At 50.7% G+C, this 70324-nt stretch overlaps 4 protein-coding genes across 4 annotated transcripts; 2 read left to right on the top strand and 2 right to left on the bottom strand.

Moving 5' to 3' along the window:
* Nucleotides 1-1277: 1277 nt before the first annotated feature.
* LOC136113500 (olfactory receptor 14A16-like) lies at nucleotides 1278-2297 on the top strand. Its single transcript, XM_065858673.2, has one exon. It carries the CDS (start codon nucleotides 1278-1280, stop codon nucleotides 2295-2297), a length of 1020 nt encoding a protein of 339 aa, XP_065714745.2.
* Nucleotides 2298-20817: 18520 nt separating this feature from the next.
* On the bottom strand, nucleotides 20818-48337 carry LOC136113498 (olfactory receptor 14J1-like). Its single transcript, XM_071814145.1, has 2 exons — nucleotides 48298-48337; nucleotides 20818-21428 (listed from the first exon to the last, which is right to left on the bottom strand). The coding sequence occupies exons 1-2, from the start codon at nucleotides 48335-48337 to the stop codon at nucleotides 20818-20820; spliced, it is 651 nt and encodes a 216-aa protein (XP_071670246.1).
* Nucleotides 48338-57066: 8729 nt separating this feature from the next.
* On the top strand, nucleotides 57067-66333 carry LOC136113496 (olfactory receptor 14A16-like). Its single transcript, XM_065858668.2, has 2 exons — nucleotides 57067-57972; nucleotides 66244-66333. Exons 1-2 carry the CDS (start codon nucleotides 57067-57069, stop codon nucleotides 66331-66333), a joined length of 996 nt encoding a protein of 331 aa, XP_065714740.2.
* LOC136113495 (olfactory receptor 14A16-like) lies at nucleotides 63873-64850 on the bottom strand. Its single transcript, XM_065858667.2, has one exon. It carries the CDS (start codon nucleotides 64848-64850, stop codon nucleotides 63873-63875), a length of 978 nt encoding a protein of 325 aa, XP_065714739.2.
* Nucleotides 66334-70324: the final 3991 nt, after the last annotated feature.

The raw sequence follows: 70324 nt of genomic DNA, 5'->3' as shown, positions 1-70324 counted from the left end.
GTGGGGTCTAAACGTAAATGTGCAGGCAGGGGTGCCCAGGGTTGTCCTGCAGGGCAGGGTCCCTGCAGCCCAGGGCTGTGCCGGGGCAGGGACTCTGCCGCCTGCCAGGGTCAGCGCTCAGCCTGCCCGGGGAGATCCCAACAACATTGAGAGGAAACACTGTGCGGGGAAGGAATGACCCCCAGTAGGGCAGGGCACAGTCCTTCTGCTGCTGGGTTCTCTGTGGGTGAGGGCTCCTCACAACTCCAGCTCACTATAGAGTGCTTCCAATTGGAGGTTTCAAAGAGAAGATCTGTACAGGTATTACTGTAAGGATAATGCTGCTGTAGAGAGAATTCAGAAAACTCTGTATGATCCCCTGCAGTGCAGATTTATCCCCTGAGCAGCCTCCTTGGCTCCGCTCCCACCCAGCATAGCCTCTGCCCTCAGGGCCGGGGGCTCCAAGGCATGAAGCAGCTCCTGTGCAGCCAGAGGTCCAGTTCCTCTGCAGAGCACAGGGGCTGAGAGCAGCTGCCCGGCAATGTTGGTGTCTGGGAGGTGGCTGCACAGCTGGGGAAGGGTGATGCTGTCTGAGTGCCCGGCTGCCTCTACCCTGGCCTCTCTCACACCCACCCTCACCGCATTTTCCTTCTTGCTCCCCTGCTCTGGGTCACTGCTGTTGGGATCTTGTTCTTCCTGTCAGGCTCTCTGGGGATGGCAGTTTCAGCTGCAGAGTCACAGTCTGACCTTGTGGGTCCTTTCCTGCAGGTGTGTCCATGAGTACACGTGTCCCAGCTTTGCTCTGACCTGTGGGGTGTGGGCAATGCAGTCTGGGGCAGGGTAATGAGCTGAGTCTCCCTGAATCAAATCACATTATTAGGACATTTTGCTATGTCTTTGAGGTTTCCTTCTAAGCTGAAAGCTCCACATCAGGATGCAAACATGTGCTATAGCACCTTAGTGTTATCTGAGAAACACATAGAGGTTACATCATTGAAAATGCTGTTTGGTTTGAGAAATGAGCCATGTCTGTCTTGGGCTAAATGTGGGGTGCTGAGATCTTAGGAAAGGGTGAGATGTCATGGCTCCATATGGCAATGCTGAACCCCAGGACTGTCCCCTGCCCCCCGTTACCATGCCCCTGCTGCAGAGCAGGGCTGACTCCTCGGCAGCCAGCGGGCACAGGCCCTGCTCCTCACGGCACCTCCAGCCAGCACCACCCAGGGCTCAGACACGGACCCGAAGGAAGGTCTGGGAAAGGATAAGGGGGTGTGGAGCAAAGGGGGGGTGTGTGAGAAATGAATTCTACTCTGCTCAGAGAAGCCTCCCCTAACCTCTCACTGCCTTTTCCTTCTATTATAGTGCCCTATGCTTCGATGCAGCAAATGTCCAACAGCAGCTCCATCACCCAGTTCCTCCTCCTGCCATTCACAGACACACGGGAGCTGCAACTCTTGCACTTCTGGCTCTTCCTGGGCATCTACCTGGCTGCCCTCCTGGGCAACGGCCTCATCATCACCACCATAGCCTGGGACCAGCACCTCCACACCCCCATGTACTTCTTCCTGCTCAACCTCGCCCTCCTCGACCTGGGCTCCATCTCCACCATTGGCCCCAAGTCCATGGCCAACTCTCTGTGGGACACCAGGACCATCTCATACACAGGATGTGGTGCCCAGCTCTTTTTTTTCACGTTCTGTGCTACAGCAGAGTATTCTCTTCTCACCATCATGTCCTACGACCGCTACGTTGCCATCTGCAAACCCCTGCACTACGGGACCCTCCTGGGCAGCAGAGCTTGTGTCCACATGGCAGCAGCTGCCTGGGCCACTGGGTTTCTCAATGCTCTGCTGCACACGGCCAATACATTTTCACTGCCCCTGTGCAAGGGCAATGCCCTGGGCCAGTTCTTCTGTGAAATCCCCCAGATCCTCAAGCTCTCCTGCTCACACTCCTACCTCAGGGAACTTGGGCTTATTGTAGTCAGTTGCTGTTTAGCTTTCATGTGTTTCATTTTCATTGTGATGTCCTATGTGCAGATCTTCAGGGCCGTGCTGAGGATCCCCTCTGAGCAGGGACGGCACAAAGCCTTTTCCACCTGCCTCCCTCACCTGGCCATGGTCTCCCTGTTTGTCAGCACTGGCATATTTGCTCACCTGAAGCCCCCCTCTGTCTCCTCCTCATCCACGGACCTGGTGGTGTCTGTTCTGTACTCAGTGTTACCTCCAGCAGTGAACCCCCTCATCTACAGCATGAGGAACCAGGAGCTCAAGGATGCCCTGTGCAAACTCGTATATAAGTGTTTTCTGGAGCAATAAACTGCCTCTCTGCTTCTGCATAGGAGTTTTAAAGTGACTTATTACAGGCTCAGCCTGTCATCTGGATTTTCTGTTTTGGTGTGTTGGTTTTTTATTGTTAGAATGTTTTCAGCCCCTTTCCAATTCTCTGTCTGCATTTCTTTTATAACCACTGGCTGTATAAATGAGGAGCCGTGCTCTCCTTTTGTTTAAACAAAATAAAGGTTCGTATAGTGACTTGTTTTTCACTGTGTCCCTCCTGCAAGGCTATTTTGGAGCTGCAGGGACAGTTCCTGTGTGCATGGGTAGAAGGGAAAAGAGTTCAGCATGGCAGCCCTGCCAGGGAGCACCAGTGCTTGTTCTTCCAGAGCTGTTCTGGTTCCACTCCACACTCTCCTTCTCATCCCTTGTGTCGGTGCAAGGCCTGAGTGCTCTGGCAGCTTGGTCCCCGTCCTGCTGTGTGTCAGTGCTGTGAGCGCAGGCAGGGACAGGCAATGGGCACTGCTGTGACAGAGCTGGCCTCACAACAGCCTTTCCAGACAGAAAGGTGATCTCCCATGGGAAGGGCCTGTAGGTTTAGGTCTTGTTATAAACCTTCTCTCAAGAACATGCCCACAAAAGTGGCCACAGATGCAAACCCCATTGTACATCTGAACAGTGTGTGTGTGCAGGGCTGGCACACAGCAGTGTCCTCTCACAGCCAGGCCTCCTGCCAGAGACCTGCAGGACCAGCAGAGCAGGGGCTGGGCTGTGCCCCTGTGCACTGGACTCCCAGGGCAATCGTCATGGGCTGGCCCCTCACAACCACCATTTCCAGCACTGGCCTCTCACCCCAGCTCAGAGCTCTTTGTCCCTCCATGGAATTACGCTGAATGAATAGGTCAGAGGTCCATGTTTGCATTGTTCAGATGAGATGTGAGCATGCACATCATGTACGTGAGGTGATATGAACCCAAGTCAGTACAAACACCATCAGCTATTCTTTGTGCTTCTATGAAGACCTGTGAGACAGAGTTTATTGACGTCACATCATGTTGGGACTAATATCCTATAGGAAACAACTGGAATGCAGCGCTGGGATGTGCTTCGTTGAACCAATGTGCATTCCTGATGATGAGGGACATCAAAGATAAATGTAGAACATGGTGACACACCATAGGGCTGAGGTGCCTCCCATACCTTAGGTATAGGAACAGGAGCGCAGAAGGACACTGTGACTCCTGCCTCTGTGTCTAAAAGGGAAAGTGTCTGTCCCTGAATATCTCAATGTGTTTTAAGAATCCATGAGGCCAGCTCAGATGTGGACACCTGACAGAACCCTGATATTTCTGTGTGTGACTCCAGGGACAAACCCCAGTGGCACAGTGAGATTCATCTCAGCTGCCTTGGACAGGCTCATTGCAAGTGTCCCTGTTTGCTGTATCACCTTTGCCATCTTCATCCCATGCTGTTCTACACAGTCCTACGCCTGCTCCTCTTTCTCTCTGGGAAATTCTGGATTGTGGTCTCAAAAGTGCCAGAGTGATCAGAGAGGATCAGAGGTTCCCTCAGAAGGGCAGGCATCAAACCCATCTTCAGGAATGGCAGGAAAAAGAACTGGGAGAATGACAGGCTGGTCAGCCTACGGCTGTCCCTGGGAGGGTGACGAGTCACGTTCTCCTGCAGCCATCTCCAGGCAGTTGTAGGACAAGGAAGGGATTTGTTGAACCCAAATGGGCAGGGGAAAGAAAGGCATGGCACTGGGGCCAACACTGTTGAATGTCTTTATTCTGCCCCTTCATCGTGTCATGGAGCACAGTTTCAGCTCCTTTGTGGATGCTGGAAAGCTGAGCAGAGGCCTAGAACAACCTCACCTGGTGGACCCTGCCTTGAGCAGGAGAGTGAGACAAGATGATGTTCAGGGCTCTCTTCAAACCTGAGTTATTCTAGGATTCAATGAATCTTTACCTTGGAGAGGTGCTTGAAGACAGAAGATGTAGTCCTTACCAGTGAAAAGAATGAATCCTGCCTGCAGTTGCTAACCTAAAATATGTAATACTAAAATACACATCCTCAGGATGGGAGACTGGGGTCAGCCGGGGACCCTTCCTGAACAAGCATGTGTAGTGATAAAATGATTATGTAACGCATATGCCAATGTGTAAACTCCTGGCTCTTTAGGGCTGCCGGGAGGGTCTGAATGTAGGGATAAGATTTTGGATATAATAGATGTTGCTTCTCTAACTGTTGTGCTGGTTTTATTCCAGCATCCAGACTTGCACAACTCTGGAATACACAGTATCTCATCTCCGGGTGTGAGATTGGCTTTTCATTTCAGTTAGTGAACATGCAATTAGCAACCAGGAAGAAGGAAAAAAATAAAAAAAATAAATGAGGCAGTAGAGGATGTAGAAAAGATGTCAACATTTCACATTCCCTTACAGAACGCTTCTCCACTCAGGTTTTTAGTAGGAAATAAATTTGATCAATTTGATAAAACAAGTCTAGCTTTATCTAGTCAGGTCCTGGCCCATAAGGAGGGTGACGGATGGGTATGGGATTATGAGGTCACTTGTGTCTCACAGACTCAAATTGATTTCAAAGACTATGGCTGTGAAGGGGACTGTGACGTGATTTCTGTCTCTGGAGGTGACAGCCCAGCAGCAGGACTAGAGCTGGGAAGGTATCTCTGCCTCAGCACCCACAGGCCCTACCTAGGAAGAGGCCTTGGAGACGGGTTGTCACGTCCTTTCCACTTGAGAACACAAAGGGACAGCAGCAGGGACATGGTCGTGTCTGTCAGAGAAGCTGAAACGCCAACAGCAGCCATGGGGTTCAGAAGATCATGATGAGGTTACATCTCACCTGTCAGGTAAAAGATAACAAGAAATGCTGGGCTGAGAGCAGGTGGGGAAGCGAGATGGGTGTCTGCAGCCTGCAGGGAAAGAGGGGCAGGGGTAGGACCGTGTAGAACAGCCTGTGGTGGAGATGGCAAAGGGCGCTGGCAAGGTTGGAAGGGAACCAGAGAAAACTGGTCTCTGTCCCCTTGGCCATGGCAGTTGTCTCTGCCACTGAGGCCCAGGAGAAGACGTTGTCCTCATGGCACTGGGGCCTCACTGCCTCCTTGCAGCCCCTTGGGGAAGCTGGAAGTGGTTGGACCAGTGTTGTCCTTCCCTGGGCCTTGCACACCCACATCCCACGGTCCCAGGAAGAGCCCTGTCTGTGGGGCTGGGGAGTGAGCTGAGTGTCCCCCAGTCAAATGCCATCATTAGGACCCTTGTCTGTCTCGTTGAGGTTTTCTTCCCAGCTGCGAGCTTCCCTCCAGGATGGAAACCTGTCCTATAGCCTCTGTGTGTTATCTGAAAGCCCCTCGGAGAAGTGCAGAGGTGCTGCAACTGAGAAAATGCTTTTTAGGAAAGGATGAGACTTGTTTTGGTTCCATCTGACAAAGCTGAATCCCAGGACTGTCCCCTGTCCCCCGTTACCATGCCCCCTGGTGCAGAGCAGGGCTGACTCCTCGGCAGCCAGCGGGCACAGACCCTGCTCCTCACGGCACCTCCAGCCAGCACCACCCAGGGCTCAGACACGGAGCTGGAGGAAGGTCTGGGAAAGGACAAGGGGGTGTGGAACAGGGGAGGGTGTATGAGAAATGGCTTTGACTTTGCTCAGAGAAATCTCCCGTAACTTGTCACTGCCTTTTCTTCTTTGGTCAGCGTCCTATGTCGAGAGGCAGCAAATGTCCAACAGCAGCTCCATCACCCAGTTCCTCCTCCTGGCGTTCACAGACACACGGGAGCTGCAGCTCTTGCACTTCTGGCTCTTCCTGGGCATCTACCTGGCTGCCCTCCTGGGCAACGGCCTCATCATCACCACCATAGCCTGGGACCAGCACCTCCACACCCCCATGTACTTCTTCCTGCTCAACCTCGCCCTCCTCGACCTGGGCTGCATCTCCACCATTGGCCCCAAGTCCATGGCAAACTCTCTGTGGGACACCAGTGTTGGAACGATAAAGGACTCAGCACTCCGATTCAATGTGAATCATGCCAAAGCCATTTATTACAGACACAAGTCTCCTTATATACGCAACTATTCTCTAATCACGAATCCACGCTCCAAGCATGGATTCGCTAAATGAGTATCATGGGCAGTCCACACGCTGGAGCCCCACCGATGATAGGTCCGACGACTCACGCCATGCTGAGGCCCTGTTAATGAAGAAACGCCCCTCTTTCTCACAGCAGATTCTGTTCTCAGCTTCTTGAAGTGGCCTTGAGATTCCTTTGGGCCTGACTAATTCAACAACATATCTCTTTCTAACGAAACCCCTTCACAATTCCCCCTTTTTGTTCTTGAACTAGTCAGGCCCCTTAAACAGCATGCTGAATCGTCTTTGAAATACACTGCAACATAGGACACGTGATTAACAACATAATTACAATTACATATAATGTAGCTAAACCTTACTTATTAAGATTAAACAACTATCTGCTTATACTCAAACCTTCATATCATATATAAAACCTTAATTCTACTTATGACAACCTTACCAACGCACTATTTTAGAATAGTGAGACAACTTAATACAATATATTCTCTTAAATTCTTAAAAGATCTATAACTGCACAGTTTATAGAGTAACGTACTTAATACCATCAGCATATGCTAATTATTGACTTAATATCTCAAAACTTATATTAACCTATTCATATGCTAATTATTGAATTAATATCTTAAAACTTATATTAACCTATTTAAAAGATCTATAGCTTAATCTTGATATCTCTTTTAAAACCTTACCAGTTGCTAAATTAGGTTACCATGGTAGAAATATCTTATACTTTTACCTTATCTATGCATAGATTATCTAATTGTAACATCACCCTTTTGGAACTCTTACCATCTGTTCAAATTAGCATTCTCTATGGAAGGTACCTTATCTGTTTACTAATAAGCTTTTAGACCACTGGGTCTAAGAGCATCTATAACACTGAATAAGAATTCATGGTTTACATTTGAGACAATTCTCACAACTTATCTCCCTCCTGTCCTTCTGCATCTGTCGAATCTTTGTTGTCTTTATTCAGCCATGGCTTGATCCATTTTGCAGGAATCCATTTTGATCCTTGGTCTGTAATGACACAAGCATAACCCTTTCCCCAAGTTATTAATTGGAAAGGACCCTCCCATTCACCAGTAACTCCATTGCGTATTTTGACCTGACACTGATTTTCTCTAAGGTCTGTCAAGTGTCCTTTTAAGCTTGTTCCATGACGAATCATAGGTGGAATGTCGAACCCTTGCGGAAGGCGTAAAAAGTTCAAGACATATAATGCTTTGCTTAGTCTGTCATGTGGAGTAGTACAGTCAGTTCCCCCTTTTTGTTTGTCAAGCTGATGCTTGAGAGTTCGATTCATCCTTTCTACCAAGGGCTGACCAGTGGGAGAATTTGGTATTCCTGTAATGTGCTTAACACCCCACAATTGAAAAAAGGTGGCAGTAGCTTTGGCGATATAACCAGGTGCGTTGTCTGTCTTGACCTGTGCAGGAACTCCCAAAGCTGCAAAAGCAGAACGTAAATGTCGTTGCACATGTGAACTAGTTTCACCAGTCTGAGCAGTGGCCCATATGGCGAAAGAATATGTATCAATAGACATATGCACATACTTCAGCCTGCCAAATTCAGGGACATGTGTGACGTCCATTTGCCACAATTCCAAGGCTCCTAATCCTCTTGGATTGACTCCTGCACCCAGCCCTACTGAGATGCGCTGACAATCTGCACAACTTTTAACAATACCTCGGGCTTCACTTTCGGACAATGAAAATTGCCGCTGTAAGACCTGAGCAGACTGATGGAGGAAACAAGAGAGTGTACTGCTTGCCCAAACCTATCTATTGGAGGTGGAACCGAGGCAGGAGATACAAGAAAATCAGCTCGGCGGTTTCCTTCAGCTAAATCGCCTTGAATTGTCAGATGACTACGGATATGTGTTATGAAGTATCGGTGTTGTCTCTCTTCGACCAACAACCATAGTTACCTGAACAAAGACATCGTGCCATTTTCCATCTGTTTTCCATGTAATTGCTGCTTTCTGCATTTTACCCCCTGCGTCAGTGAACACTGTGGGTCCTTTAACAGGAAATTCTGAGAGAAGAGGGGGACCCTCCTCCATTGATCCCATATTCAAAACTGACATTAACTTGTGTGGAGGGGAAAATGTCTTAATTAAAGCTTGAGAATCTAATAACGCAATCTGAAAAGGTAAGGAGTTCTGCAAAGCCCACTGTAAATATTCTGAAACGAGGGGAACAATGATATATGCAGGCTCAGCCCCTGAAATTTCGACTATTCTCTGCCTACCTTTCATTATAAGCTGAGCAAAGACCTCAACCCTGGTTGTAATGGTTCGTTTGAGTCGAAAATGCAAAAACACCCACTCTAAGATCTTTAACGGCTCCTTACCAGTTGTCCATTGCATTATGAGAGCAAAAGGATAGTTAGTATTGTTTACAATTAGTAGTCCGATTACATAATCTGGGTTCCACCTATGGCTGAAAGCTTTTACAAGTTTGGACATAATCTTTTTCAGAGCAGCATCCGCCTCAGCAGTAAGCGTTCTAGGAGAGCTAATGTCACTATCCCCTTTTAGCAGTTTTACAATCGGAGCTAAATCCTCATTAGTGATCCCACAAATGCTCCGGACCCAATTCAGATCACCCACTAGTTTCTGCACATCATTTAAGGATTGAATGACAGGCCGACATACTATTTTCTGAGGTTTCACTGTGGACTGAGAAATTTCCCAACCAAGATATTTCCATGCTGGTTGAATTTGTACCTTTTCTGGAGCAATTTGCAATCCTCTATGCTGCAATGTATCAGATACTTCATTTATCAACAAATCAGTCGAAAAAGTTTCCCCAGCTATTCATATGTCATCCATGTAGTGGTAAATCACTAACTCAGGATGAGATTTTCTGATTGATTGCAAGGCCCAAGCTACATAAATTTGACACATAGCTGGGGAATTTTTCATTCCCTGTGGCAAAACTACCCATTGATACCTTTTCGCAGGTTCAGCCTTATTTACAGAATTTATGGAAAATGCAAAACGTTTACAGTCATCAGGATGCAAAGCAATGGTGAAAAAACAATCTTTCAAGTCAATTATTAAGATCTGCCAATTTTCTGGAATCATGACAGGGGATGGTAATCCCGGCTGTAATGCTCCCATGTCTTCCATGGTATCATTAATTTTTTGAAGATCATGTAACAACCTCCATTTCTTTGATATTTTCTGAATAGTAAACACAGGAGTATTCCAGGGACTTGTAGACGGCTCTAAATGCCCTTTTTCAAGCTGTTCCTGTACTAGCTCTTCGACGTGGGCGAGTTTTTCTTTACTGAGCGGCCATTGATTTACCCATACTGGATCATCATTTTTCCACTGTAATTTAAGTACTGGTCGCCCATCATCAATGGCCGCTTCTAGAAATGCTGTTGTTTTGTCACCAGAGTTGCTCCTAGTTGTCCTAACACATCCCGTCCTAATAGAGAAACAGGGATAAACATCACATTCATGCAGTAAAGAACTAAATTACTCATGTTCTTCTGTATTATCACAAAATGCACATTTTGAGTCAACGGAATTTCATGATTTAACAGACTGTGAACTTATTGTACCATATAACAAAGACCTATCAAAATTGCCACATGGTTAAACAGATACCCACAGAGAAAACAGGTTAATAAGGAAAGCATCTTGCAGACTTTAACAAGTTTTCTGACCTGTGTGTTATCAGTTAAGTCTCTCTCAGCTTGTTGAAGTTCAAATCGCCCCGCCTGTAAAACTGTCTGAAAAGATTTAATAATTTCTTGTCCGAGTGCTTTCCTATGTTTTAAAACACCTCCCAATACCGATTTTTTAGGAACACAACTGAAAACAATCATTCCTGACCCCATCTTGCAAGTAAAAACCTTGTGGGGGTGGGGGGGGGGGGCGGGGGGGAAGCACAGGGCTGCTTGCAGCCTGAGTGGGAAGAGCAGGCAGAAGGTTTTATGGCGCACTTAAAAACAACTAGTAAAACAATTAACTCACATTCCTGACAAGCTGCTTGATTTTCAGAGAGACGGTACACAGGAACACATAATATGTACTGTAAAACTCGCAAATAACATGCTGATAGCAAACATTAGCATTTTCTACTGCTAATTTCAACACCAGTGCTTCCTTAACTTCTAAGTTTTCAATCTCCTTATTGATGGTCTCTTGAAGGTGGTCAATAAATTGCATGTAATTCTCATTGGGACCCTGATTGACAGTTGCAAATGATTTGGCTGCTTTGTTGGTTTCAGGCACCTCTCTCATAGCTTGATATTGCTGACCGTTGGATTCACTCGCTAATAGCTGATCTGATATTTCACACAGTTCTTTTGCCCAGTTCTTATCCGGCGGCTCCTTCTGTTCTCTTGTAGGAGTTAGAAGGATAGAAAGCGGTGAAGGCGGACACAAATCAGTAAAAGAATTGATATTACACTTATTTACGACTTTAGCATTCTCAACTTTCACCAGTCCTTTTGACAAATTATCTGACTCCAGTTCTTTGGACTTCTTGGTCTCTCCAGGGTCGTGTGATGGTACAGGAGGCCATCCACTCGGTAATTTTCCTCCCTCCACCCCAGACTGTTGTGTCATCGGGGGTGCCGAAGGCACAACAGGGGATGGAGTAAGGAGGGTATCGAAAACACGAACTGGGTAAGCTTCACAGTTATTTTTAGAGTTCTTATCAGGCTGTAACACTGCAAAAATTCCAGTAACCGCAGACCGCTCAGCCTTAAATTCTTTTAAGGTGGAAATTATAAGCTTCCATGTAGTCGCTAATGATTTAGCTTCTTTATCTCCGTCGCTAACCTTATCCCATAATTTCTGCCCTATATCGTCCCAAAGTTCAATTTTAAAAGCTTTCTCAGCTTCTGTCGGGTAGCCGTTAGTTCTACAACAAACCAACAGTCTACGTATGTTACTTTCTTCATATTTAAGTCCTCTCATAGAGAGAATATGCAGGAGGATTTTAACTATAGCTTCTTCCTCAGAGAATATATTCTGCCCCATAACTTCACTCTTCCCTCCTCCTGCTCCCAGCCGCTCACCTTTCCCGGGGCCTTCTTCAACAAAATTTATCCGCGGAACGTCCGTACGTCTCCGCCCGGCTCTCAGTCCAGCTGAGCCGCCTCCGGCTGGGCTGCTCCAGGCTTTTCCCCGACCTTAGTGAGACGCCGTTCGGAGTATCACGTCGGGGTCACCATTTGTTGGAACGATAAAGGACTCAGCACTCCGATTCAATGTGAATCACGCCAAAGCCATTTATTACAGACACAAGTCTCCTTATATACGCAACTATTCTCTAATCACGAATCCACGCTCCAAGCATGGATTCGCTAAATGAATATCATGGGCAGTCCACACGCTGGAGCCCCACCGATGATAGGTCCGACGACTCACGCCATGCTGAGGCCCTGTTAATGAAGAAACGCCCCTCTTTCTCACAGCAGATTCTGTTCTCAGCTTCTTGAAGTGGCCTTGAGATTCCTTTGGGCCTGACTAATTGAACAACATATCTCTTTCTAACGAAACCCCTTCACACACCAGGGCCATCTCTTACACAGGATGTGGTGCCCAGCTCTTTTTTTTCATGTTCTGTGCTACAGCAGAGTATTCTCTTCTCACCATCATGTCCTACGACCGCTACGTTGCCATCTGCAAACCCCTGCACTACGGGACCCTCCTGGGCAGCAGAGCTTGTGTCCACATGGCAGCAGCTGCCTGGGCCATTGGGTTTCTCAATGCTCTGCTGCACACGGCCAATACATTTTCACTGCCCCTGTGCAAGGGCAATGCCCTGGGCCAGTTCTTCTGTGAAATCCCCCAGATCCTCAAGCTCTCCTGCTCACACTCCTACCTCAGGGAACTTGGGCTTATTGTGGTCAGTGTCTGTTTAGCTTTCATGTGTTTCATTTTCATTGTGATGTCCTATGTGCAGATCTTCAGGGCCGTGCTGAGGATCCCCTCTGAGCAGGGACGGCACAAAGCGTTTTCCACCTGCCTCCCTCACCTGGCCGTGGTCTCCCTGTTTGACAGCACTGGCATATTTGCCTACCTGAAGCCCCCCTCCATCTCCTCCCCATCCCTGGATCTGGTGGTGTCTGTTCTGTACTCAGTGTTACCTCCAGCAGTGAACCCCCTCATCTACAGCATGAGGAACCAGGAGCTCAAGGATGCCCTGTGCAAACTCGTATATAAGTGTTTTCTGGAGCAATAAACTGCCTCTCTGCTTCTGCATAGGAGTTTTAAAGTGACTTATTACAGGCTCAGCCTGTCATCTGGATTTTCTGTTTTGGTGTGTTGGTTTTTTATTGTTAGAATGTTTTCAGCCCCTTTCCAATTCTCTGTCTGCTTTTCTTTTATAACCACTGGCTGTATAAATGAGGAGCCGTGCTCTCCTTTTGTTTAAACAAAATAAAGGTTCGTATAGTGACTTGTTTTTCACTGTGTCCCTCCTGCAAGGCTATTTTGGAGCTGCAGGGACAGTTCCTGTATGCATGGGTAGAAGGGAAAAGAGTTCAGCATGGCAGCACTGCCAGGGAGCACCAGTGCTTGGTCTTCCAGAGCTGTTCTGGTTCCACTCCCACACCCTCCTTCTCATCCCTCGTGTTGGTGCAAGGCCTGAGTGCTCTGGCAGCTTGGTCCCCGTCCTGCTGTGTGTCAGTGCTGTGAGCGCAGGCAGGGACAGGCAATGGGCACTGCTGTGACAGAGCTGGGCTCACAACAGCCTTTCCGGATAGAAAGGTGATCTCCTATGGGCAGGGCCTGAAGGTTTAGGTCTTCTTACAAAGTTTTTCTCAATAACACTTTCAAGAAAGTGACCCACAGATGAAACACGAGTGTAGAGCTGAACAGTGTGTGTGTGCAGGCTGGCACACAGCAGCGTCCTCTCACAGCCAGGCCTCCTGCCAGAGACCTGCAGGACCAGCAGAGCAGGGGCTGGGCTGTGCCCCTGTGCACTGGACACCCTGCAAAAGCTGCACCAGGACATCGTCATGGACTGGCCCTCACAACCACCATTTCCAGCAACGGGCTGTCACACCAGATTGGAGAATTTGTTCCTGAATGAGCAGGTCAGACATCCATGTTTGCATTGTACAGATGAGATGTGAGCATGCACATCCTGTATGTGAGGTGAGGCGAATCAAGTGAGCAGAAACGACATCAGCTTCCTCTTCTTCAATCCCCTCTTCCTGGGGATTCCATGAAGGCTCAGACATTGTCTCGAGGTCACCTCACATTGGGAGCAATAGCCCGTGGAAAGGACAAGGAAAAGATTGCTGAACTGAAATGAGTGGAAAACTCAATAAGCCCCAATTAATGTTCTGAACCCATTCCAGAGCTTTAGACCCCCAGGAAAGAGCTCAGTGACAGTGCAGCCCATCCAGCTGCATCTGTGTCCCTCACGGAGCAGCACAACCAGCGTGCAGCCACCCCATGGTTCTGCAGCCAACCTGCTCTGCAGAGCATCAGTGCCAGGTGGGGCCCTGTGGGGAGCACAGGGAAGAGGTCAGGAGCACCAGAGCAGATCAGAGGAGGGATGGGGGCAGATCAGACAGGAGCTGACCTGGGCTGGAAATTGCCCTGGAGAGAAAAATGCTGGTGTTCAGCTGCCCCAAGATTATACCCAGAGTTCAGGGTACAGGGCCAGAAGTCCTTGCTGTCCTGGTGCTTCAGCAGGCCTGGGAAGTAGCTGGAGAAGGCTCGATGTCCCCCACTTGCCATCTCTTAGTGCATCATTCCTCGTGAAGGGTGGCATGGAAAGCAAGTCTGGGACTCTATGTCAGGACTTGCACTGCAGAAAGTATTCACCCAGGAGCCACATCCTTTTGCTCTGGTACTTCAGTCCTGGTGCTCATCACATGTCCTTAAGACAAACTTATGCATCCCTCTTGTCAACCTTACCCCAAAAGTCACCCCTAGACAAGGCTCCTGAGCTGTGGCTGAGCAGGAGAACTGGGGTCCAGTTGTGACCAGAGGAAGGACAAGGCCTGTCCTGGATCCTCTAAAGGGCTGGCAGCCTCTGTGATTTCCACAAGAGAAGAATGCATGCAGGAAACTGTAGACCATCCCCATGCCCATTGGAGGCCCTTAGGAAGAGTTCTTCTCTCCAAATATCCAGCCCAGCTTGTTGCTGCATGAACAACCTGGAGAAACTGCCCCAGGACCCTCATTCCAGACCCCATCTCCTCCACCCCATACAGGCAGTGCTCTCCCCTTTGGCACTGAGGTGGTTCCAGGGACCCAAGAGACACCTGTGGGGAGGAGATGTTGGGTAGGGATATGGTGTCCTTTAGCGTTCCTCATGGTACCTCCTGCTGCGCTTTGTGCCACTGCTCACAACCCTCTGAGCCTGGATGTTCAGCCGGTTCTCAGTGGTGCTAAACAGGAATATGCCCATGAGCACTGGGAGGAGCGTGGCCACCCAGACAAGGGCACTTATTGTCCATCTTGACTCAGTACTGGTGTGGTCACATCTGGAGTGGTGTGTCCCAGTGTGACGGGGACAGGAGGGGACACAGACAAGGCAGTATCTGGATTGACATGCAGGCTGATCAATGAAATATTCCCTATGATTAGCGCCATGCTCAGTCTAAAGCTGGAGCCAGATTTTAGGGCTTTTTACGTCCATTACTTTGGGTTTTCCAGCTGATTTGATTGTTCCATTCAGAAGTTTCATTCTGTCAGGAGTTCGATATCAGTTCGGCCTTTTGCCGTTCTGCCATTCTGCAGTTGGCCTTTGGGCCTTTCTGCCTGTTGCCCTTTTGCTCTCTCTTGCTGGGATGGGCTGCTCAGGACCAAGGTGCTCCTTTCTGCAGGACTGGCTGTTCCGTGTGGCTGGAGTTACACGGGGGATAGCACTGAGTATATTTTCTTAATTTAATTTATCTATTTCTATTTTATTTACCTGGACTATTGTCAGTGAAACCAAGGACTTCTCTGGAGTCCAGCTGCAGGTGCAAATTGGCAGGAGGGGGCACAGACAGGACAGCACCTTGACTGACATACAGCTATTCTTTACCATTGGTGTCATGCTCACTATAAAGCTGGGGATGCCTTTTCCAACCAGTTAGTTTTGGTTTGCCGGCTACTTTGGTTGGCTCTGTTTGGAAGTTCCATTCTATTGGGAGTTCAGTGTTAGTTCAGTTTTATGATGTTTTTCTGTTTTTCAGTTGGCCGTTGGGCCTCTCTGCCTTTTGCACTTGTACTTTCTCTTGCTGGGATCATCTGTTCAGGACCAGGGTGCTCTCTTCTTTTGGGCTGTCTGTTCAGCACAACTGGAGTTACATGGGCGATTGCACTGAGAATCATATATTTTACTTTATGTATATTTTAGTATATTATTAGTAGTAGTGTTTTCACTGTTTTCTTTCTTTTTTTTTTTTTCTAAACTCACAAGTTTCTCCCTTCCCTTTCAGTTCTCTTCCTTATCCCACTTGGGGACTGGGAGCAGGATGTGAGCAGCTCTCATGGTCTTGGTTGGTGGCTGTGGTAAAATCATGACAAGAAAGGGTAGTAGTAGCTTCAGAAATCTTGAAAATCTCTTTACAAGATGGTAGAGGAAAACAGCATGAGAAAGGAAAACCATCAGAAACTGCAGCTCTGGAGGCCCAGAGTGGAGCTCAGAATAAAGAAATGTCATTCTGAGCACAGTGCTGTGGTCATTCAGAAGGACTCTGGATCAGCCACGGCTTTGTGTTTCCAGGAACAGCTGGTGAGGATGGAGAGACAGCAGCACAGGTGGGGACACAGTGGGGTGAGAACTAGGTGGGGAAGCACATGGGGTGTCTGCAGCCTGTGGGGAAACAGCCACAGGCCTGGGACAGTGTAGGATGGACTGTGGTGGACATTTTCAAGGGCATTGGCAAGGCTGGATGTCCCTACAAGAGCCAAGGTCTTTGTCCTCTTAGCTGTGACTGATGTCCCTGCCAGTGAGGCCTAAGAGAAGACACATGGTTGTCGTGGCCATGGCACCCATTGCCTCCTTGCACCCCCAGGGAGTGTCACACCATTGTCCTGCACTGGGCATCGCACTCCCCACACCCCAAGAAGAGCCCTGAGCCACACGTGAGGGACAGGATCTCCCTTCCTAGGGGAAGGGGCTCAAGGCTTGGCCATTGTCCTTCACCAAACAAACCAAGGGTTTTCCCAGCATCAAAGCTGCTGCACTTTGCCTTTGCCTGATGCAATCACAGTCTTCAATTATCTGCTCTAACGAGTCCCCAGGGAGGCTTTGTCAGTAACAGCCCTCAGTGGGGCCCATTAATGCTTCAAGGTACTTTGGAATTTTCTCTGACTTGGACTTCTTGAGCAGATTATTCAGTCTGTGCTTGGTATCTGAGGTTCATGGACTCAGCACCAAATACGCCATGGGGCTCATTAAAATTCAGAAAGCCTTAACGAGCTGTGTTTCTTTCAGTAATCTCATTCCAATCTTCAAGACCTGTAGAACTAACTGGAGAGGTTTCAATGGGACACTCAATGATGAAGATTTCAAAGATTTCATAAAGGAGGGTTATTTCTTTCAAGGGTGTTTTCTGTCATTTTTCAGTGTCTAGAAGACGTGACAGCAGCATTCTACACTGGACATTGATCCAGAGGGTCTCCCAAAGACATCTGGACAGGCAGGAGAACAGTCCCTTGAGGCTGGACACTGTATGGACAACCTCGCTCCTCACCCCCACCCCCAGTCTGCTGGTTCCCTCATTGGCCACCAGAGACTGCACCACTTCTCCTCACATCAGACTTCTCCACTGAGCTCTGCAGGAGATGCTGCAGCTCCTGTGCACCAGCTCCTCCTGCTCTGCTGTGCAAACACTGCACAGTTTAATAAACAGTAAAACACTTTCCTCAGCTGTGTGTGTAAGCTGGATCTGATGAGGTCCACCATCCACAAGGGACATCCACACAAGAACTGGTTTAGACAGGGAGATAGGAAAGGATAGAAATAAACACAATGAACATGTTGACTGCCATGTTAATTAGAGCTCTGAAGCATGGGGCAAGTTTGTAACTCCCTGAAGCTCAAAGCAGAAACCAGACAGTTTGGAGGAACTGAATGACCAAAGAGCAAGTGGAGGAGAAACCTGGGAGCACTGGGAAGGGCAAACGTCCAGACAGTGCTGGAAAGTTGTCCTTTGACAGGGACATTTGATCAGGAGAGGTGGGAACTCCTGAATTACAAGGGAGATAAAATAATAGAGAGTTGGTAATAGAAGTACAGGGGAAGACCTATATTTCTTCTCCTATCCTTAGTACACTTCCAGACAAACATCAGTCATCAGCTGTCTCACCATAAACAACCAGTGACATTTTAGGGGTCCCAGTGCACCTGAGGTGCTGGCCTGGGACTGACATCTATCACACAGGACCTGGGGAGGCCAGAACACCTTGTAATGCAGGTGGAGCCTGGGCAGGGGTTCCCAGGGCATCTACACTGGTACAAGGTGTTTGTCTTGCTGGAGCTGCAGACATTTGTGTCCTAAATCCATGCCCAGTTCTGGAAAACTCTTTCCTACTCAAAGAAAAGAAACCTCCAAAAGAAAAAAAAAAAAAAAGAAAAATCGAAGAAAAACATGTTCATACCTTCCTCTGCTTTGGATATTTGTCTTCAGTTCTTCTTATTTTAATTTTCATTGACATTAGCTGACATACGATGGCCCTACAAGCATGAAGCCAAGATCATTTTGTGTCTTGCATAGCGCCCCATGCCCTCTAAACCTTCCCTGCCCAGGACTCCTCACACGTTGCCCAGAGCGAGTCACACTGAGGTGTTGGCTGGTTCCCTGGCTGAGATGCTGGTTTAGATGGTCACCTGCAGCACAGGTGGATCCTGCCCCAGAATCGTCTGCTCTGCTCCAGTTAGAAACAGAGCCCAACATCACCATGGGATCATAAGAGAACTGAGGTTGAAGGGACCTCAGGATTCTGCAGTCCAACCTGTCACCAACTGGGTCACACCAAGGTGTTCAAGCCTTGATTCAATCAGAGATTGAAAACCTGCAAGGACAGAGGCTGCAGAGCCTCTCTGAGTGACCTGAGACAGGACTTGGCTGAGCTCGTAGGGCAGGGGTGTCATATTCATTTTCACTGGAGGCCACATCAGCCTCATGGTTGCCTTCAAAGGGCCAAATGTAATTTAAGGAGTGTATAAATCTAGGAGTAGTTACTTTTATACGGTCCTAAAATTACATTTGGTCCTTTGAAGGTAACCATGAGGCTGATGTGACCCCCGGTGAAAATGAATTTGCCACCCTTCTTCTAGGGAAAAAGCTTTTCCTGATGTCCTGGCTGAACCTCTCCTCTTTCACCTTCCACACATTCTCTTTTGTCCTTCTGCCACACACCACAGTGAAGAGCCTGGCTGTGTGTTCTCCATGACCTCCTCATTGGTGCTGACAGGCTGTGACGAGGTCCCTGTCATCCTTCCCTTCTCTGGGCTGGACAAGCCCGGCTCCCTCAGCTTCTCCCCACAGGACAAGTGCTCCAGTCCCTGGCTGTCCTGAGGCCCTTCGCTCAACCTACTCCAGCTTGCCAATATCCTTCCTGAATTGGGATCTGAGATCTGGATGGAGCATTTCAGAGAATCCCTTCCCTCCACCTCCTGGCCGAGCGCCTGGTGACATAGTCCGGGGTGCTCCGGGCCTCCCTTGCACCAGGGCACACGCTGCCTCCTGTCCAGCTCCTTGCCCACACAGACCTTTCCCACAGCTGCTCCCAGCCAGACATCCCCAGCCTGTGCCATTCCCAGGTGAGTTCCTTGGAGGGGCAGACACTGATGTTGGTCCTGCTGAGATTTCCTGAGGGTCCTGCTAAGAAATATTCTCCTCCTTGAACCCCTTGAACAGAGGCCTGGGAGATGTTTCAGTAAAGACCCAGGCACAGGAGGCATTGAGTCCCTCAGCACTGGTATCAGTGTCTGCTGTTATTGAATTCCCCTCCCCACCCAGCAGCAGCTCTGTGTTTCCCTTCTTCAGCCATGGTCTCTTACACAGTTCTTGAAGCTCTTGGTTTTGCTCTGGACTTTTCTTGCAGCCACCAACTCCAGGTGAGCTTTACCTTTCCCAAAGTCATCTCTGCTCAGCAAAGCTAATGTACATGAACTCCTTGTCTGCACCTGCCCTTACTGTCACCCCTGGCAGCTGCTTTGTGGCCCCTGCCTCCACCTTGTGCTGTGACAGCCCAGCCCTGCTGGCCCACAGATGGACCATGGTGCAGGCTCAGCACAGGACAGAGTGCATTCGGGATAGGGAACGGTCTCCTGATGTGATGCCCACATCAGTCCATGGTGCCTTGTCACCCCATAGCCTTTCTGTTAGGCAGCCTCTCCAAGCTCCTGGAGAGACCATGTCAGCTGTGGGGTCAAAGACGGCCCTGTGCCAGGCTCTGCCAGGGTCTGGGCCAGGAGAGAGGCTGGGCAGGGCTGGCCATTCCCTGAGACAGGCCCTGAGCCCAGCAGGAGGATGGACATGGCCTCACAGGGAACCTCACCTGTAAACCTGGGCTGAGCGGCCAGTGCTGGACATGGCCCATGAGAGATGATGAGTGGTTGGGTGGTGACAAAGGGCCTGGGCCACCTTCCTGGTCTGTCTATGATACCAAGGGCACAGAGCAGCCTCCTCTCTCCTGCACCTGCATGTCTTTGATCCCTCACACAAGCCCTGGCTCTGCACCACAACCCCTGGTGTGAGTCTTCACCCTGCATGGCCATGCAGCACGAGATACAGGCTGATGTTTTTCTCTCCCAGGTCCTTTCCAGCCCAGCCCAGCTCTTCGAGTCTCTCCCACCTCCCCTGCCCTCTCTCTACCCCGAATGCCCTCTCCCCAGCAAAGCCCAGTCAGGGCTGATCCCACACCAGTGCCCATTGCAGATGCTCTGGGCACTCACCCCACAGCCTCTGCCCCTCTGAAGGGCACAGCAGCTCCTGGGGCTCAGAGAGGAGTCAGCCCAGTGGTGCATGAACATGCATGGCAAAAGGAAAAGGAGGCACCTGTGTGTCCTTTGCTCTCCTCTCCAGTAGATCCTGAGAGGTCTGCAGCCCCTCCATGCCATCCCCTCTCCCCAGTCCAGCACAAAAGCCCTGGCCCCTAAGGTCCTCAAGAGCTCTTACTGCTCCAGGCACAGAGCAGCCTTCCCAGAGCTGGTGCTGCCAAGAAGGTGTTTTCATTTCCCATTTGTTCTAACTATGCTGAGTATGGATCTCAGACTGAAAACAAACAGACAAAAAGCTGTGGTAAATTCTTTTACTTCACTTAAACGCAATGAGAAACTCCTCATTTACACAAAGTGTCTCAGTCACACAAATTGTGTGGATACTTAATGGGATGAATAGTGACATTACTCTGAAGATGACATCACACGGGGAAAAGGGAAAAAAAAAAAACATAGAGAATGAAAACTAAACTTGGCCTGTCATGGTGTAGACTGGAGCCCTTTGCAGAGGAAAGTAGGGAGCCTATGGGTGCTGAAAACATCCAGTGATCAGCTTCCTCAGAGCATCCTTGAGCTCCTGGTTCCTCATGCTGTAAACGAGGGGGTTCAATGTCGGAGGTACCAGCGAGTACAGAACAGACATCAGTAGGGCCAGGAATGGGGAGGAGACAGAGTGGGGCTTCAGGTAAGCAAATGCACCAGTGCTGATAAACAAGGAGACCACGACCAGGTGAGGGAGGCAGGTGGAAAAGGCTTTGTGCCGCCCCTGCTCAGAGGGGATCCTCAGCACGGCCCTGAAGATCTGCACATAGGACACCACGATGAACACAAAACAGCCAAATGCATAAGAAACACCAACCACAAGAAGTTCAAGTTCCCTGACGTAGGAGTGTGAGCAGGAGAGCTTGAGGATCTGTGGGATTTCACAGAAGAACTGGCCCAGGGCATTGCCCTTGCACAGGGGCAGTGAAAATGTATTGGCCGTGTGCAGCAGAGCATTGAGAATCCCAGTGGCCCAGGCAGCTGCTGCCATGTGGACACAAGCTCTGCTGCCCAGGAGGGTCCCGTAGTGCAGGGGTTTGCAGATGGCAACATAGCGGTCGTAGGACATGATGGTGAGAAGAGAATACTCTGCTGAAAGGAAAAAGACAAAGAGAAAGAGCTGGGCAGCACATCCCATAAAAGAAATGGCTGTGGTGTTCCAGAGGGAGTTTGCCATGGACTTGGGGACAATGGTGGAGATGGAGCCCAGGTCGATGAGGGCGAGGTTGAGCAGGAAGAAGTACATGGGGGTGTGGAGGTGCTGGTCCCAGGCTATGGTGGTGATGATGAGGCCGTTGCCCAGGCGGGCAGCCAGGTAGATGCCCAGGAAGAGCCAGAAGTGCAAGAGCTGCAGCTCCCGTGTGTCCGTGAATGCCAGGAGGAGGAACTGGGTGGTGGAGCTGCTGTTGGACATTTGCTGTCTATGGGCATGAGGACCTGTGCAAGGAGGAAAAGACAATGACAAGTTAGAGGAGAGTTCTATGAGGAAAATAAACGTGCTGTTTCTCATGGAAAACCTCCTCCCTGATGAAGAGATGTTTCCCCTCATTCTCTTTTTCTACCAACTAAGAAAAAGAGTTCATCACAGTTTAAAATGCAGCTTGGGCATCTAGTTTCCATGGACACACCTGTGAGACAAGATCCACTGAACTGGTGTCAGAACAAAAACTGACCCACACTGCCACCTTAACCCCAGAGAGCAAGAGCACCAGGGACAGATAGAGAAACAGGGAAGAACACTGCAGTGCTACCAGAAAATAAAGCAAGGACAGGAAGGCAGACGGGCATGCTGTGGAACCTTCTCCTTACTTGGATGTGCTGCTGCCACTCACATAAAGACACTGTAGAGCAAGTACTTTTAGCACCTGTCTTGTGTTCACCGTTCCAGGAACCCTTCACCTGGAGGTCCAGCTGCTGAGGTGGAGACTCGTGACCTGGACCCCATGGCTTTGGGGCAGAGGCTCTGCTGGGGAGGAGAGGAGACCAGGGGTTGCACTGCAAAATGTGTCTGCACTGCAGGGGATGGCAGGGGGGTCCTGAATCCCCTCCCCAGCATTTCTGGTCACAGCTCCTTCTCCCTGCCCATGTCTGTGCTGCCTGCAGCTGTGTCTCTGTCCCTGGGTCTGCTCCCTGTCAGTGTCACAGACCCCGTCCCACCCGCTGTGTGCTCAGCTCTGTCCTGCTCACACCTCCTGGCACTGCCCAGGGGCAGCTCTGTGTGTGCAGGGGCTCAGGAGCAGCTCAGACAAGTCCTAACGAGAACTGGGGTCTCAGTGTCTTCTCCAAAGCAAAGAAATAAATCCCCGTCTCCCACTGCACACCCAGATAACCAAGAGTGGAAAACTGAAAGCACAGACTCCTTCCCTTGCAGCTGTTGCTGTCTCGATGCTATTGTTCAGAAGGACCCTCTGCCATGTCTGTGGGGTTGATCTGGAGCTGTGAGCAGCCCTGACCCACACAGCACCCTTCAACCCCACAAGCTCCCTGCCTGCCCTGCCGGGGGTCGCTCCTTCCACCCACAGCTGCTGCCATTGGATCTCCCTGGGCAGGCTGAGCCCTGACCCTGGCAGGCGGCAGAGTCCCTGCCCCGGCACAGCCCTGGGGTGCAGGGACCCTGCTCTGCAGGACAGCCCTGGGCACCCCTGGGTGCACAACTTGCTTCTCAGATTTTCTAAGTTGCTGAAAAACATCCCCATCCCTACAGATCCCACAAGCTGTGCCTGTGCCAGTTTTAGGAGATGCCTCCAGGAGCTACAGCTGCATTGCCCTGCACCCGGAGACTTACCATGGCAAGGGCTGCAAAGGTTTCTCCTCCAGTGAGCTCTCAGTCATCCTCCCAATCCTGACCACCTTTAATCTCTCTCTGCCTTGCTCATCTCCCTGAGATCCCGAGGCAGAGCCCTCAGCCCTGCTGCACTGTGCAGAGGAGCTGCTCCTGGGCAGAGCTGTCTCTCTGCAGCGCTGCCGCTTGCCAGGAGCTCCCTCTGTCCCAGGAGCCCAGCCCAGCTCAGCAGCACAGGAGCAGCCCAAGGTGCTTTAATGACCCCTCTGGTGGCGTTGGTGTTGAGTCCATGGACCTCAGACCCTGGAGGAAGATGAAGAAACCTCTCAAGAAGTCAAAGTCAGATTCAAACTGCAAAGTTTCTTGTAATGTTAATGAGTCCCACTGAGGGAACCTACTGAGAAACAATATCCAGGATTTGAGTAGAGCAGAAAATTCGAGGCAGTGATGACAGGTCAGCAAAAGCAAAGTAAAGGTCTCTTTGATACTGATTAAACCTGGATGTGTTTCTTTAACCAAAGGGCCAAACCCTGACCCCAACCCTGGGCTCTTCCTGGGACAGTGTGATGTGGGGCTGTGCAAGGCCAAGGGCAGCACTATGGTCCCACACCTCCCAGGTTCCTGGCTGGGGACAAGGAGGCCATGAGGCCCCTGTGCTGGAAGGACAAGGTGTCTCCTCACAGGCATCAGAGGTGCAGACAACAGCCATAGCCAAGGGGAGAAGGAGCTCCTGTCTGGAGGGTGCTTTCAGCCTCTCTACATCCCTTGATCATCTCCACCACAGCCTGTCCTGTGCTGTGGCATCCCCTGCACCTCTTTCCCTGCAGGCTGCAGACATCCCCCCTGCTGCCCCACCTTGCTCTTGTCTGAGCATCTTCCTTCCTTTGCTGAGATCTCTGCATCCTCCCCAGCTGTTCCTTGAAGCACAAAGCCTTGGGCTGATGCAGACTCCCTCTGCTGACCTGCTCCACCACAGCACTGCCCTTCCAGTCACATTCCTTGCTGCTCATGTCCAGCCTGGACCTCCCCAGCTGCACTTTGGGCCGTTATTTCTTTCTCAAGCTCTTTCCCACTATGAAGAAACCTCCACCACCTCTGAAACCACCCTTCAAGCACTCTCAGGCTACTCCTGCACTGCTGCAGCCTCCCCAGCGCTGCTGGGCCAAAGCAGCCCAGGTCCCTCAGCATCCCACCCCATGTGCACAAGGTGCTGAACCTGCCTTGGCAGAGCCCTGCACTCTCCAGTTCCTCCCTGCTTCTCCAAACTGGGAAGCCGCACATTGGCACACCCCCGTGTGTGTGGGGTCACACCAGTGCTGAACCGAATGGGATGAGAACTCCAGGTGTCTGGGTCCCCACGCTCCTCCCCATGCAGCCCCGTGTGCAGTTGCCTTGTTCATGGTGAGCGTGCACCACGGGCTGGTGTGGGGACCTTGGAGTGCCCAGGCCCTTCTCCTCAGGGTCACTGCTCAGCGTGTCAGGTCCTGCTCTGTCCTGATGGATGGGGTTATTGTCCCACCCTGATACAGAACTGGTCACTTTATCTTGTCAATATTCAGAGTTTTCTGACGGGTAAATACCAGATGCGAGGAACTCTGCCTGGGGACAGACAATGTCAGCTGAAGGCTGAGGAGTCAGCAGGAGAGGGCAGAACAACATGGGCAATGTTGTGGTGACTGAACGTCAGCTACTGACCCACTGATCAGGAAGAGGAATTAGATGAGGCCTTCTTCACACAAATACAAGAAGCCTCATGTTTCCAGGTCCGCGTCCTTGCGGCAGACCTGAGATATCCCAATATCTGCAAGGTACCAGCCATCCAGGAGGGTTGGAGCTCATTGACAACATCTTCCTGACACGGGTGACTGAGGAGTCAGTGAGGTGAGGTGCCCTGTGGGACTTCACACTTGCAAACCAGAAAGAGTTGGTCAGGATGGGACAGTCAGGGATGGGAAAGTGGAGCTGAGGCTCCTGGGAGATGATCACAAGGCCAAGAGCAGGATTTCAGGAGAGCAAGCTTTGGCCTGCTGAGGGACCTGCTTGGGTCCTATGGGACATGACCTTGGTGTCTGCAGTGCTTTTCTCTCACATTTCCTCCCTCCTCTCTCCCACCTGCTGCTGTGCAGCGTTTTTTACCCTTTCTCAAATACAATATCCCAGAGGTGCTGCCAACATCACTGAGTGGCTCAGATTTGGAAGAAGTGGGTCCATCTTAGAGCCAGCTGAAATCAGCTGACACGGCTTCATTTCCAGTAAAAGAACAGACAGGGTGAATGTGGAACTGCTGCTGAACTTTCTAAGAGTAGAATCAGACAGGACTGAGGTTCTTCATGTCTTCTCTGCCTCCATCTTCACCACCAAGGTCTCCTGGGACTTTGTACCTGAAGGCAGGAGTCTGGAGAACACCCAGCCGTGGATGGGGTTCAAGTCAGGGGTGACCTGAGCAAACTCAGACACCATTACAGAACAGGAGATGGGTCACTTGAACAGCTCCCTGAACACAAATATCACTGTGCTGTGGCACCTGAGATTCCCAGGAACACCCACCTCTTGGTCCAGAGTTCTGTGACTTTTCTTGAGGTGTCCTGGCCTGTCTCCTCCGTCAAGTGATGCTTTAGGCACCCACTTCTCTGACACATTCAGTCGTTCTCAGGAGATTCTCTAGATCAATATTCATTGGAGATTGTTGATACCAGCTGTTGTGGAAATAAGGGTTTTGGGAGGGTGACGGAAATATTAGAGATTTGGTTTTATTACTCTTTATTATGGAAATGCTCACTGTTTGGCTACAATTCTGAAATCTCTGAAATCATCCACACCAGACTTGAAGCCTTTAGGAAAGTGCTGCAGAGAGCATCGTCTTGTAATGGCATTTTGGATGATACTGAGCCCTCTGCTGCCATGATCCTGAACTGCAGGTACTGAAAGAATGAACAAACCTGTCATGAACTGAAGGGCAGAAACAAACCCCAGGTTTCTGAGGGTGTTTGGTGTCGCAGTTGAGACGGACAAACGACATGGACCAAGTTCCTCCAAGATGAAAGTAGTAGATGCCATTTATTGCCACAAGTGCATTTTTATTCAGTTTTACCAATTCATGTGTCTCTTCTCTATTGGTTACAAGTTACAGCAGTAACATCTCATTGGCTAATTTTGCTATCATCAGTGTTACTCTTCTACTCCCTTCTCTCTCACGGGTACATCCTTAATATCTCCGGATACTCCTTTACTCCCATCTTTCTCATGGGTAGGCCTTCATATCTTCAAGGCTAATTTCTGTTCCCATGCCCTCCGTCAGGGAATCCACGGACCCACCGTAGTCCCCCACAGTTTGGGACCCCACGAAGGGCCATTGCTGACACAAGCAGTCCCTCTCCCTGGAGGCTTCTCAAGAAAAAGCCTGGAGACAATGGTCAGCGGTGGTAAAGGCGATGTGGAGGTGGCTCTGGTGCCACGTCAGCCCTTGACGTTTGTTCATCATCAGAATGGCCAAGCCCTGAACCCAGGACCTGACAAAGGACACCTTTTCAGTCAAATGTTTCTCAGGCTCTGCCTGTGGTCACTGTGAGTGTTTTGTGTTTTGGGGGTGGGTTTGGTGCCAAGTGCTGTTGCTTTAACCACAAGGCTCTGGTTTTCTGAGGACTTGGCAATGCCTGTGAGGTCCCCCAAACCCGTTCAACTTCTTTCATAAACCTGGCAATGGTCACCAATCACCTGAGCTGTCCCAGTCTCAAACTTGCTTGAATCCTCTATTTGGATCCATACCCATCACTCCAGGAGGTTCATGGATCCACCAGGCTCATGGATGATTCCTGAGGTCCATCCAAGTGTGGGCAGTGTAAGAGAGGAGCAGAGCAGGGTCAGCTCATGGGCCATGACTGAGCACAAACACCCCAGCAGCAGCCATTCCCCATCTCCCAGGCACAGCCATGCCCACAGCATGCAAATAGCACTGTTATATATGACTAGTCCAAGAGAAGCATGCTTTCCTTCCTTATATAACTCCCCCAAAATCTTCCTCCTATTCCCCCTCCACTCGCAGACATCAACTGCATTCCACTTGTGGCTCAGACATGGTTGTAAGGATTTGCTGAAGTCATCAGCCATCACCCTTTTCTACCCCCCATCCCCTGACGCTCTCCCACACCACACATGGCCGGTCACTGCTGCTCAGGGCCTCCCACTCTTCAGAAGAGGCCTCGAGATTCTTGCCTGGTGCTTGTTATAATCTTCCTCATTACCTCCAGATCTCACGGTGAGATTTCTTGTTCATGACAGGACCTTTGTAACCAACTCTTATGAAGCTGTTGTCTTTCTGTGATCATCTGTGCAGAAGGAGTGATCACAGAAAAGCACCAAATATGTCAAATCTGATACCAAGTGAAATGCAATAAAACCTTGTTGAGTCACCCCCATAGCTGTGTCTTTCCAGCAAGGAGTTTCTCCTGAGAAAGGGATCCAACCCCTGACACTCTCTGCAGAGGCACATGAGCAGTGTCCATGCACCTGGGGACACAAAGGGTGACTTTTGCAAGATCACCCTTTGTCTGAACCACTTAGATATGTACCTATGGATGGGGTATCAAGCCTTATAGTGCAGCAGAGATTGGAGCTCTGAGCTCCCTTCATCTGCTCTGTGTGACACATGTAAAATGGAACTACCCCAGTCAAAAAGTTGGTTTTGATTCTCTTCAAAACCTGAAGCACCACATGGGTCAGGAAACAAGCCAGGATACCCAACCAGGACTCACATGCTCTGCACTTAGAGTTCAAGTGTTCCTGGGAATGTCAGCAGGCAAGTCGTTCTGATATCTGGGTTCAAGGAGCTGGTCAAGAGCCTCATCTCCAGTTCTGTAACAGTGGCTTTGCTGCCTGGCTATGTGCAGACTCCTTACATGGATACTGACACCTCTGAGTAACAACCTGCTCTGAAAGGATGAACAAGGTTGGAAGTTCTTTCCAGAACGGTATTAGGACAGCATAAATGAAGACCCTGGGTTGGGGCAAATGAAAAGGGATGCAAAAGTTGTGGTCATGACTGTTTGGGGACAAGTGTAAAGCAGCCCAGCACCTCATATGAATTATTCTTGTAGTCAAAGAGAACCTGAGAGACTTGTCTAATTTCAGAACATGACGGGGAAGGAAGGACAGTGTCATTCAAGCTCAAAAGGACCTCAGGAGGTGTCTTGATCAACCTCCTGCTCAAAGCAGGGTCAGACCAGATTACTCAGGGCTTGATCCAAACACATCTTGGTCACTTTCTGGGACAGAGTGAGTGCCCACTCCTGGGAAACAGCTTCCAGTGCTTGACTGTCCTCGTGATTGGAAAGTTTCTCCCTTTATACAGCACTTTCCAAGCCCAGCCATCAAGATGGTTTTCACCCATCTACTTACACACTGACTCAGACCATGATATTGTGGGGGATGACGCTGAATGCCTTGCTGACTTCCAGGTAACGGACCATCACTGCTCTGCCCACATCCAAAACCCTGTCCTTTCCTCACAGAAAGCAAAGAGGATGGACAGACACAGCCTGCCCTGGGTAAACCCTGTCACCTTCTCTTCCAGACACCCAGAAATGGGGTCCCAGTGGACATGTTCTGGGGCATAGCCCTTAGTTCCCCTGCTCACCCATTGGCCATTCTGAAAAGTGCACACACTGTGTGAGAGCTGCCAGTGGTCAGGGAGTCCCCCCAGTCTCCATGAGCTTTCCAAGATGGTGGAGAGTGGCCTCCCTGTGACACCGTCCTGCTGTCTCAGCTCCTGGGATGCTGCCCCTGCTGTCCCATAGACTGGAAAGGATTGTGTTACTTCCAGTGACCCCTGATTTGATCCCCATCCACTGCTGGTTGTTCTCCTCCAGATTACTGTCTCAAGTCACAGAGGCCTGGGAGAACTTACTGGTGAAGATGGAGGACAAGAGACACCGAGAATATAACTTCTTTCCCTGATAAAATTCATCAGTGGCCACACAGTGTATTTCTTTCTCCTTTAAGTGTTCGTGAAGCAGTAACAGCTTATTATGGGGCCCTTGAATTGCCTTAGATGTCTAGACTGAGTTTTGATCTGGCCTGTTGCTGTGCTTGGAGGCTGCTGTCCTTGCAGACCAGATGAACTCACTTCTGCTACCCTGCCTGGCAGTTCATTCCACCCGTGTCACAGCTCTGTCTGCAGCACTGACAGCTCCAGCTCCCCCAGTCAGGTCCCTGGCTGAGGCCATTGCCTCACATCTGGGCTGAACCACCCCAGCTGTGGCACCAGCCCAGCTCTGACCTGCCACAAGAAACCTGGTACCAAGTGCCCAAGAGCCCATGTGTGCAAAGGCTTTGCCTCAGAGCACAGACATGAGATGGCCAAAGATTGATGAATGTCTCTCTAGACCTAGGAGTATAAAACCAGAATATAATGCTTAAACTCATTCAAATGAAGAAATTCCCATCCACAGTTTACAGAATTTAGATCCTTTGCTGTAACATTCCTGGTGTCCTGCCTAATGATGGGACAAGAAAATATGATTCTCATACTGATTTGTTTTTTAATACAGAGAACACAATGCTTGCAAGAAGTGTCTGTTCAGAGGAGAGGGAATCAACATCACTGACTACTTGAGGCTGTTTGAAAGGATGTGCCCCAACAGCTCCAGGGACACCTGGAGGGAGCCCAGAGGGGACAGAGAAAGGGACTTCATGGGCTGCTCCTGTGCTGCTGAGCTGGGCTGGGCTCCTGGTTCAGAGGGAGCTCCTGGCAAGCGGCAGCGCTGCAGAGAGACAGCTCTGCCCAGGAGCAGCTCCTCTGCACACGCAGCAGGGCTGAGGGCTCTGCCTGCAGCACCGAGGGCACAGGAGCCAGGCACAGAGAGGGGAAAGGCAATGTAGGTGGTTTGTTGCTGAGGGCTCATTGAGAGACAAATCTTTACAGTCCTTACATGTTAAGTCTCTGGCTGTAGGACAATGCAGCTGCATTTCCTGGAGAGAGACCCTGAAGATGATAAATCCTACAATTTATAGGATCTGTCAGGTCTCACTCACAGTATCTCTGTTGTAGAGAAGAACACACTCCAGAGCAGGGCTTCCCTGTGGCATCATCAATGGGAAAGGGCATCATGGCACCTTCTGCTGAGGGTGACTGCAGTGGGAGCACCCAGGGTGCCCAGGGCTGTCCTGCAGAGCAGGGTCCCTGCACCCCAGGGCTGTGCTGGGGCAGGGACTCTGCCGCCTGCCAGGGTCAGCGCTCTGCCTGCCCACGGAGATCCCCATGGTGCTGTGGGGAGAAGTGTGGGTGGAAGGAGTGACCCCCACAATGACAGGGTCCTTCTACTGTGGAGAGGGTGCTGTGTGGGTCAGGGCTGCTCACAGCTCCTTATCACCCCCGAAATATTTACAAGAGGTTTCAAGGAGAAAATCGAGACAAGGAGTATTATAAAGTCAAGGAACATCCCTGAGTCTTTGTTTTCAGTCTCCTCCTCTTGGGGAATGGGTGGGGATAAATGCAAAAGGAGTCCTTAATGTATAACAAATATTTGAGAACTGCAACTCTGTGATCAGTAGGTCTTCCAGAGAATCCTCTCATGCCTTCAGCCACTCTGCCTATGCAACAACAGTATCACTTTTGCTGGACATCTTACACTTAATCTGACCCGTCCTCTTTTCCAACCTGCAAACAGGAAGATGCCCCCAGGCAGTGCCCTGGGAACAGGCAGGATCTGTAGGGCCAGGGGGAGGGCACAGAGGGTGGGATGGGGTCTGTGAGCACTGACAGGGAAGAGACATGGACAGGGAAACACCTCTCAGGGGGAGAATCTCCAGGCAACAGGGAAATGATCAGAAATGAGAGGAAATTAAACCCGGGATTGTTATGGGAGGGAGAACAGAGAAAAGTCCCTGTGATCCCCTGCAGTGCAGATCCCTCCTGTGAGCAGCCCCCTGGCCTCCTGTCCCACCCAGCAAAGCCTCTGCCCTCAGGGCCAGGGGCTCCAAGGCATGGAGCAGCTCCTGTGCAGCCAGAGCTCCAGTTCCTCTGCAGAGCACAGGGGCTGAGAGCAGCTGCCCGGCAATGTTCGTGTCTGGGAGGTGGCTGCACACCTGGGGAAGGGTGACGCTGTCTGAGTGCCCGGCTGCCTCTGCCCTGGCCTCTCTCACACCCACCCTCACCGCATTGTCCTTCTTGCTCCCCTGCTCTGGGTCACTGCTGTTGGGATCTTGTTCTTGCTCTCAGGCTCTCTGGGGATGGCAGTTTCAGCTGCAGAGTCACAGCCTGATCTTGTGGGTCCTTTCCTGCAGCTGTGTCCATGGGAACACATGTCCCAGCTTTGCTCTGACCTGTGGAGTGTGGGCAATGCAGTCTGTGGGGCTGGGGAGTGAGCTGAGTGTCCCCCAGTCAAATGCCATCATTAGGACCCTTGTCTGTCTCGTTGAGGTTTTCTTCCCAGCTGCGAGCTTCCCTCCAGGATGGAAACCTGTCCTATAGCATCTGTGTGTTATCTGAAAGCCCCTCGGAGAAGTGCAGAGGTGCTGCAACTGAGAAAATGCTTTTTAGGAAAGTATGAGACTTGTTTTGGTTCCATCTGACAAAGCTGAATCCCAGGACTGTCCTCTGTCCCCCGTTCCCATGCCCCCTGGTGCAGAGCAGGGCTGACTCCTCGGCAGCCAGCGGGCACAGGCCCTGCTCCTCACGGCACCTCCAGCCAGCACCACCCAGGGCTCAGACACGGAGCTGGAGGAAGGTCTGGAAAAGGACAAGGGGGTGTGGATGAGGAGGAGGGTGTATGAGAAATAGCTTTGATTTTGCTCAGAGAAGTCTCCCCTAACTTGTCACTGCCTTTTCTTCTTTGGTCAGCGTCCTATGTCGAGAGGCAGCAAATGTCCAACAGCAGCTCCATCACCCAGTTCCTCCTCCTGCCGTTCACAGACACACGGGAGCTGCAGCTCTTGCACTTCTGGCTCTTCCTGGGCATCTACCTGGCTGCCCTCCTGGGCAACGGCCTCATCATCACCACCATAGCCTGGGACCAGCACCTCCACACCCCCATGTACTTCTTCCTGCTCAACCTCTCTCTCATCGACCTGGGCTACATCTCCACTACTGTACCCAAGTCCATGGCCAATTCCCTCTGCGACACCAGGGCCATTTCCCACACAGGATGTGCTGCACAGGTCTTTTTTCTCTTGTTCTATGCTGCAGCAGAATTTTCTCTCCTCACCATCATGTCCTACGACCGCTACGTTGCCATCTGCAAACCCCTGCATTACGGGACCCTCCTGGGCAGCAGAGCTTGTGTCCATATGGCAGCAGCTGCCTGGGCCACTGGGTTTCTCCATGCTCTGCTGCACGCGGCCAATACATTTTCACTGCCACTCTGCAAGGGCAATGCCCTGGGCCAGTTCTTCTGTGAAATCCCCCAGATCCTCAAGCTCTCCTGCTCAAACTCCTACCTCAGGGAACTTGGACTTCTCATGTTTATTTGTTTTCTTTTTGAGGGATGTTTTGTGTTCATTGTGCTGTCCTATGTGCAGATCTTCAGGGCCGTGCTGAGGATCCCCTCTGAGCAGGGACGGCACAAAGCCTTTTCCACCTGCCTCCCTCACCTGGCCGTGGTCTCCTTGTTTGTCAGCACTGCCATGTTTGCCCACTTGAAACCCCCGTCCATCTCCTCCCCCATTCTGGATCTGCTGGTGTCTGTTCTGTACTCACTGATACCTCCAACATTTAACCCCCTCATCTACAGCATGAGGAACAAGGAGCTCAAGGATGCCCTGAGGAAACTAATGGCGGGATGCATTTAAAAAATAATAAAGTGTTCATCCTCTTCTCTTTAATGGATAACAGTTTTAATGGACCTCATTAGAAGCCCAGATCTGTGTGTGTGTGTGGTGGTAGTGGTTATTTTTTAAATAAATCCTTTTATATTTTTCATCCCCTTTCTAACTCACTGTCTGCTTTTCCTTCTCAACCCACTGGCTGTATAAATATGGAGCCATGCTCTCTGTGTATTTAAATGAAATAAAGGGCTCTGCAGTGATATTTTTCTCTGATATTGTTCCTCCAAGGCTTTTCTGGAGCTGCAGGGACAGTTACTGTGTGTGGGAGAAGGGTGAAAAATGTCCATCATGGCAGCCCTGCTAGGGAGCACCAGAGGTTGATCTTCCAGAGCTGTTCTGGTTCCACTCACACACTCTCCTTCTCATCCCTTGTGTTGGTGCAAGGCCTGAGTGCTCTGGCAGCTTGGTCCCCGTCCTGCTGTGTGTCAGTGCTGTGAGCGCAGGCAGGGACAGGCAATGGGCACTGCTGTGAGAGAACTGGTCTTTGTAGAAGTACTTCTATAAAGAACAGTGATCTTCTTAGGGCAGTGTCAGAAGACTGAAGTCTTCCTGAAGTTTCTGTCAAGAACATGCCCACAAAAGTGGCCACAGATGACACACGAATGTACAGCTGAACAGTGTGTGTGTGCAGGGCTGGCACACAGCAGTGTCCTCTCACAGCCAGGCCTCCTGCCAGAGACCTGCAGGACCAGCAGAGCAGGGCCTGGGCTGTGCCCCTGTGCACTGGACTCCCAGGGCAATCGTCATGGGCTGGCCCCTCACAACCATCATTTCACCCCTGGTCAGAGTTCTTTGTCCGTCCATGGAAGTACACTGAACGAACAGGTCTAAGGTCCATGTTTGCATTGTACAGACGAGATCTGAGCATGCATACCATGTACGTGAGGCGATATGAACCCAAGTCAGTACAAACACTATCAGCTATCCGTTGTGGTTCCATGAAGGCCTGTGAGACAGAGTTTATTGAGGTCACATCATGTTGGGTTTCCCACAGGAAATCACCAGAATGCAGCACCTGGATGTGCTTCCTTGAGCCAATGTCCATTCCTGATGATGAAGGACATCAAAGATAAATGTAGAACATGGTGACACACCGTAGGGCTGAGGTGCCTCCCATCCTTTGGGTATAGGAACAGGAGCGCATAGGGACACTGTGACTCCCGCCTCTGTGGTTAAAGCGAAAGTGTCTGTCCCTGAATATCTCAATGTGTTTTAAGAATCCATGAGGCCAGCTCAGATGTGGACACCTGACAGAACCCTGATATTTCTGTGTGTGACTCCAGGGACAAACCCCAGTGGCACAGTGAGATTCATCTCAGCTGCCTTGGACAGGCTCATTGCAAGTGTCCCTGTTTGCTGTATCACCTTTGCCATCTTCATCCCATGCTGTTCTACACAGTCCTGCATCTGCCCCTCTTTCCCTGTGGGAAATTCTGGATTGTGGTCTCAGAAGTGCCAGAGTGATCAGAGAGGATCAGAGGTCCCTCAGAAGGGCAGACGTCAAACCCATCTTCAGGAATGGCAGGAAGGAGAACTGGGAGAATGACAGGCTGGTCAGCCTACGGCTGTCCCTGGGAGGGTGACGAGTCACATTCTCCTGCAGCCATGTCCAGGCAGTTGTAGGACAAGGAAGGGATTGCTGAACCCAAATGGGCAGGGGAAAGAAAGGCATGTTGTGTACATGGAGTTTTGCAAGGCCCCAGACATGGTCTCCTGTGGTGGCCTTAGAGCAGATTGGGGAGACCTGGAATAAAGATGTGGTTGTTGTGATGGGTGGGAAGTTGGCTGGATGACCAAGCCCAAATATCATCAGTGGTACAAAGTCCTGTGTTTAGTCAGTTTCTAGTGGCATCCCTCAGCGATGAGTACTGGGGCCAACACTGTTGAATGTCTTTATTCTGCCACTTCATCGTGTCATGGAGCACATTTTCAGCTCCTTTGTGGATGATGCAAAGCTGGGCAGAGGCCTTGAACAACCTCACCTGGTGCACCCTGCCTTGAGCAGGAGAGCGAGACAAGATGATGTTCAGGGCTCTCTTCAAACCTGAGTTATTCTAGGATTCAATGAATCTTTACCTTGGAGAGGTGTTTGAGGACAGAAGATGTAGTCCTTATCAGTTAAAAGAATAAATCCTGCTTGTAGTTGCTAACCTAAAATATGTAAATCCTCTCATTTGTCGTCAGTCTGCTCCTCTAACAAAGACAAAAGTGACCTTTAAAACACCCAATCTGAACCTGCAAAGAATTCTGTCCTTGCAGTGCAGACACTCTGGAGCCTGCACAATTAGTTGAGTCTTGTTTTAACATCTGTCTCAAGACTGTTACATAAAGTGTACTTTAGCTGAACTTTGCTCCTTATACACTCATTATAATACTAAAATACACATCCCTAGGATGGGAGACCTAGGCTCAGACCCTTCCGTAACAAGCATGCATGGTGATAATTATGTAACCAAGATACTGAGGTTTAAACACTTGGCTCTTTAACACTGAATGTAGAGATAAGATTTTGGATATAATAGATGTTCCTTCTCTATCTGTTGTGCTGGTTTTGTTCCAGCATTCAGACTTGCACAACTCTGTAATAAACCATATCTCGTCTCTGGGTGTGGGATTGGCTTTGCACTTCATGTAGTGAATTCGCAATTAGCAACCAGGAAAAAGGAAAAAAAAATAAAAAAAAAAAAAGCGCAGGGGAGGACATAGAAAAGGCGTCAACATTTCACATTCCTGTAAAGAATGATTCTCTACTCAGATCTTTAGCATGAAATAGATTTGATTAAATTGATAAAACAAGCATGCTTTTATTTAGTCAGGTCCTGGCCTATAAGGAGTGTGATGGATGCGTATGGTCGCTTGTGTCTCAGAATGAGGTCACTTGTGTCTCAGAATCTCATAATTGAGTTGGAAGACTATGGTTGTGAAGGGGACTGTGACATTAGTTCTGTCTCTGGAGGTGACAAGACAGCAGCAGGAATAGAGCTGAGAAAAAACCTGTGCCAAAGAACCCACAGGCCCCATCCGGGAAGAGGCCTTGGAGACGGGCTATTGTGTCCATCCCACCTGAGAACATGATGGGACAGCAGCAGGGACATGGTCGTGTCTGTCAAAGAAACTGAACGGCCAGCAGCAGCCATGGGACTTAGAAGATCATGGTGAGGTTACTTGTCTCCTGACAGGTAAAAGGCCATAAGAAATGCTGGGGTGAGAGAATGGTTGGGAAGCGAGATGGGTGTCTGCAGTCTGTGGGGAAAGAGGGGCAGGGGTAGGACCGTGTAGAACAGTCTGTGGTGGAGATGGCAAAGGGCGCTGGCAAGGCTGGAAGGGACCCACAGAAATCAGGTCTCTGTCCCCTTGGCCATGGCAGCTGTCTCTGCCACTGAGGCCCAGGAGAAGCCATGTTGTCCTCATGGCACTGGGGCCTCGGTGTCTCCTTGCAGCCCCATGGGGAAGCTGGAAGTTGTTGCACCAGTGTTGTCCTTCCCTGGGCCTTGCACACCCACATCCCACGGTCCCAGGAAGAGCCCTGAGCCATGTGTGAGGGACAGGATCCCCCTTCCCATTTTTTGGAGGTCATGGCTTCTCCTTTCTGCTTGAGAAAGCAATCCAAGGGGTTTCTCAGCATCAGAGCTGAAGAAAAGACTAAAAGGAGACCTCATGGTGGCTACAGCTTCCTCATGAGGAGAGAAGGAAGGGAAGGTACTGATCTCTTCTCTTTGGTGACCAATGACAGAACCGAAGGGAATGGAAGTAAGATGTGCCAGGAGGTTTAGGTTGGACATGAGGAAAAGGTTCTTCACCCAGAGGGTGCTGGACACTGAACAGGCTCCCAGGGAGGTGTCACGGCCCCAACCTGACAGTGGGCTCCATGATCCTCGTGCACCCCTCCCAACCGAAAAGATTTTATGATTCTACTAAATACTAGGTCAAAAGTCCATGTTTTCACTGTATGGATGAGTTGCAAACATACACATCATGTGCATGTCCACTGTGTGCATGTGGTGAGATGAACCCAAGGGAGCACAAATGCTATCAGTTATTCCTTGGGGTGCCATACAGGTCAGTGGGACAGAGATGGTGTTCAGGGGTCTCTTCCAACCTGCGATATTGTAGGATTCCATGAATCTTTTCCTTGGAGAGCTCTTTCACATCAGAATAAACAGAGGAAGAAGAGAAAAATAATAAGAGTCAGAAGCAGAGATGTAAAATGGCCCAGAGTAAATACAGCAGCTCCTCTGAGGAACGTTTCTCCACTCAAACCCTTGATAGGAAATCTACTGGATAAATGTGATGAAAGCAGCTCAGTTTGATCTGCTCACACACTGGACCACAAGGAGGGTGATGGCTGGGTACGATGCCATGTGGTCACTTGTGTCTCAGGAGCTCACAGTCCAGTAGGAAGCCAATGGCTGTGCAGGGCACTGTGAGGTCACTTCTGCCTCTGCAGGGGACAGGCCAACAGCAGGAACATGGTTGGGAAGGGACTGTGAGGTCACACATACCAGACGAGCAATCGGGCCCAGTCAGCGTGGCTTTTTGAAAGGCAGGTCCTGCTTGACCAGCCTGATCTCCTTCTATGACAAGGTGACCGGCTGAGCAGATGAGGGAAAGTCTGTGGTGGGGAGTGAATCCGCCACACAGGCTGTGGGTGTTGTGTCCTTAGACTGCAGTAAAGCCTTTGACACCGTATCCCACAGCATCTCCTGGGGAAGCTGCAGCTCCTGGCCTGGATGGTGTATCTGTGGTGGTTAAAGAACTGGCTGGAAGGCATTTTGTCCCCCTGGAGCCATTTGTTCCCTTCCTGTTCACAGGGGCATCCCATGAATGCATCACTGCTCTCTACCCCAGTGTAACCAGGCACAGGGCCTTCTCCACCTGAACCTCTCACCAATGCCACTGTTTTCTACAGCACCCTCATACTTGACTGTGGGATGCCCAGAATGGCCTTCCTGAGACAGTTTGAAAAAGTCTTATTTCAACACCATCCCCACATCCCTGCTCAATTCCTTCATGTACAGCTTAAGGACCAGAAAGGTTGGGTACAAGTGAGACATTGAGAAAAATAGTCAGGAAAGCTTTGAGGTGCACAGAGAACCCCTCCACATGTTGACCTGCTGCTCTCTTCTGAACAGGCCCAGAAGACCTGGACAGCATTTGCTGTGTCCCAGAAACTCACCTGGAAGGTTGGGTTATGGACAAAAGGTTTGGTCTGGGAAGGGACAGACAGGTGCTGGTGGAACTTGCTGGTGTGACCGTGAGACATCTCTCAAGCACCTCAGAAAAGTCCTGGCTCTCAGGGAAGTTGCATGGTCCTCTGAGAAAGAAAATATCAAAAATGACTTATCATGGAATCATAGAATAATTGTGGTTGGAAGAGACCCTTAAGATCATCATTCCAACCATAACCTAAATCTGGCACTAAACCGTGTCCCTAAGAGCCCCATCTATCTGTCTTTTAAACACCTTCAGTGATGGTGACTCCACAACCTCGCTGGGCAGTCTGTTCTGTTGCTTCTAAACCCTTTTTCCCAAAGAATTTTTTCCTAATATCCAATCTAAACCTCCCCGTGTGCAACATGAGGCCATTTCCTCTTGTCCTATCACTTGCTACTTGGGAGAAGAGACCAACACCCACCATGATGAAACCTCCTTTCAGGCAGTTGTGGACAGCGACAAGGTCTCCCCTCAGCCTCCTTTTCTCAAGGCTGAACAGTCCGAGCTCCCTCAACCGCTCCTCACAAGACTGGTGCTCCAGACCCTTCACCAGCCTTGTCACCCTCCTCTGAACTCTCTCCAGCACCGCAATGTCTTCCTTGCCATGAGGGGCCTAAAACTGACCCCAGGATTCAAGGTGTGGCCTCACCAGTGCCGAGTACAAAGGGATGATCACTTCTCTAGTCCTGCTAAAGCTCGGATTGGATCAAGGCTTGAACACCTTGGTGTGACCCAGTTGGTGACAGGTTGGACTGCAGACTCCTGAGGTCCCTTCAACCTCAGTTCTCTTATGATCCCATGGTGATGTTGGGCTCTGTTTCTAACTGGAGCAGAGCAGACGATGATGGGGCAGGATCCACCTGTGCTGCAGGTGACCATCTAAACCAACATCTCAGCCAGGGAAACAGCCAACACCTCAGTGTGACTCGCTCTGGACAAAGTGTGAGGAGTCCTGGGCAGGGAAGGTTTAGAGGGCATTGTCTGCTATGCAAGACACAAAATGATCTTGGCTTAATTCTTGTAGGCCTATCAGATGTCAGTTAGTGTCAAGGAAAATTAAAATAAGAAGAACTGAAGACAAAGATACAAAGCAAAGGAAGGTGTCAACATAATTTATTTTTCTTTGAGGGGGCTTCTTTTGTCTGAAAAGGAAAGAGTTTTCCAGAACTGGGCACGGATTTAGGGCACGAATGTCTTCACCTCCAGGGACACGAACACCTGATGCCAGTGTAGATGCCCTGGGAACCCCTGCCCAGGCTCTATCTGCATTGAAAGGTGCTCTGGTCTCCCCAGGTCCTGTGTGATAGATGGAGATCCCAGGCCAGCACCTCAGGTACAGTGGGGCCCTAAAATGGCACTGGCTGTTTATGGTGGGACAGCTGATGACTGATGTTTGTCTACAAGTGCACTAAGGGTAGAAGAAGAAATATTGGCCTTCCCCTGTACTTCTATTACCAACACTCTATTATTTCACCTCCCTCGTCATTCAGGAGTTCCCCCCTTTCCTGATTCAATGTCCCTGTCAAAGGACAACTTTCCGGCAGACTGTCTGGAGATTTGCCCTTCCCAGTGCTCTCAGGTTTCTCCTCCACTTGTTCTTTGGTCATTCAGTTCCTCCAAACTGTCTGGTTTCTGCTTTGAGCTTCAGGGAGTTATAAACTTAACTCAGTGGCCTAATTAACATGGTAGTCAAGACATTAATTGTATTTATATTTATCCTTTCCTATCTTTCTGTCTGAAACATTTCTTGTGTTGATGACTCTTGTACATGGTGGACCTCATCAGATCCAGCTTACACACACAGCTGAGGAAAGTGTTTTACTGTTTATTAAACTGTGCAGTGTTTGCACAGCAGAGCAGGTGGAGCTGGTGCACAGGAGCTGCAGCATCTCCTGCAGAGCTCAGTGGAGAAGTCTGATGTGAGGAGAAGTGATGCAGTCTCTGGTGGTCAATGAGGGAACCAGCAGACTGGGGGTGGGGGTGAGGAGCGAGGTTGTCCATACAGTGTCCAGCCTCAGGGCACTGTTCTCCTGCCTGTCCAGATGTCTTCGGGAGACCCTCGGGATCAATGTCCAGTGTAGAATGCTGCTGTCACGTCTTCTATACACTGAAAAATGACAGAAAACACCCTTGAAAGAAATAACCCTCCTTTATGAAATCTTTGAAATCTTCATCATTGAGTGTCCCATTGAAACCTCTCCAGTTAGTTCTACAGGTCTTGAAGATTGGAATGAGATTACTGAAAGAAACACAGCTCGTTAAGGCTTTCTGAATTTTAATGAGCCCCATGGTGTATTTCGTGCTGAGTCCATGAACCTCAGATACCAAGCACAGACTGAATAATCTGCTCAAGAAGTCCAAGTCAGAGAAAATTCCAAAGTACCTTGAAGCATTAATGGGCCCCACTGAGGGCTGTTACTGACAAAGCCTCCCCGGGGACTCGTTAGAGCAGATAATTGGAGACTGTGATTGCATCAGGCAAAGGCAAAGTGCAGCAGCTTTGATGCTGGGAAAACCCTTGGTTTGTTTGGTGAAGGACAATGGCCAAGCCTTGAGCCCCTGTCCCTAGGAAGGGAGATCCTGTCCCTCACGTGTGGCTCAGGGCTCTTCTTGGGGTGTGGGGAGTGTGATGCCCAGTGCAGGGCAATGGTGTGACACTCCCTGGGGGTGCAAGGAGGCAATGGGTGCCATGGCCACGGCAACCATGTGTCTTCTCTTAGGCCTCACTGGCAGGGACATCAGTCACAGCTAAGAGGACAAAGACCTTGGCTCTTGTAGGGACATCCAGCCTTGCCAATGCCCTTGAAAATGTCCACCACAGTCCATCCTACACTGTCCCAGGCCTGTGGCTGTTTCCCCACAGGCTGCAGACACCCCATGTGCTTCCCCACCTAGTTCTCACCCCACTGTGTCCCCACCTGTGCTGCTGTCTCTCCATCCTCACCAGCTGTTCCTGGAAACACAAAGCTGTGGCTGATCCAGAGTCCTTCTGAATGACCACAGCACTGTGCTCAGAATGACATTTCTTTATCCTGAGTTCCACTCTGGGCCTCCAGAGCTGCAGTTTCTGATGGTTTTCCTTTCTCATGCTGTTTTCCTCTACCATCTTGTAAAGAGATTTTCAAGATTTCTGTAGCTACTACTACCCTTTCTTGTCATGGTTTTGCCACAACCACCAACCAAGACCATGAGAGCTGCTCACATCCTGCTCCCAGTCCCCAAGTGGGATAAGGAAGAGAACTGAAAGGGAAGGGAGAAACTTGTGAGTTTAGAAAAAAAAAAAAAAAACAAAACAAAAAAGAAAGAAAACAGTGAAAACACTACTACTAATAATATACTAAAATATACATAAAGTAAAATATATGATTCTCAGTGCAATCGCCCATGTAACTCCAGTTGTGCTGAACAGACAGCCCAAAAGAAGAGAGCACCCTGGTCCTGAACAGATGATCCCAGCAAGAGAAAGTACAAGTGCAAAAGGCAGAGAGGCCCAACGGCCAACTGAAAAACAGAAAAACATCATAAAACTGAACTAACACTGAACTCCCAATAGAATGGAACTTCCAAACAGAGCCAACCAAAGTAGCCGGCAAACCAAAACTAACTGGCTGGAAAAGGCATCCCCAGCTTTATAGTGAGCATGACACCAATGGTAAAGAATAGCTGTATGTCAGTCAAGGTGCTGTCCTGTCTGTGCCCCCTCCTGCCAATTTGCACCTGCAGCTGGACTCCAGAGAAGTCCTTGGTTTCACTGACAATAGTCCAGGTAAATAAAATAGAAATAGATAAATTAAATTAAGAAAATATACTCAGTGCTATCCCCCGTGTAACTCCAGCCACACGGAACAGCCAGTCCTGCAGAAAGGAGCACCTTGGTCCTGAGCAGCCCATCCCAGCAAGAGAGAGCAAAAGGGCAACAGGCAGAAAGGCCCAAAGGCCAACTGCAGAATGGCAGAACTGCAAAAGGCCGAACTGACATCGAACTCCTGACAGACTGAAACTTCTGAACGGAACAACCAAACCAGCTGGAAAACCCAGAGTAACGGATGTAACAAGCTCTAAAAGCCGGCTCCAGCTTTAGACAGAGCATGACACTAACCATAGGGAATATTTCATTGATCAGCCTGCATGTCAGTCCAGGTGCTGTCCTGTCTGTGTCCCTTCCTGCCATTCTGCATCTGCAGCTGGATGGCCAAAGAAGTCCTTGGTTTCCCTGACAACAACAAAGATCTCAGTGAGTTCTGACATTCATTTCATAGCAAATGGCAAACACTGTGAAGCTGCTAAAAGAAAAAAATGAACTCTATCCCAGGGAATAAACAGCGTTATCTCACTATTCTCATAGTAAATCTAAACAAAAGACTGTACTGGATGTGAAGGAGAGAGGTTCAAAATGCATGAAGAAAATTAACTCAATTTCAGTAAAAACAGCACGTTTCCTCAGCCTCCCCTTCATGAGGCTGAAGAAGTTTGGGTCTCTCAACATCTCCACATGTGACCCAGACTTTCTCTGGCCACATGGCAGCTCCTCCCCTTTCCTCCAGAATGGGGAACCTCACACTGGGACACACCGCTCCAGATGTGACCACACCAGTGCTGAGTCAAGATGGGCAATAACTGCCCTTGACTGGGTGGCCACGCTCCTCCCAGTGCTCATGGGCATATTCCTGTTTAGCACCACTGAGAACTGGCTGAACATCCAGGCTCAGAGGGTTGTGAGCAGTGGCACAAAGCCCAGCAGGAGCTACCATGAGGAGCACTGAAGGACACCATATCTCTACCCAACATCTCCTCCCCTCTTGGGTCCCCTGGAACCATCGCAGTGATAATGGGAAGAGCACTGCCTGTATGGGGTGGAGGAGATGGGGTCTGGAATGAGGGTCCTGGGGCAGTTTCTCCAGGTTGTTCATTCAGCAACAAGTCAGGTTGGATATTTGGAGAGAGGAACTCTTACTAAGGGCCTCCAATTGGCATGGAGATGGTATACGGTTTCCTGAATGCCTCCTTTTCTGGTGGAGATCACAGAGGCTGCCAGCCCTTTAGAGGACCCAGGACAGGCCTTGTCCTTCCTCTGGTCACAACTGGACCCCAGTTCTCCTGCTCAGCCACAGCTCAGGAGCCTTGTCTAGGGGTGACTTTCGGGTTAAGGTTGACAAGAGGGGTGCATAAGTTTGTCTTCAGGACATGTGATGAGCACCAGGACTGAAGTACCAGAGCAAAAGGATGTGGCTCCTGGGTGAATACTTTCTTCAGTGCAAATCCTGACACAGGGTCCCAGACTTGCTTTCCATGCCACCCTTCACAAGGGATGATGCACTAAGAGATGGCAAGTGGGGGACACCAATCCTTCTCCAGTTACTTCCCAGGCCTGGTGAAGCACCAGAACAGCAAGGACTTCTGACCCTGCACCCTAAACTCTGAATATTATCTTTGAGCAGCTGAACACCAGCATTTTTCTCTCTCTGGTGCTCCTGGCCCCTCCCCTGTGCTCCCCACAGCGCCCCAACCTGGCACTGATGCTCTGCAGAGCAGGTTGGCTGCAGAACCATGGGGTGAGTCCACACTGGTTGTGCTGCTCAGTGAGGGACACGGATGCAGCTGGATGGGCTGCACTGTCACTGAGCTCTTTCCTGGGGGTCTAAAGCTCTCGAATGGGTTCAGAGCATTTCTTGGGACTCATTGGATTTTCCACTCATTTCTGTTCAGCAATCCCTTCCTTGCCCTTCAGGTGCCTAGAGATTGGTGCAGGAAGACGTGGCACATCTTCTGCCATTCCCTCGGTTTCTCTCACTGTCATAGAGAGAAGAGCTCAGCCCTGCCCCTCCTGCTCCCCTGCTGAGGAACCTGCAGCCCCATGAGCTCTGCCCTCAGTCTCCTCTATTCCAGCAGAGCGAACCCAGGGACTTCAGCCACTCCTCATACGGCTTCCCCACCAAACCCTCCACCAAATTTGCAACCTCTTCTGGACACTCTCCAGTAACTTTATCTCCTGAGGTCAGCCCAGCGCAGAGCAGAGCGGGACAACCCACCCCCCCCTGCCCGGCTGCCCTGCCCGGCTGGCCATGCTGTGCTGGATGCACCAGGACACGGGTCCCTCTTGGCTCCAGGGACACTGGTAGCTCTTGTTCAATTTCCTGTCGACCAGAACTCCCTGATCCCTCTCTGCAGAGTTGCTCTCCAGCATCTCGTCCCAAAGTCTGTATGTACCGTAGGGACAAAGTACCTCTCTGAACTGGGGTGAGAAGTCTGGGCTAGAGAGATTAGTCCATGATGATTAGGACAGATTTGATGGGGTGTCCAGGGCACAGGGGCACAGCCCAGCCCCTGCTGTGCTGGTCCTGCAGGTCTCTGGCAGGAGGCCTGGCTGTGAGAGGACACTGCTGTGTGCCAGCCCTGCACACACACACTGATCAGCTGAACAATGGTGTTTCATCTCTGGGTAACTTTCTTGGGCATGTTCTTGGGAAAAGAACCTAGGGAGAAGAACCTTCAGGCCCTACCCATAGGAGATCACCTTTCTATCTGCAAACGCTGTTGTGAGGCCAGCTCTGTCACAGCAGTGCCCATTGCCTGTCCCTGCCTGCGCTCACAGCACTGACACACAGCAGGACGGGGACCAAGCTGCCAGAGCACTCAGGCCTTGCACGAACACAAGGGATGAGCAGGAGAGTGTGGGAGTGGAACCAGAACAGCTCTGGAAGACCAAGCACTGGTGCTCCCTGGCAGGGCTGCCATGAGACAGCTCTTTTCCCTTCCACCCATGCACATGGGAACTATCACTGCAGCTCCAGAAAGGTCTTGGAGAAAGAATGTCAGTGAAAATTATTGGTGAAGGATCCTTTATTTTGCTTAAACACAGAGAACACGATTCCACATTGCCACAGCCACTCACTGAGAAAAGAAAAGCAGGCAGTGAATTACAAAGGGAATAAAAATATTATCATAAAAAAAAACAAACTCACAAGTAGAGACAAAAAATACTGTACACAGGATGAACCTACAATAAGAATGTCTTCTTATGTAGAAGACAGACAGTTTATAGTTTCAGAAGAAATCCAGTCATCAGTTTCCACAGGGCATCCTTGAGCTCCTGGTTCCTCATGCTGTAGATGAGGGGGTTCACTGCTGGAGGCACCACCGAGTACAGAACAGACACCACCAGATCCAGGGATGGGGAGGAGATGGAGGGGGGCTTCACGTAGGCAAACATAACAGTGCTGACAAACAGGGAGACCACGGCCTGGTGAGGGAGGCAGGTGGAAAAGGCTTTGTGCCGCCCCTGCTCAGAGGGGATCCTCAGCACGGCCCTGAAGATCTGCACATAGGACACCACGATTAACACAAAACAGCCGAAAGTTAAACAGACACTGACCACAAGAAGCCCAAGTTCCCTGAGGTAGGAGTGTGAGCAGGAGAGCTTGAGGATCTGGGGGATTTCACAGAAGAACTGGCCCAGGGCACTGCCCTTGCACAGGGGTAGTGAAAATGTATTGACCGTGTGCAGCAGAGCATTGAGAAACCCAGTGGCCCAGGCAGCTGCTGCCATGCGGACACAAGCTCTGCTGCCCAGGAGGGTCCCGTAGTGTAGGGGTTTGCAGATGGCAACGTAGCGGTCGTAGGACATGATGGTGAGAAGAGAATACTCTTCTGTGGCACAGAACAAGAAGAAAAAAAGCTGGGCAGCACATCCTGTGTGGGAAATGGCCCTGGTGTCCCAGAGGGAACTGGCCATGGATTTGGGGCCAGTGGTGGAGATGGAGCCCAGGTCGATGAGGGAGAGGTTGAGGAGGAAGAAGTACATGGGGGTGTGGAGGTGCTGGTCCCAGGCTATGGTGGTGATGATGAGGCCGTTGCCCAGGAGGGCAGCCAGGTAGATGCCCAGGAAGAGCCAGAAGTGCAAGAGCTGCAGCTCCTGTGTGTCTGTGAACGCCAGGAGGAGGAACTGGGTGATGGAGCTGCTGTTGGACATTTGCTGCCTCTCGACATAGGACGCTGACCAAAGAAGAAAAGGCAGTGACAAGTTACGGGAGACTTCTCTTAGCAAAGTGAAAGCCATTTCTCATACACCCTCCCCTTCGTCCACACCCCCTTGTCCTTTCCCAGACCTTCCTCCAGCTCCGTGTCTGAGCCCTGGGTGGTGCCTGGCTGGAGGTGCCGTGAGGAGCAGGGCCTGTGCCCGCTGGCTGCCGAGGAGTCAGCCCTGCTCTGCACCAGGGGGCATGGGAACGGGGGACAGAGGACAGTCCTGGGATTCAGCTTTGTCAGATGGAACCAAAACAAGTCTCATCCGTTCCTAAAAAGCATTTTCTTGGTTGCAGCATCTCTGCACTTCTCTGAGGGGCTTTCAGATAACACACAGAGGCTATAGGACAGGTTTCCATCCTGGAGGGAAGCTCGCAGCTGGGAAGAAAACCTCAACGAGACAGACAAGGGTCCTAATGATGGCATTTGATTAAGGGAGACTCAGCTCATTCCCAGCCCCACAGACTGCATTGCCCACACCCCACAGGTCAGAGCAAAGCTGGGACACGTGTTCCCATGGACACACCTGCAGGAAAGGACCCACAAGATCAGGCTGTGACTCTGCAGCTGAAACTGCCATCCCCAGAGAGCCTGAGAGCAAGAACAAGATCCCAACAGCAGTGACCCAGAGCAGGGGAGCAAGAAGGACAATGCGGTGAGGGTGGGTGTGAGAGAGGCCAGGGCAGAGGCAGCCGGGCACTCAGACAGCGTCACCCTTCCCCAGCTGTGCAGTCACCTCCCAGACACCAACATTGCCGGGCAGCTGCTCTCAGCCCCTGTGCTCTGCAGAGGAACTGGAGCTCTGGCTGCACAGGAGCTGCTCCATGCCTTGGAGCCCCCGGCCCTGAGGGCAGAGGCTTTGCTGGGTGGGACAGGAGGCCAGGGGGCTGCTCACAGGAGGGATCTGCACTGCAGGGGATCACAGGGACTTTTCTCTGTTCTCCCTCCCATAACAATTCCAGGTTTAGTTTCCTCCCATTTCTGATCATTTCCCTGCTGCCTGGAGATTCTCCCCCTGGGAGGTGTTTCCCTGTCCATGTCTCTTCCCTGTCAGTGCTCACAGACCCCATCCCACCCTCTGTGCCCTCCCCCTGGCCCTACAGATCCTGCCTGTTCCCAGGGCACTGCCTGGGGGCATCTTCCTGTTTGCAGGCTGGAAAACAGGACAGGTCAGACTAGGCTGAGGTGTCCAGCCAAGGTGATGCATGTGCTGTGCACAGGCAGAGGGGTGGTGAAGGGATGTTATGAGCCTTCTGGCAGATGTGCTGATCACTCACAGTTGCAGTTCAGGAGTCTCAGTGACTTGTTTAAGCATGAGAGCTCATTTTCATTTTATCCTTTCCTGCACCCCCCACCCCGTGGGAGAGGAAACTGAAAAGACAGCATCAGGAAAACTCCTTAACTGTCTGGTAATCCATAGCCAAGGAGAGAAGGAGCTCATGTCTGCTGGGGCTTTCAGCCTCTCTACATCCCTTGATCATCTCCACCACAGCCTGTCCTGTGCTGTGGCATCCCCTGCACCTCTTTCCCTGCAGGCTGCAGACATCCCCCCTGCTGCCCCACCTTGCTCTTGTCTGAGCATCTTCCTTCCTTTGCTGAGATCTCTCCATCCTCCCCAGCTGTTCCTTGGAGCACAAAGCCTTGGGCTGATGCAGACTCCCTCTGCTGACCTGCTCCACCACAGCACTGCCCTTCCAGTCACATTCCTTTCTGCTCATGTCCAGCCTGGACCTCCCCAGCTGCACTTCATGCCATTATTTCTTTCTCAAGCTCTTTCCCAATTTGCCCTTGAGGCACCCCCTAGGAAAAATGCTGGGGGTAATCTGGATCTGTGAGCAGCTCTGACCCATACAGCACCCTTTCCAGAGCAGAAGCACCTTGCCTGCCCTGATAGGGGTCACTACTTCCCCCCACAGCTTCTCTACACAGACATGTAGGGATCTCCTTGGCAGGGACCCTGATCTGCAGGACAGCCCTGGGCAACCCTGGGTGCAGAAATAGCTTCACACCCCTGGACTCATCCTCAGCAGGACGCAGCTGCCTCTGATGGTTTATGGATGAATTCCCTGCTCTGCTGCATGTCCTCCTTAGCTGTACAAGGAAGTTTCTGATAGTTTTACTTACCTATCTCGTTTCTCGTACCAGCGTCAGAAAATCCCACCATGATTTGCAGATGCAATGATGTGCAGCCACAGACTTAATGTGTGTGAAGATTTCTCTCCTTGTGAACTCACAGCAAAACTCCCACCCAGACTGCATTTCCCCTCTCCCTGCCTTGCTCGTCTCCCATTGCAGGCAGAGCCCTCAGCCCTGCTGCGTGTGCAGAGGAGCTGCTCCTGGGCAGAGCTGTCTCTCTGCAGCGCTGCCGCTTGCCAGGAGCTCCCTCTGTCCCAGGAGCCCAGCACAGCTCAGCAGCACAGGAGCAGCCCAAGGAGCTTTAATGACCCCTCTGGTGGCTTTGGTGCTGAGTCCATGAACATCAGACCCTGAGGGGAAGTTGAAGAAACTTCTGAAGAAGTCAAAGTCAGATTCAAACTGCAAAGTTTCTTGTGATGTTAATGGGTCCCACTGAGGGACACTATTAAGGAACTGACCCCAGGGTTGGTTAGAGCAGAAAACTGGAGGCAGTGATGACTGGTCAGGAAAAGCAAAGTAAAGGTCTCTCTGATGCTGAATAAAGCTGGATGTGTTTCATTAACCAAAGGGCCAAGCCCTGACCCCCAGCCCTGGGAAGTCAGATCCTGTCCCTCCCACCTTGCCCAGGGCCCTTCCTGGACAGTGCGATGTGGGGCTGTGCAAGGCCAAGGGCAGGACTATGGTCCCACACCTCCCAGGCTCCTGGCTGGGGACAAGGAGGCCATGAGGCCCCTGTGCTGGAAGGACAAGGTGTCTCCTCACAGGCATCAGAGGTGCAGACAACAGCCATAGCCAAGGGGAGAAGGAGCTCATGTCTGGTGGGGCTTTCAGCCTCTCTACATCCCTTGATCATCTCCACCACAGCCTGTCCTGTGCTGTGGCATCCCCTGCACCTCTTTCCCTGCAGGCTGCAGACATCCCCCCTGCTACCCCACCTTGCTCTTGTCTGAGCATCTTCCTTCCTTTGCTGAGATCTCTGCATCCTCCCCAGCTGTTCCTTGGAGCACAAAGCCTTGGGCTGATGCAGACTCCCTCTGCTGACCTGCTCCACCACAGCACTGCCCTTCCAGTCACATTCCTTGCTGCTCATGTCCAGCCTGGACCTCCCCAGCTGCACTTTGGGCCATTATTTCTTTCTTATGCTCTTTCCCACTATTTAGAAAACCTCCACCACCTCTGAAACCACCCTTCAAGCACTCTCAGGCTACTCCTGCACTGCTGCAGCCTCCCCAGCGCTGCTGGGCCAAAGCAGCCCAGGTCCCTCAGCATCCCACACCATGTGCACAAGGTGCTGAACCTGCCTTGGCAGAGCCCTGCACTCTCCAGTTCCTCCCTGCTTCTCCAAACTGGGAAGCCGCACACTGGCACACCCCCGTGTGTGTGGGGTCACACCAGTGCTGAACTGAATGGGATGAGAACTCCAAGTGTCCGGGTCCCCACGCTCCTCCTCATGCAGCCCCGTGTGCAGCTGCCTTGTTCATGGAGAGCATGCACCACGGGCTGGTGTGGGGACCTTGGAGTGCCCAGGCCCTTCTCCTCAGGGTCACTGCTCAGCGTGTCAGGTCCTGCTCTGTCCTGATGGATGGGGTTATTGTCCCACCCCGATACAGCACTGGTCACGTCTCTTTGTACAACTTCAGAGCTTTCTGCTGGTCGAATACCAGATATTCGCAACGTGTGGACTCTCCCTGGACTGAAGCTCCATTTGCTCAGCTGTTAATGTTTTCATGCAGATGGTTTATCCTGATAAGGGTTTCTCTCCCAAGGTAACAGGATAAGGAGTTACAGGACACTACAAATTCCATCTCCTGGAGAATCCCTGGGGTCTTGGGGGGTCTGTTACTCATACTGTCAGAGATCTGGACTCACAGGGGTAGATTCCCCTCTTGTGAGAGAACAGCAGGAATGCATGAAATTCAGCCTGTGGACAGAAAATGTCAGCTGAAGGTTGAGGAGTCATCAGGAAAAGGCAGAACAACATGGACAATGTTGTGGTGACTGGACATCAGCTACTGACTCACTGATGAGGAAGATAAATTATATGAGGCCTCCTTCAAGACAAATGAAAGAAGCATCATGTTGTCAGGGCGATGTCCTCGTGTCAGACCTGAGATATCCCAGTATCTGCAAGGTACCAGCCATTCAGGAGGGGTTGGAGCTCATTGACAACATCTTCCTGACACGGGTGACTGAGGAGTCAGTGGGGTGAGGTGCCCTGGGGAACTTCACACTTACAAATCACAAAGTGTTGGTCAGGATGGAACAGTCAGGGATGGGACAGTGGAGCTGAGGCTCCTGGGAGATGATCACAAGGCCAAGAGCAGGATTTCAGGAGAGCAAGCTCTGGCCTGCTGAGGGACCTGCTTGGGTGCTATGAGACATGACCTTGGTGTCTGCAGTGCTTCTCTCTCACATTTCCTCCCTTCTCTCTCCCACCTGCTGTTGTGCAACGTTTTTTACCCTTTCTCAAATACAATATCCCAGAGGTGCTGCCAACATCACTGAGTGGTTCAGATTTGGCAAGGAGTGGGTCCATGTTGGAGCCAGCTGAAATTAGCTGACACGGCTTCATGTCCAGTAAAAGAACAGACAGGGTGAATGTGGAACTGCTGCTGAACTTTCTAAGAGTAGAATCAGACAGGACTGAGGTTCTTCATGTCTTCTCTGCCTCCATCTTCACCACCAAGGTCTCCTGGGCCTTTGTTCCTGAAGGCGGGAGTCTGGAGAACACCCAGCCATGGATGGGGTTCAAGTCAGGGGTGACCTGAGCAAACTTAGACACCATTACAGAACAGGAGATGGGTCACTTGACCAGCTCCCTGAACACAAGTATCACTGTGCTGTGGCACCTGAGATTCCCAGGAACACCCACCTCTTGGTCCAGAGTTCTGTGACTCCTCTTGAGGTGTCCTGGCCCGTCTCCTCCGTCAAGTGATGCTTTAGGCACCCACTTCTCTGACACATTCAGTCGTTCTCAGGAGATTCTCTAGATCAATATTCATTGGAGATTGTTGATAGCAGCTGTTGTGGAAATAAGGGTTTTGGGAGGGTGACGGAAATATTAGAGATTTGGTTTTATTACTCTTTATTATGGAAATGCTCACTGTTTGGCTACAATTCTGAAATCTCTGAAATCATCCACACCAGACTTGAAGCCTTTAGCAAAGTGCTGCAGAGAGCATCGTCTTGTAATGGCATTTTGGATGATACTGAGCCCTCTGCTGCCACGATCCTGAACTGCAGGTACTGAAAGAATGAACAAACCTGTCATGAACTGAAGGGCAGAAACAAACCCCAGGTTTCTGAGGGTGTTTGGTGTCGTGGTTGAGATGGACAAACGACATGGACCAAGTTCCTCCAAGATGAAAGTAGTAGATGCCATTTATTGCCACAAGTGCATTTTTATTCAGTTTTACCAATTCATGTGTCTCTTCACTATTGGTTACAAGTTACAGCAGTAACATCTCATTGGCTAATTTTGCTACCATCAGTGTTACTCTTCTACTCCCTTCTCTCTCACGGGTACATCCTTAACATCTCCGGATACTCCTTTACTCCCATCTTTCTCATGGGTAGGCCTTCATATCTTCAAGGCTAATTTCTGTTCCCATGCCCTCCGTCAGGGAATCCACGGACCCACCGTAGTCCCCCACAGTTTGGGACCCCGCAAAGGGCCATTGCTGACACAAGCAGTCCCTCTCCCTGGAGGCTTCTCAAGAAAAAGCCTGGAGACAATGGTCAGCGGTGGTAAAGGCGATGTGGAGGTGGCTCTGGTGCCACGTCAGCCCTTGACGTTTGTTCATCACCAGAATGGCCAAGCCCTGACCCCAGGACCAGACAAAGGAGACCCTTTCAGTCAAATGTTTCTCAGGCTCTGCCTGTGGTCACTGTGAGTGTTTTGTGTTTTGGGGGTGGGTTTGGTGCCAAGTGCTGTTGCTTTAACCACAAGGCTCTGGTTTTCTGAGGACTTGGCAATGCCTGTGAGATCCCCCAAACCCATTCAACTTCTTTCATACACCTGGCAATGGTCACCAATCACCTGAGCTGTCCCAGTCCCAAACTTGCTTGAATCCTCTATTTGAATCCATACCCATCACTCGAGGAGGTTCATGGATCCACCAGGCTCATGGATGATTCCTGAGGACCATCCAAGTGTGGGCAGTGTAAGAGAGGAGCAGAGCAGGGTCAGCTCATGGGCTGTGACTGAGCACAAACACCCCAGCAGAAGCCATTCCCCATCTCCCAGGCACAGCCAAGCCCACAGCATGCAAATGGCACTGCCATATAGCATTAGTCCAAAAAAGCCTGCCTTCTTTCCAAAATCAACAGCAATCTTTCTACCATTCCCCTTCGATCTCTAGATATCAGTCGCATTCCACTTGTGGCTCAGACATGGTTGTAAGGATTTGCTGAAGTCATCAGCCATCACCCTTTTCTACCCCCCATCCCCTGACGCTCTCCCACACCACACATGTCCGGTCACTGCTGCTCAGGGCCTCGCACTCTACAGAAGAGGCCTTGAGCTTCTTGGCTCTTCCTGGTGCTTGTTATAATCTTCCTCACTCCCGCCAGATCTCACAGTGAGATTTCTTGTTCATGACAGGGCCTTTGTAACCAACTCTTATGAAATGGTTGTCCTTCTGTGATCATCTGTGCAGAAGAAGTGATCAAAGCACCAAATATGTCAAATCTGATGCCGAGTGAAATGCAATAAAACCTTGTTGAGTCACCCCCGTAGCTGTGTCTTTCCAGCAAGGAGTTTCTCCTGAGAAAGGGATCCAACCCCTGCCACTCTCTGCAGAGGCACATGAGCAGTGTCCATGCACCTGGGGACACGAAGAGTGACTTTTGCAAGATCACCCTCTATCTGGACCATTTAGAAATGTACCTGTGGATGGGGTATCAAGCCTTATAGTACAGCAGAGACTGGAGTTCTGAGCTCCCTTCAACTCCCTGTGTGACAGTCTGTAAAATTAATTAACCCAGTGAAAAAGTTGGTTTTGATTCTCTTCAAAACCTGAAGCACCACATGGGTCAGGAAACAAGCCAGGATACCCAACCAGGACTCACATGCTCTGCACTTAGAGTTCAAGTGTTCCTGGGAATGTCAGCAGGCAAGTCATTCTGATATCTGGGTTCAAGGAGCTGGTCAAGAGCCTCATCTCCAGTTCTGTAACAGTGGCTTTGCTGCCTGGCTATGTGCAGACTCCTTACATGGATACTGACACCTCTGAGTAACAACCTGTTCTGAAAGGATGAACAAGGTGGGAAGTTCTTTCCAGAAGGGTATTAGGACAGCATAAATGAAGACCCTGGGTTGTGTAACAGTGGCTTTGCTGCCTGGCTATGTGCAGACTCCTTACATGGATACTGACACCTCTGAGTAACAACCTGTTCTGAAAGGATGAACAAGGTGGGAAGTTCTTTCCAGAAGGGTATTAGGACAGCATAAATGAAGACCCTGGGTTGGGGCAAATGAAAAGGGATGCAAAAGTTGTGGCCAGGACTGTTTGGGGACACGTGTAAAGCAGCCCGACACCTCATATGAATTATTCTTTTAGTCAAAGAGAACCTGAGAGACTTGTCTAATTTCAGAACATGACGGGGAAGGAAGGACAGTGTCATTCAAGCTCAAAAGGACCTCAGGAGGTGTCTTGATCAACCTCCTGCTCAAAGCAGGGTCAGACCAGATTACTCAGGGCTTGATCCAAACACATCTTGGTCACTTTCTGGGACAGAGTGAGTGCCCACTCCTGGGAAACAGCTTCCAGTGCTTGACTGTCCTCGTGATTGGAAAGTTTCTCCCTTTATACAGCACTTTCCAAGCCCAGCCATCAAGATGGTTTTCACCCATCTACTTACACACTGACACAGACCATGATATTGTGGGGGATGACGCTGAATGCCTTGCTGACTTCCAGGTAACGGACCATCACTCCTCTGCTCACATCCAAAACCCTGTCCTTTCTTCACAGAAAGCAAAGAGGATGGACAGACACAACCTGCCCTGGGTAAACCCCGTCACCTTCTCTTCCATACACCCAGAAATGGGGTCCCAGTGGACATGTTCTGGGGCACAACCCTTAGTTCCCCTGCTCACCCATTGGCCATTTTGAAAAGTGCACACACTGTGTGAGAGCTGCCAGTGGCCAGGGAGTCCCCCCAGTCTCCATGAGCTTTCCAAGATGGTGGAGAGTGGCCTCCCTGTGACACCGTCCTGCTGTCTCAGCTCCTGGGATGCTGCCCCTGCTGTCCCATAGACTGGAAAGGATTGTGTTACTTCCAGTGACCCCTGATTTGATCCCCATCCACTCCTGGTTGTTCTCCTCCAGATTACTGTCTCAAGTCACAGAGGCCTGGGAGAACTTAGTGGTGAAGATGGAGGACAAGAGACACCGAGAATATAACTTCTTTCCCTGATAAAATTCATCAGTGACCACACAGTGTATTTCTTTCTCCTTTAAGTGTTCGTGAAGCAGTAACAGCTTATTATGGGGCCCTTGAATTGCCTTAGATGTCTAGACTGAGTTTTGATCTGGCCTGTTGCTGTGCTTGGAGGCTGCTGTCCTTGCAGACCAGATGGACTCACTTCTGCCACCCTGCCTGGCAGTTCATTCCACCCGTGTCACAGCTCTGTCTGCAGCACTGACAGCTCCAGCTCCCCCAGTCAGGTCCCTGGCTGAGGCCATTGCCTCACATCTGGGCTGAACCACCCCAGCTGTGGCACCAGCCCAGCTCTGACCTGCCACAGGAAACCTGGTACCAAGCGCCCAAGAGCCCATGTGTGCAAAGGCTTTGCCTCAGAGCACAGACATGAGATGGCCAAAGATTGATGAATGTCTCTCTAGACCTAGGAATATAAAACCAGAATAAAATTCTTAAATTCATTCAACTGAAGATATTCCTCCCTCAGTTTGCAGGAAGTAGATCCTTTGCTGTAACATTCCCAGTGTCATGTCTAATGACGGGGCAAGAAAATATGATTTTCATACCGATTCATTTTCTAATAGGAAAAATACAACGCTGGCAACAACTGTCTCTACAGAGGAGGGAGAATCAGCATCACTGATTACTTCAGGTTGTTTCAAAGGATGTGGCCCTGGAGCCCCAGGGACACCTGGAGGGAGCCCAGAGGGGACAGAGAAAGGGACATCATGGGCTGCTCCTGTGCTGCTGAGCTGGGCTGGGCTTCTGGTTCAGAGGGAGCTCCTGGCAAGCGGCAGCGCTGCAGAGAGACAGCTCTGCCCAGGAGCAGCTCCTCTGCACACGCAGCAGGGCTGAGGGCTCTGCCTGCGGCACCGAGGGCAGCGGAGCCAGGCACAGAGAAGGGAAAGGCAATGTAGGTTGTTGGTTGCTGAGCACTCACTGAGAGACAAATCTTCACAGGTCTAACACGGTGAGTCTCTGGCTGTAGGACAATACAGCTGCATTTCCTGGAGGGAGACCCTGAAGATGATACATCCCACAATTTACAGGATCTGTCAGGTCTCTCTCACAGTATCTCTGTTGTAGAGAAGAACACACTCCAGAGCAGGGCTTCCCTGCAGCACCATCAATGGGAAAGGGCATCATGGCACCTTCTGCTGAGGGTGACTGCAGGGGGAGCACCCAGGGGTGCCCAGGGCACAGAGGGTGGGATGGGGTCTGTGAGCACTGACAGGGAAGAGACATGGACAGGGAAACACCTCCCAGGGGGAGAATCTCCAGGCAGCAGGGAAATGATCAGAAATGGGAGGAAACTGAACCCAGAATTGTTATGGGAGGGAGAACAGAGAAAAGTCCCTGTGATCCCCTGCAGTGCAGATCCCTCCTCTGAGCAGCCCCCTGGCCTCCTGTCCCACCCAGCAAAGCCTCTGCCCTCAGGGCCAGGTGCTCCAAGGCATGGAGCAGCTCCTGTGCAGCCAGAGCTCCAGTTCCTCTGCAGAGCACAGGGGCTGAGAGCAGCTGCCCGGCAGTGTTGGTGTCTGGGAGGTGGCTGCACAGCTGGGGAAGGGTGACGCTGTCTGAGTGCCCGGCTGCCTCTGCCCTGGCCTCTCTCACACCCACCCTCACCGCATTGTCCTTCTTGCTCCCCTGCTCTGGGTCACTGCTGTTGGGATCTTGTTCTTGCTCTCAGGCTCTCTGGGGATGGCAGTTTCAGCTGCAGAGTCACAGCCTGACCTTGTGGGTCCTTTCCTGCAGGTGTGTCCATGGGAACACATGTCCAGCTTTGCTCTGACCTGTGGGGTGTGGGCAATGCAGTCTGTGGGGCTGGGGAGTGAGTTGAGTGTCCCCCAGTCAAATGCCATCATTAGGACCCTTGTCTGTCTCGTTGAGGTTTTCTTCCAAGCTGCGAGCTTCCCTCCAGGATGGAAACCTGTCCTATAGCATCTGTGTGTTATCTTCTCCCCTCGGAGAAGTGCAGAGGTGCTGCAACTGAGAAAATGCTTTTTAGGAAAGTATGAGACTTGTTTTGGTTCCATCCAACAAAGCTGAACCCCAGGACTGTCCCCTGTCCCCCGTTCCCATGCCCCACACTGCAGAGCAGGGCTGACTCCTCGGCAGCCAGCGGGCACAGGCCCTGCTCCTCACGGCACCTCCAGCCAGCACCACCCAGGGCTCAGACACGGAGCTGGAGGAAGGTCTGGAAAAGGACAAGGGGGTGTGGACGAGGGGGAGGGTGTATGAGAAATAGCTTTGATTTTCCTCAGAGAAGTCTCCCCTAACTTGTCACTGCCTTTTCTTCTTTGGTCAGCGTCCTATGTCGAGAGGCAGCAAATGTCCAACAGCAGCTCCATCACCCAGTTCCTCCTCCTGGCGTTCACAGACACACGGGAGCTGCAGCTCTTGCACTTCTGGCTCTTCCTGGGCATCTACCTGGCTGCCCTCCTGGGCAACGGCCTCATCATCACCACCATAGCCTGGGACCAGCACCTCCACACCCCCATGTACTTCTTCCTGCTCAACCTCGCCCTCCTCGACCTGGGCTGCATCTCCACCACTGTGCCCAGCTCTATAGCCAATTCCCTCTGGGACACCAGGGCCATTTCCTATGCAGGATGTGCTGCCCAGGTTTTTTTTTTCTTGTTCTGTGCCACAGCAGAGTATTCTCTTCTCACCATCATGTCCTACGACCGCTACATTGCCATCTGCAAACCCCTGCACTACGGGACCCTCCTGGGCAGCAGAGCTTGTGTCCACATGGCAGCAGCTGCCTGGGCCACTGGGTTTCTCAATGCTCTGCTGCACACGGTCAATACATTTTCACTGCCCCTGTGCAAGGGCAATGCCCTGGACCAGTTCTTCTGTGAAATCCCCCAGATCCTCAAGCTCTCCTGCTCACACTCCTACCTCAGGGAACTTGGACTTCTTGTGTTTAGTCTGTTAATTGGTTTTGGCTGTTTTGTGTTCATCATGTTGTCCTATGTGCATATCTTCAGGGCCTTGCTGAGGATCCCCTCTGAGCAGGGACGGCACAAAGCCTTTTCCACCTGCCTCCCTCACCTGGCCGTGGTCTCCCTGTTCGTTGGCACTGGCACTTTTGCCTCCTTGAAGCCCCCCTCCATCTACTGCCCATCGCCACACTTGGTTATGGCAGTTCTGTACTCTGTGGTGCCTCCAGCAGTGAATCCCCTCATCTACAGCATGAGGAACCAGGATCTTAAGAATGCTGTAGGGAAATTGGTAGCTTATTCTTTTCAGAAGCAATGAATTACCTATAATCTTCAGGAGAGCATTTAAAGTGTAACTCATTGAAGACTCAGTCTGTCTTTTATTTTCTGGTGGTGGTGTTGTTGGCTTTTACGTTGTGTTAATATTGTAATTCACCGTAGAATTCACTGCCTGCCAAATGATTATGTCAATGAGAAGCCATGCTCTCTTTATGTTTAAACAAAATAAAGAGACCTGCAGCAACATTTTATTTTCCTGAGACCCTTCTTCCAAGGCATTTTTGGAGCTGCAGGGACAGTTCCTGTGTGTATGGGTAGAATGGAAGAGTCCAGCATGGCAGCACAATCAGGAGCTACCAGTGCTTGGTCTTCCAGATTTCGTTCTTTCTACTCCCCCACTCTCCTTCTCATCCCTTGTGTTGGTGCAAGGCCTGAGTGCTCTGGCAGCTTGGTCCCCGTCCTGCTGTGTGTCAGTGCTGTGAGCACAGGCAGGGGCAGGCAATGGGGACTGCTCTGACAGAACTGGTCTTTGTAAAAGTACTTCTATAAAGAACAGTGATCTTCTTAGGGCAGCGTCAGAAGACTTTGGATTTCTTCAAGCTTCTTTCAAGAACTTGCGCAAGAAAGCAGCGTGCAGGTTGAAACACCATTTTGCAACTGAACAGTGTGTGTGTGCAGGGCTGGCACACAGCAGTGTCCTCTCACAGCCAGGCCTCCTGCCAGAGACCTGCAGGACCAGCAGAGCAGGGGCTGGGCTGTGCCCCTGCGCACTGGACACCCCATGGAAGGAGCCTCCGGTCAATCACCAGGGACTGGTCCCCCACAACCACCATTTCCAGCACTGACCTCTCACTGTTCTTCCCTCCATGGATGGACGCTCAATGAATAGTTGAGCAGTCCATGTTTGCTTTGTACAGATGAGGTGTGAACATGCACATCATGTACATGAGATGACATGAACACGAGTGAGCACAAACATCATCACGTGTTCCTTGGGGTTCCATGAAGGCCTGTGATACAAACAAGGTCTTGAGGTCACTTCATGTTGAGAGGAACACCCCATGGGAAATCACCTGAATGCAGCACTGAGATGTGTTTCCTTGAACTGAGGTCCCCGTGTCCATTCGTCATGATGTGGGGCATCCCAGATGAGTGCAGAGCAGGGTGACATAATACAGGGCTGAGGTGTCTCCTGTCCCCTGGGAGTGGCAACAAGAGGTCAGAGGGACACTGTGACTCCTGCCTCTGTGTGTAAAAGGGACAGACTCTTTTCTCTGAGCATCCCTGGGTGCATAAGGAGTCCATGAGGCCAGCTCAGATGTGGACAACTGACAGAACCTGACATTTCTGTGTGCGAGTCCAGGAACAAACAACACAGGCCCAATGGGAGTGATCCTAGCTGCCTTGGACACATTCATTGGAAGTGCTCCAGTTTGCTACGTCACCCTTGCCTGTGATTCTGGGTTGTGCTCTCATAAGAAGCAGGGTAATCAGAGCGGTTCTGGGGTCCTTGGAAAAAGAAGCAATTAAAGCCATGTTCAAGAAAGGCAAGAATAGGCATTGAGAGAATTGGAGGTTGGTCAGCCTGCCTCTGTTCCTGGGAAGGGATTGGACACATCCTCCTGCAGAGTGGGATTTCGGCTCTTTTGAGGGTGATGAAAAGGTGGGTTGAGGCCTTATACAAACTCCTCTGGTTCACCCAGCCTTGAGCAGGACAGTGAGACAAGTTGAGTGAGACAAGAGCTCTATTCAAGCAAGGCAAGGAAGCAAGATGGGTGTCTACAGCCTGCAGGGAAAGAGGGGCAGGTGTAGGACTGTGTAGAACACACTTCAGTCTTGCTCAGGTCCTGGGTACTAAGGAGGGGGATGGATGGGTGTGGTATTTTGAGGTAAGTTGTGTCTCAGACGTTCATTATACAGTAAGAAGCGTGTGGCTGTGAAGAGGACAGTGAGGTCAGTTCTGTCTCTGGAGGTGACAGCCCAGCAGCAGGGACATGGCTGGGAAAGAACCTCTATCAAAGTGCCCAAAGGCCCTACCCAGGAAGAGACCTTGGAGACGGGTTGTCATGTCCATCCCACCTGAGAACATGACGGGACAGCAGCAGGGACATGGTCATGTCTGTCAGAGAAGCTGAAAGGGCAGCAGCACTCATAGGACTTAGGTGATCATGGTGTGGTGACCTCTCTCTGGTCAGATAAAAGACAACAAGAAGCTTAACGGGTTGGGTTCCCTGCATGAAGAACAATTTTTAGAGATGGTTGAGCTTTCCTTAGTGGCAGAAAAAAAAAAGAGATAAAAAAAAATCACAAAATGAAACTTGCATGATGGAGACTGGATAGCAGGAGGAAGAAATGTCAGTGGAAGGGCAGTGCTGTGGTGCAAGAGGTCACCCAGAGGGAGCTGGATCAGCCCATGGTTTGTGTTCCAAGAGCAGCCAGTGAGGGTGCAGACACAGCAGTGCAGGTGCAGAAATGCTGGGGTGAGAGCAGGTGGGGAAGCAAGATGGGTGTCTGCAGCCTGCAGGGAAAGAGGGGCAGGGGTAGGATCGTGTAGAACAGCCTGTGGTGGAGATGGCAAAGGGCGCTGGCAAGGCTGGAAGGGACCCACAGAACCCAGGTCTCTGTCCCCTTGGCCATGGCAGTTGTCTCTGCCACTGAGGCCCAGGAGAAGACGTTGTCCTCATGGCACTGGGGCCTCGCTGCCTCCTTGCAGCCCCTTGGGGAAGCTGGAAGTTGTTGGACCAGTGTTGTCCTTCCCTGGGCCTTGCACACCCACATCCCACGGTCCCAGGAAGAGCCCTGAGCCGTGTGTGAGGGACAGGATCCCCCTTCCCATTTTCTGGAGGTCATGGCTTCTCCTTTCTGCTTCAGAAAGCAAACCAAGGGTTTTTCACCATCAGAGCTGAACAAAAGTCTAAAAGGAGACCTCATGGTGGCTACAGCTTCCTCACAAGGGGAGAAGGAAGGGAAGGTACTGATCTCTTCTCTTTAGTGACCAGTGGCAGAACCCCAGTGGTGAGATGAACCCAAGCGAGCACAAATGCTGTCAGCTATTCCTTCGGGTGCCATGAAGGGCAGTGGGACAGAGATGGTGTTCAGGGGTCTCTTCCAGCGTGTGTTACTGTAGGATTCCATGAATCTTTTCCCTGGAGAGCTCTTTCGCATCAGAATAGACAGAGGAAAGAGAAAAAAATGAGGCAGAAGTAGAGGTATAAATGGCCCAGAGTAAATACAGCAGCTCCTCTGAGGAACATTTCTCCACTCAAACCCTTGATAGGAAATCTATTGGATACATTTGATGAAAGCAGCTCAGTTTGATCTGCTCACACACTGGAGCACAAGGAGGGTGATGGCTGAGTACGATGCCATGTGGTCACTTGTGTCTCAGGAGCTCATGGTCCAGTAGGAAGCCAATGGCTGTGGAGGGCACTGTGAGGTCACTTCTGCCTCTGCAGGGGACAGGCCAACAGCAGGAACATGGCTGGGAAAGGACTGTGAGGTCACCCATACGAGCAGTTGGGCCCAATCAGCGTGGCTTTGTGAAAGGCAGGTCCTGCTTGACCAGCCTGATCTCCTTCTATGACAAGGTGACCGGCTGAGCAGATGAGGGAAAGTCTGTGGTGGGGAGTGAATCCGCCACACAGGCTGTGGGTGTTGTGTCCTTAGACTGCAGTAAAGCCTTTGACACCGTATCCCACAGCATCTCCTGGAGAAGCTGCAGCTCCTGGCCTGGATGGTGTATCTGCGATGGGTAAAGAACTGGCTGGAGGGCCTGGCCCAAAGAGTTGTGGTGAACTCATTAATACCTCAAGGTACTTAGTACTGTTTTCTTCTGGCTTTGACTTCTGGAGAGGTTTGTGCAATCTCCTCTCAGCCCCTGAGAAATGTTCAAGGACTCAGCACCAAATGCACCATGGGGCTCATTACACAGAAGAAAGCTCTAACAAACCATGTATTTTCCTGCAATCATCTTCTAGTCTTGTACAGTGAATTAAAGAGTGTTCTTTGTGTAATTATGGAGAAAGATTTCAAAAAGCTACTGATAAAAATGTCTTTCTATTGAAAAGGGTGTATTTTATTACTGTTCAGTTTGGAGAAGTGCTGACTGCAGCATTGTCTGATGTTGATCCAGGGTCACTCCTAAGCAGGTCTGGAATGGATGGGGACGCTGTCCCTTGAGGTCTCACACCGTGTGCACAACCTTGCTCCTCACCTCCCCAACCCCCTCGTTTCTCTCATTGGCCCCCTGCGCCTTGCATCCCTTTTCCTTACACCAGACTTCTCCACTGCAGTCTGCAGCTGGATGTGCCGGCTCCTTTGCACCAGCTCCCACCTGCTCTCCTTGGAGACCTGGCTGCACACAGCAAACAGGACTTTGCTTTACCTTTGAACATACAAAATACAACTGATGAGAGTCATGATTAAAAGAAAACACATCCTCAACTGTACACCAAGGACAAACTGCCACCACTGAGGTTCACCTTCTCCAAGGCAGAACCGTGCAAGAAATGTTGTAGACAGGAAGGTAATTATAAAATAAACACAATGAAAGAGTGGGCTAAAGACAGAATTAGGCAGAGTACTGAAAGACAAGAAAACTTCTAACTCCTTGAAACTGAAAGCAGCAACTGGATTGTGGAAAAGTGACTGAGTGATCAAACAGTAAGAGGAAGGGAACCCCAGAGAGCAATGGCAAGTGCTTGTGTGCAGATCAGCTGCTGGAAACGGGACTTCAGACATGGTCGGTTTAGTTAGGGCAGGAGGAAATACCTGGAGGATGAGGGAGATCAGATGCACAGGTAACAGAGAGAGTGCTGAGAAGGCAAATCTAGTGGAGGATCAGAAGTTCTCCTTTTGCTCTTATTCCATGTCCTGAAAAGTCTCATTTTGATGTCATCGGAAAACACTTGTATTTAAAATATTCAAAACAAAGAAAGGAGAATTAAAACACCAACAATGTTTGATACGTAGAGTTGCAAGAAGATATTTCCTTCACTCTACATCATTCATTTGGTCTGTTATTCTCTCCATTTTTTTAAAATGTTCTCTAGATTTCTCTCCTACCAAAGCCCACAGCATTAAGAAAGATAATCCTTGTGTCTTGCACAGCGTCGAAGGCACCAAACAATCCACTGCCATGGACTGTCAGTGCCACTTTTTACCCCTGGCACAGAGTGAGTCCTGCTGGAAGCTGTTGGCCACTCTTGCCTGACGGAGGGAAGAAGGATAAACAGGTTAATTGAACTGTTCTCTTTTTAGACGGCCATGTTGACAGTGATCTCAACAGATCTGTGTTATCCGTCTTTCTACAAGATCATAAGGAAAAAATGTATTTATTGTGTTGGTAAGTATATAGGAAAAATACATGTTTGTGTCCAGTTACTCAGCAAAATGCATTTCCTACCAGCACTCTCAAAGGAGAAATCTTTCTTCTGAGAAATTGCTGTGTCCCAAGCCTCTGTGACTGGAGACAGGAATCTGGAGAACAACCAGCAGTGGATGGGGTGTTGGTAGTTAGGGTCTGGCGGCCGGAAGATCTCGCGCTGTACGGAAAGGTAGTAGCCCCTCCCTTGATAGGTAGTAGTGTGTGGTGTGTGATACAAGCAGACGGAAGTGACGTTGTAAACTCAAGATATAGATTGCTGTCTTACCTGCCAATAAACGCCATTTGCCGCCCACCACATTGGTGTCTGCGGGCTGATGACCCGAGCGGCCTGGGGGTGGCCGTCGTGCTGTTCCTGAACCAGGTCGCTGTTGCCACCTTGTGGCTGCAACAAGTTGCATATTTATACAGCCAGTGGGTTTGAAAAGAAAAGCAGACAATGAATTAGAAAGGGGATGACAAAAATATCATGATTTATTAAAAAATAAATACCACCAACACACAGGCACAGAATCTGAGACTCTAATGAGTTACATTAAAGCTGTTACCAGTTGGAGAGTGGATGACGGACACTTTATTATTTTTGAAACGCCTCCAGTGATTAGCTTCCTCAGGGCATCCTTGACCTCCTTGTTCCTCAGGCTGTAAATGAGGGGGTTCAATGTTGGAGGTATCAGTGAGTATAGAACAGACATCACCAGGTCCAAGGACAGGAAGGAGATGGAGGGGGGCTTCAGATAGGCAAAAAAAGAGGTGCTGACAAACAGAGTAACCATGGCCAGGTGAGGGAGGCAGGTGGAAAAGGCTTTGTGCTGTCCCTGCTCAGAGGGGATCCTCAGCACAGCCCTGAAGATCTGCACATAGGACAGCACAATAAAAATAAAACAGATAAAAAATAAACAGCCACCAACCACAAGAAGCCCAGCTTCCCTTAGGAAGGTGCCTGAGCAGGAGAGTTTGAGGATCTGGGGGATTTCACAGAAGAACTGGTCCAGGGCATTGCCCTTGCACAGGGGTAGTGAAAATGTATTGGCCGTGTGCAGCAGAGCATTGAGAAACCCAGTGGCCCAGGCAGCTGCTGCCATGTGGACACAAGCTCTGCTGCCCAGGAGGGTCCCGTAGTGCAGGGGTTTGTAGATGGCAATGTAGCGGTCGTAGGACATGATGGTGAGAAGACAATACTCTGTTGACATTGCAAAGATAAAGAGAAAGACCTGGATAACACATCCTGCATAGGAAATAGCTCTGGTGTCCCAGAGGGAATTGTCCATGGACTTGGGGACGATGGTGGAGATGAAGCCCAGGTCGAGGACGGCGAGGTTGAGCAAGAAGAAGTACATGGGGGTGTGGAGGTGCTGGTGCCAGGCTATGGTGGTGATGATGAGAACGTTGCCCAGGAGGGCAGCCAGGTAGATGCCCAGGAAGAGCCAGAAGTGCAAGAGCTGCACCTCCCGTGTGTCTGCGAATGGCAGAAGGAGGAACTGGGTGACGGAGCTGCTGTTGGACATTCGCTGCTGATGAGCATGTGACACTGCCACAGCAGCAAAAGAAAGTGACAAGTTAGGGGAGACTTCTCTGAGCAAAATCAAAGCTATTTCTCATACACCCTCCCCCTGATCCACACCCCCATGTCCTTTTCCAGATCTTCCTCCAATTCCATGGCTGAGCCCTGGGTGGTGCTGGCTGGAGGTGCCGCGAGGAGCAGGGCCTGTGCCCGCTGGCTGCCGAGGAGTCAGCCCTGCTCTGCACCAGTGGGCATAGGAACGGGGGACAGGGACCAGTCCTGGGGTTCAGCTTTGTCAGATGGCACCATGACATGTCTCACCCTTTCCTAAAGTCTCAGCACCCCACATTTAGTCCAGGACACACACTACTCATTTCACCAACCCAAAAGAATTTTCTCTGTTGCAGCATTTCTGCGCTTCTCTGTGAGGCTTTTAGAAATCACAAAGATTTTGTAGGACAGGTGTGCATCCTGGAGGGAAGTTCACAGATTGGAAAGACACCTGAAGAATATATCCAGGTGTCCTAATGATGACATTTGATTAAGGGAGACTCAGCTCATTCCCCACGTCCACAGACTGAATTGCCCACACCCCACAGGGCAGAGCAAAGCTGGTACACGTGTTCCCATGGACACAGCTGCAGGAAAGGACCCACAAGGTCAGGCTGTGACTCTGCAGCTGAAACTGCCATCCCCAGAGAGCCTGAGAGCAAGAACAAGATCCCAACAGCAGTGACCCAGAGAAGGGGAGCAAGAAGGACAATGCGGTGAGGGTGGGTGTGAGAGAGGCCAGGGCAGAGGCAGCCGGGCACTCAGACAGCGTCACCCTTCCCCAGCTGTGCAGCCACCTCCCAGACACCAACATTGCCGGGCAGCTGCTCTCAGCCCCTGTGCTCTGCAGAGGAACTGGAGCTCTGGCTGCACAGGAGCTGCTTCGTGCCTTGGAGCCCCCGGCCCTGAGGGCAGAGGCTTTGCTGGGTGGGACAGGAGGCCAGGGGGCTGCTCAGAGGAGGGATCTGCACTGCAGGGGATCACAGGGACTTTTCTCTGTTCTCCCTCCCATAACAATTCGGGGTTTAGTTTCCTCTTATTTCTGATCATTTCCCTGCTGCCTGGAGATTCTCCCCCTGGGAGGTGTTTCCCTGTCCATGTCTCTTCCCTGTCAGTGCTCACAGACCCCATCCCACCCTCTGTGCCCTCCCCCTGGCCCTACAGATCCTGCCTGTTCCCAGGGCACTGCCTGGGGGCATCTTCCTGTTTGCAGGCGGGAAAACAGGACAGGTCAGACTAGGCTGGCGGGTCCAGCAAAGGTGATGCAGGTGCTGTGCACAGGCAGAGGGGTGGTGAAGGGATGTTATGAGCCTTCTGGCAGATGTGCTGATCACTCAGAGTTGCAGTTCAGGAGTCTCAGTGACTTGTTTAAGCATGAGAGCTCATTTTCATTTTATCCTTTCCTGCACCCCCCACCCCTTGGGAGAGGAAACTGAAAAGACAGGCTCAGGAAAGCTCCTTAACTGTCTGGTAATCCATAGCCAAGGGGAGAAGGAGCTCATGTCTGGTGGGAGCTTTCAGCCTCTTTACATCCCTTGATCATCTCCACCACAGCCTGTCCTGTGCTGTGGCATCCCCTGCACCTCTTTCCCTGCAGGCTGCAGACATCCCCCCTGCTGCCCCACCTTGCTCTTGTCTGAGCATCTTCCTTCCTTTGCTGAGATCTCTGCATCCTCCCCAGCTGTTCCTTGGAGCACAAAGCCTTGGGCTGATGCAGACTCCCTCTGCTGACCTGCTCCACCACAGCACTGCCCTCCAGTCACATTCCTTTCTGCTCATGTCCAGCCTGGACCTCCCCAGCTGCACTTTGGGCCATTATTTCTTTCCCATGCTCTTTCCCACTATGCAGAAAACCTCCACCACCTCTGAAACCACCCTTCAAGCACTCTCAGGCTACTCCTGCACTGCTGCAGCCTCCCCAGCACTGCTGGGCCAAAGCAGCCCAGGTCTCTCAGCATCCCACCCCATGTGCACAAGGTGCTGAACCTGCCTTGGCAGAGCCCTGCACTCTCCAGTTCCTCCCTGCTTCTCCAAACTGGGAAGCCGCACACTGGCACACCCCCGTGTGTGTGGGGTCACACCAGTGCTGAACCGAATGGGATGAGAACTCCAGGTGTCTGGGTCCCCACGCTCCTCCCCATGCAGCCCCGTGTGCAGCTGCCTTGTTCATGGTGAGCGTGCACCACGGGCTGGTGTGGGGACCTTGGAGTGCCCAGGCCCTTCTCCTCAGGGTCACTGCTCAGCGTGTCAGGTCCTGCTCTGTCCTGATGGACGGGGTTATTGTCCCACCCTGATACAGCACTGGTCACTTCTCTTTGTACAACTTCAGAGCTTTCTGCTGGCCGAATACCAGATATTCACAAGGTCTGGACTCTCCCTGGACTGAAGCTCCATTTGCTCAGCTGTTAATGTTTTCATGCAGATGGTTTATCCTGATAAGGGTTTCTCTCCCAAAATAACAGGATAAGGAGTTACAGGACACTACAAATTCCATCTCCTGGAGAAAACGTGGGATCTTGGGGGTCTGTTACTCATACTGTCAGAGATCTGGACTCACAGGGGTAGATTCGCCTCTTGTGAGAGAACAGCAGGAATGCATGAAATTCAGCCTGTGGACAGAAAATGTCAGCTGAAGGTTGAGGAGTCATCAGGAAAAGGCAGAACAACATGGACAATGTTGTGGTGACTGGACATCAGCTACAGACTCACTGATGAGGAAGATAAATTATATGAGGCCTCCTTCAAGACAAATGAAAGAAGCATCATGTTGTCAGGGCGGTGTCCTCGTGTCAGACCTGAGATATCCCAGTATCTGCAAGGTACCAGCCATCCAGGAGGGGTTGGAGCTCATTGACAACATCTTCCTGACACGGGTGACTGAGGGGTCAGTGAGGTGAGGTGCCCTGTGGGACTTCACACTTGCAAACCAGAAAGAGTTGGTCAGGATGGAACAGTCAGGGATGGGAAAGTGGAGCTGAGGCTCCTGGGAGATGATCACAAGGCCAAGAGCAGGATTTCAGGAGAGCAAGCTCTGGCCTGCTGAGGGACCTGCTTGGGTCCCATGGGATATGACCTTGGTGTCTGCAGTGCTTTTCTCTCACATTTCCTCCCTCCTCTCTCCCACCTGCTGTTGTGCAGCGTTTTTTACCCTTTCTCAAATACAATATACCAGAGGTGCTGCCAGCATCACTGAGTGGCTCAGATTTGGCAGGAGTGGGTCCATCTTGGAGCAGCTGAAATGGGCTCTGTCTGACGTTGGTCAAACTCCTGTTGTCTTCTCAGAGAGGTGACAACTGTAGCACACCCACACTCACCCCAGTTCCAGGACTTTGCCATGTAAACCTGGTACAGGGTGACAGTGCGTTGGGTGTTACAAACTACTTGATCATGGAGAAGCAGTGGAAAAAATCTTCTGTCAGCAACCTGAAGAGGTCTCCAGTCAATGAGCAGGTTCCTATGGGGAACTGCAATTGTTCTGACATTCACTGGCCATGCAAAGCTACAGGTGCCAACAGTTCAAAGGATCTTGGGCCAACTTCTTACCATGTCTACTTGGTGGGCAACAAGGGTGGTGCTCACCTGGATCTGGAACTGGGAAACAAGGGAGAGCTGGTGAGGGATGTGAACATCAGTGTCCACCTTGGCTGTCGTGACCAGGACAGAGTGGGGTCCCAGGCACCAGAGGGGAGGGAGGAAGGCCAGCAGCAGAGCACAGGCTGGTGGGCTCCAGAGGAGAAGACTTTGACATACTGGGGGCTGATACAGGTGGTTCCATGGGAAGCATCTCAGAAGAATGAAGGAGCTCAGCAAATCTGACAAGCCTTAGAGAACAGCATGCTCCAAGGACAAGAACTTTTGATGAAAATTCCCAAGAATAGAAGCATTTATTTCGTGAGGTTGCTTGTCTGAACTGATGGAGCTCAAGGGCACAAAGGCAGCACACAGGAGGTGGAAGCAGGGGGAGCTGCAAAGGAAGAATTTAGAAAGCTTGTTCATGGATGTGGGGATGATGCCAAAGCTCCCCATGATTTGATACCTCAGGGCGACGGTGATGACAGCAAGATGAGCTGTCTTGGCTTCATTTGCAGTAAAAGAATAGTCAGGGTGAATGTGGGCCTGCTGCTGAACTTTGTAAGAGTAGAATCAGACAGGACTGGGGTTCTTCATGGCTTCTTTGCCTCCATCTTCACCAGAAAAGTCTCCTGGGCCTTTGTTCCTGAAGGCGGGAGTCTGGAGAACACCCAGCAGTGGATGGGGCTCAAGTCAGGGGTGACCTGAGCAAACTCAGACACCATTACATAACAGGAGATGGGTCACTTGGCCAGCTCCCCGAACACAAGTATCCCTGTGCTGTGGCACCTGAGATTCCCAGGAACACCCACCTCTAGGTCCAGAGTTGTGTGATTCCTCTTGAGGTGTCCTGGCCCATCTCCTCGCTCAAGTGGTGATTTAGGCACCCACTTCTCTGACATATTCATTCTTTATCAGGAGATTCTTTAGACCAATATTTATTGGAGACAGTTGATATCAGCTGTTCTGGAAATGAGGTCTTTGGGAGGGTGACGGAAATATAAGATATTTGCATTTATTACTATTTATTATGAAAATGCTCACTGTTTGGCTACAGTTCAGAAATCTCTGAAATCATCCACACCAGACTTTAAGACTTTTGGAGAGCGCTGCACAGAGCCTTGGCTTGTAAGAGCATTTTGGATGTTAATGAGCCCTCTGCTGCCATGATCCTGAACTGCAGCTACTGAAAGAATGAACAAACCTCTAACGAAGTAAAAGATGGAACCCAACCCCATGTTCTGAGGGTGTTTGGGAGCCCAGGGAGGGCCATCACTGACACAAGCAGTCCCTGTCCCTGGAGGCTGGACAAGGAGAAGCCTGGAGACAATGGTCAGAGGTGGTAAAGGTGATGTGGAGGTGGCTCTGGTGCCCTGTCAGCCCTTCATGTTTGTTCATCATCAGAATGGCCAAGTCCTCACCCCAGGACCAGACAAAGGAGACCCTTTCACTCTCGTGGTTCTCAGGCTCTGCCTGTGGTCACTGGGAGGGTATTTGTGTTTTGGGGGTGGGTTTGGTGCCAAGTGCTCTTGCTTTAACCACAAGGCTCTGGTTTTCTGAGGACTTGGCAAGGCCTATGACGTCCCCCAAACCCATTCAGCTTCTTTCACAAACCTGGCAATGGTCACCAATCACCTGAGCTGTCCAAGTCCCGAACTTGCTCGACTCCTCAATTTGGATCCATGCCCTAGCACTGAAATGCACACGTTCCTTCTGCTGCTGCCCTAAAATAAAAAGAAAAATTAGTCTATTCCACATTAGCATGACCAGCCCATGGTCTTGAGGTCTTCTTCTTTAACACAGTTACTGCTACACGTAGACCACTCTCTTCCTGCACTCCCATGTGTCTCACAAACC

Source organism: Patagioenas fasciata, chromosome 12 (assembly GCF_037038585.1).
Source record: "Patagioenas fasciata isolate bPatFas1 chromosome 12, bPatFas1.hap1, whole genome shotgun sequence".
NCBI lineage: Eukaryota > Metazoa > Chordata > Aves > Columbiformes > Columbidae > Patagioenas > Patagioenas fasciata.
Note: the sequence above shows the minus strand (reverse complement) of the source record. Positions and strands in the feature narration are given on the sequence as shown.

Bases quoted from the DNA above. Each gene is read 5' to 3' on its own strand.
- LOC136113496 (XM_065858668.2), top strand. From the start codon at position 57,067: ATGTCCAACAGCAGCTCCATCACCCAGTTCCTCCTCCTGGCGTTCACA. The intron at 57,973-66,243 runs GTAGCTTATTCT...TCAGAGTTGCAG, and splicing joins AGAATGCTGTAGGGAAATTG to TTCAGGAGTCTCAGTGACTT.
- LOC136113498 (XM_071814145.1), bottom strand. From the start codon at position 48,337: ATGGTGGGATTTTCTGACGCTGGTACGAGAAACGAGATAG. The intron at 21,429-48,297 runs GTAAGTAAAACT...TTTTCCTTTCAG, and splicing joins TGGTACGAGAAACGAGATAG to CAGAGTATTCTCTTCTCACC.
- LOC136113495 (XM_065858667.2), bottom strand. From the start codon at position 64,850: ATGTCCAACAGCAGCTCCGTCACCCAGTTCCTCCTTCTGCCATTCGCA.
- LOC136113500 (XM_065858673.2), top strand. From the start codon at position 1,278: ATGAATTCTACTCTGCTCAGAGAAGCCTCCCCTAACCTCTCACTGCCT.